At 45.7% G+C, this 72,089-nt stretch overlaps 1 protein-coding gene across 1 annotated transcript; it reads right to left on the bottom strand.

Moving 5' to 3' along the window:
- Nucleotides 1-27,692: 27,692 nt before the first annotated feature.
- SOSTDC1 (sclerostin domain containing 1) lies at nt 27,693-54,024 on the bottom strand. Its single transcript, XM_089659636.1, has 2 exons — nt 53,655-54,024; nt 27,693-31,519 (listed from the first exon to the last, which is right to left on the bottom strand). Exons 1-2 carry the CDS (start codon nt 53,854-53,856, stop codon nt 31,092-31,094), a joined length of 630 nt encoding a protein of 209 aa, XP_089515762.1. The 5' UTR covers nt 53,857-54,024; the 3' UTR covers nt 27,693-31,091.
- Between the last annotated feature and the right edge of the window lie 18,065 nt (nt 54,025-72,089).

The following is a 72,089-nucleotide window of genomic DNA, read 5'->3' as shown; positions in this document are numbered from 1 at the left end:
TTTAATCTGAGCCTGTAAACTATACACGGCGCTGCGAGATCCAGTCTCCCCCCAAATTCCCCCCCAAGAAAAAAATAATTATTCTCTGAATGATTAATAGTTTCATGTCTGTAGCTTCAGGTTACATAGACGGTGTATTGGGGCTGCAGATCCAGGCAGGGCTGGCTGTCAGGGTAATTGTCTGTATCTGATCCCTGGACTATGTTAGCGACACGTTTTGCTGGAATTTACGCAGAAGGTATTAATGTCATATTCAGATATCCGGGTATCGCAGCTGCACGCCTGCAGGATATCTGCCTTGTCTCGGCTCTGTCACCGCTCCCCAGATCCCCAGTGTATTCAGCTCGTTTGTTGGAGCTCTGTCATTTATAGAAGCAGGTTTGGTGGGTAAGGCCAAGAGCAACGTGCAAAGGTCCATTTTTCCATTGAACTGGCCAGAAATTGGCCTTCACTAACTTGACTGCAGTAAACTAGAGCGGATTGGTTGCTGTCAATTACTGCATCTTTTTTTTAACAGGTATTTAATGCTGTCAATTTATGCAGTGCTTTACATACTGTACATTCACAGCTCTCACCGCCCCCGAGGAGCTAACAAGCAGGGGCGGACTGACAACTCATGGGGCCCCTGGGCAATAGGAAATTATGGGGCCCCTGTGTCCTTGCCCACACTCAAACCACACCCAAAAAAGCCTATGAAAGGTATCAGGGGCATCTCATGGGGCCCCCTACTGACCCCGGGCCCTCGGGCAGTGCCCTAGTGTTCAAATGGTCAGTCCGCCCCTGCTAACAAGCTAAGGTCCCTATCACATATGTACACATAATAGAGCCAATTTAGACAGGAGACTGTTAACCTGCCAGCTCGTCTTTTGGAGCATGGGAGGAAACCTACACCAGCACAGGGAGAATCTGCCATGTGAATAGCGTCCTGGCCAGGGACCCCAGTATAGAACCAAGGTCCCCAGAGCTGCAAGGCAGAAGTGCTAACTATTGAGCCACGTGTGCGCTGCAACAGACATCCATTGGCAAGGTGGTTGGAATGGCATTCAAAATGCTGTGTTGCACCCACGGGCGAACTGACAACTCATGGGGCCCCCGGCAATAGGGGATCATGGGGCTCCTGTGTCCTTGCCCAAACTCAAAAAAGCCTATTAAGGTACCAAAGGCATCTCATGGGGCCCCCTACTGACCCCGAGCCCTCGGGCAGTGCCCGAGTTTCCAAATGGTCAGTCCGCCCCTGGTTGCACCAACATGTCTAGCAATAGTTACCAGTGCAATGTGTGGACTGGACCTTAGAGCAGAAGCAGGCAGTACCAGGAACGTTCATTATTGATGGCACGCTAATTACAAAGTGTATATGGTAAGCAGAGGCAGGCCCGGACTGGGACAAAAAGATAGGCCAGGGCATTTTAGACTGAGCAACCCCAAGTACGGTGACCCTTCCCTTGAAGGCTAGTGGTAGAATGCCTGGGCCCAGTCACAAGTGCAACCTTTGCAACCCTGGTAGTTCCACCACTGGTGTCAGTAGTTTTTATTATTATTTTTTATCATATTATGTTATTCCTTTATCTTACAATGCTATTTATTATTTTTTTTGGAGCCCCGTGGGGGGGGGCTTCGGTGAGATATAAACAGACCCCTGACATCTTACCTTCTAGACCGAGAAAGGAGATTGAGGACACAGCCCTCAACCTCCAAATCTGCAGCCTTAGCAGCACAGAATGAATGGACAGGAATAGTTCTGTACAGAGCTTCCCGTTCATTCACAAACTGGAGCAAAGTAAATACAGTTTACTATGCCTCAGTTATGAATGGACAAAGTGTGTACAGCAGCCTGTCCGGCCTAGCGTCCAGCTTCTGTCAAACGGGCATGCTGGAAAACCAGCAGCCGATCGGCATCCGATGAGCGCTTGCTACCGATGGTGCCAATCAGTGCATCCTGGCAGCAGGGCGAACCCCCTGTCAGAACACAATAGCGCAGTGGGGGAGATCGCTGCATTAACATCGCTTGTTCTAGTACAGCGATCTCTCAGTTTTTCTTTTCGTTCAGCACAAAAGAAACTTGTAGTATGTACCCCGCATTACTCATGTGCCTCTCGCCTTGTGATTTGCTACAAAGTTACAGTGTTGCAGCCTGATCGCTGGGGAGTGGAGACCGAGGAAATGCTTCCTTCTGCCTGCAGAAGACTGATCAACTAAGCCTAGCCCTAGGCAAACTCACTATACTGGAGAGCAAGGATGGCTTTTTAATGATAAGAGGTAGAACTTTAATGAAAAGTTACACTGTTGCGAATGCAGATATTTTTTCATGCTGACTTGTAACATTAAAGTGGTTCTAAAGCAGTGGGTCTCAACCTTCCTAATGCCGCGACCCTTTAATACAGTTCCTCATGTTGTGGTGACCCCCAACCATAAAATTATTTTCGTTGCTACTTCATAACTGTAATTTTGCAGTGGGAGGAGTAGTGCCCCATCATTGGTGTCAGTGGGAGGAATAGTGCCACATCATTGGTATCAGTGGGAGGAATAGTGCCCCATCATTGGTGTCATTGGGAGGAATAGTGCCCCATCATTGGTATCAGTGGGAGGAATAGTGCCCCATCATTGGTGTCAGTGGGAGGAATAGTGCCCCATCATTGGAGTCATTGGGAGGAATAGTGCCCCATCATTGGTATCAGTGGGAGGAATAGTGCCCCATCATTGGTGTCAGTGGGAGGAATAGTGCCCCATCATTGGTGTCAGTGGGAGGAATAGCGCCCCATCATTGGTATCAGTGAGAGGAATAGTGCCCCATCATTGGTGTCAGTGGGAGGAATAGTGCCCCATCATTGGTATCAGTGGGAGGAATAGTGCCCCATCATTGGTATCAGTGAGAGGAATAGTGCCCCATCATTGGTATCAGTGAGAGGAATAGTGCCCCATCATTGGTATCAGTGGGAGGAATAGTGCCCCATCATTGGTATCAGTGGGAGGAATAGTGCTCCATCATTGGTGTCAGTGAGAGGAATATTGTCCCATCATTGGTGTCAGTGGGAGGAATAGTTCCCCATCATTGGTATCAGTGGGAGGAATAGTGCTCCATCATTGGTGTCAGTGAGAGGAATATTGTCCCATCATTGGTGTCAGTGGGAGGAATAGTTCCCCATCATTAGTATCAGTGGGAGGAATAGTGCCCCATCATTGGTATCAGTGAGAGGAATAGTGCCCCATCATTGGTATCAGTTGGAGGAATAGTGCCCCATCATTGGTATCAGTGGGAGGAATAGTGCCCCATCATTGGTATCAGTGGGAGGAATAGTGTCCCATCATTGCTATCAGTAGGAGGAATAGTGCCCCATCATTGGTGTCAGTGGGGGGAGGAATAGTGCCCCATCATTGGTATCAGTGGGAGGAATAGTGCCCCATCATTGGTATCAGTGGGAGGAATAGTGCCCCATCATTGGTATCAGTGGGAGGAATAGTGCCCCATCATTGGTGTCAGTGGGGGGAATAGAGCCCCATCATTGGTGTCAATAGGATGAATAGTGCCCCATCATTGGTATCAGTGGGAGGAATAGTGCCCCATCATTGGTGTCAGTGTGGGAGGAATAGTGCCCCATCATTGGTGTCAGTGGGGGGGGGGGAATGGTGCCCCATCATTGATACTAGTGTGGGGGGGAATTGTGCCCCATCATTGGTGTCAGTGGGGGGGGATAGTGCCCCATCGTTGGTGTCAGTGGGGGGAGGAATAGTGCCCCATCGTTGGTGTCAGTGGGGGGAGGAATAGTTCCCCATGGTTTGTGTCAGGGGGGGGGGGGAATAGTTCCCCATGGTTTGTGTCAGTGGGGGGGGGGGGGAATAGTGCCCCATCATTGGTGTCAGTGGGAGGAATAGTGCCCCATCATTGGTATTAGTGACACCAATGATGGGGCACTATTCCTCCCACTGACACCAATGATACTTACCTTGCTGACCCCTGCTCCAGCCTGGGCTCGCTCCCTCCCTCTCCCATCTACAGCCAGCATACCTGGCTGCAGCAGCACCATCTGCACGCTACAGACACTTACCTGTCAGCTGTCTTCCTTCTCCGGCAGCTCCCTCGTTCGATCTTCTTTGATCTTCGCGCTGCTGCTCAGCTCCTCCTCCTCGCTGGTGATTGGCCGCCTGTGTGCCTCTCCTGAGCTACAGTTCCGGCGGCCAATCACTGGCGAGGAGGCGGAGCTGTTGAGTGATCCCGGGGATGTGGCCAGATGACAGGGGCGGCATGTCATCCCGTGCACACATCGCGGTCCAGGGAAATGTGGACGTATCTGCATGTGGGCGGACCCGCCTGGAGACTGATAGAGGAGCGGTGTCTCGGTTCCTAAGACCATCGGAAATATGTGTTTTCCGATGGTCTTAGGAGACCCCTGTGAAAGGGTTGTTCGACCCCCAAAGGGGTCACGACCCACAGGTTGAGAACCGCTGTTCTAAAGGCTGACGGTTTTTTACCTTCGTGCATTTTATGCACGAAGGTAAATAAACTTCTGTATTCATCTCCCCTTCAAACCCCCCCCACCCCTTATAGGTACCTAAGTCTGATCTCGATCCAGGGATCTGCATGAGAGCAACAGCTCTCTCCTCTTTCTCCCTCCCCACAGGGCAGATTGGTAGCAGAGGGAGCCATTGACTCCTGCTCCTGTCAATCAAATCCTATGACTGGGGGGGTGGGGCCAAGTTCCACTGCCTGTGTCTATAGATGCAGACAGCGGGGGCTCAGGAGTGAGTCCACATGAGTGCCCCCATAGGTACCTGCTCCCTATGGGCGCATTGGCTATAGAGGAGGACCAATGAGTGCCAACGGGAGGCCCAGAAGAGGAGAAGATGGCTGCTCTGTGCAAAACCATTGCACAGAGCAAGTAAGTATAACGTTTGTTTTTTTCTTTTTAATTACCTTTAGAATCACTTTAATAAAAAGTCCATTTTCATGAATGAGCCCTTTAGGCGCCACTCACTCCTGTGCAGGTGCAATGGTGAGCATGTTAGCAAGGTGCGTTGGGGTGCCATTAAAGACACTGCTTAGCGCCTGCAAAGGGGATGCCCATTGTTCCGACCTTGCTCAAATGTGAACCAAACCTTAGTGAGCCCACAAAACTCTCGGTTCACATCTGTGTGGGTGGTGCTGCTGCGGGACCCACACAAATACCTGCAGCCACACCACCCACACAGAGGAATGTGGGACCCCCACAAATACCTGCAGCCACACCACCCACACAGAGGAATGTGGGACCCCCACAAATACCTGCAGCCACACCACCCACACAGAGGAATGTGGGACCCCCACAAATACCTGCAGCCACACCACCCACACAGAGGAATGTGGGACCCCCACAAATACCTGCAGCCACACCACCCACACAGAGGAATGTGGGACCCCCACAAATACCTGCAGCCACACCACCCACACAGAGGAATGCGGGACCCGCACACATGCCTGCAGCCGCACCACCCACACAGAGGAATGCGGGACCCGCACACATGCCTGCAGCCACACCACCCACACAGAGGAATGCGGGACCCGCACACATGCCTGCAGCCGCACCACCCACACAGAGGAATGCGGGACCCACACAAATGCCTGCAGCCGCACCACCCACACAGAGGAATGCGGGACCCGCACACATGCCTGCAGCCGCACCACCCACACAGAGGAATGCGGAACTCACACAAATGCCTGCAGCCGCACCACCCACACAGAGGAATGCGGGACCCACACAAATGCCTGCAGCCGCACCACCCACACAGAGGAATGCGGGACCCGCACACATGCCTGCAGCCGCACCACCCACACAGAGGAATGCGGGACCCACACAAATGCCTGCAGCCACACCACCCACACAGAGGAATGCGGGACCCGCACACATGCCTGCAGCCGCACCACCCACACAGAGGAATGCGGAACTCACACAAATGCCTGCAGCCGCACTACCCACACAGAGGAATGCGGGACCCGCACACATGCCTGCAGCCGCACCACCCACACAGAGGAATGTGGGACCCTCACAAATACTTGCAGCCGCACCACCCACACAGAGGAATGCGGGACCCGCACACATGCCTGCAGCCGCACCACCCACACAGAGGTTTGTGGGACCCACACAAATGCCTGCAGCCGCACCACCCACACAGAGGATTGTGGGACCCACACAAATGCCTGCAGCGCACAACCCACACAGAGGAGTGTGGGACCCACATAAATGCCTGCAGCCACGCCACCCACACAAATGCCTTCAGCGCACCACCCACACAGAGGAGTGTGGGACCCGCACAAATGCCTGCAGCCGCACCACCCACACAGAGGAATGCGGGACCCGCACACATGCATGCAGCCGCACCACCCACACAGAGGAATGCGGGACCCACACAAATGCCTGCAGCCACACCACCCACACAGAGGAATGCGGGACCCGCACACATGCCTGCAGCCGCACCACCCACACAGAGGAATGCGGGACCCACACAAATGCCTGCAGCCGCACCACCCACACAGAGGAGTGTGGGACCCACACAAATGCCTGCAGCCGTACCACCCACACAGAGGAGTGCGAGACTCGCAGGCGGGTGCCATTAATTCTAATGGCATGCTGCTCGCACTGGAAATTGCAACCGTACTGGGAACCTCGGTTCCTGTGTGGGCTGCGATTTCCAAAGTAGTGCAGGGACTTCTTCCCTGTGTGCCCCGGGGGAACGGGAGTCCATTCAAATGTATGGACTCTTGTGCCCGCGCAAATCGCAGCCGCACGACCGCACAGATTTAAACCAGGAAAAAATGCCTAGCACCACAGCACAGACATATATGAAGACATCAAATATCATCACGCAGAAATATGCACATTTTCAAAGTGCGTTGGTGCAAATGGCCCCCAGAAAGGTCATCCCCATCAAGGGGCATAAAATGAAAACATTTGGTTCTGGCTCTTCCGCAATGGAGACGCGGAGAGGCGACAGGTCAGATTGCAGTTTCAGCACTATCTGGTGGATGTGTGTGCAGCTCAGAGGAAATGGGTGTTTTTCATTACCATTTACAATCAATTGGTCACAGACTTTACACTAACACTTACCTTATGTTATCGGAGCGCTCTTTGTATTTCCCCTTCCAGCTCGCTGACTGATGAGCGCTGCATACAGGAGACATTTTATCATTTCTCTGTCAAATATTTAGTTAAATGAGAACGGACCGTAGGAATCCCAGAGAAATAGGTGAAGGACCGGTAAACCAAAAATACTCATTTTTCCTTTATGTTAGAGCAAACGAATCCGTACAAATGCCAAATCGTATATTTTACAAATATTTGCATGCTGAAAAAATCCCCATTGGAGTACCCCCCCTTACATCACTATCCCCGGTCAATAGGTATGAATTGTCATGCGATTTGATCATTTCAAAATGCATGATGTCACACCCCCTTGTCTGCAACAGAAGCGGACAAATCAGTGCGACTCCATCGGATTTTGAAAGTAAGTAGTTCATGCACTACTTTTTGCAAGTTCAGGTGCGACTTCAAGTGTTGCCGCTCCCACATGGAAGAAAAATATATTTGAAATATATTTTAAAAATATTCTTCCCAAATATATTGACGTATATTTGAAATGCTACAATTTTGGCCTTATTCAATATATTTCAAAATAGCCTTAAATATATATATATATATACTGCATGTTGAAATGCGTTTTTATTAAAAAAATATATGAAAAATATAAAAAAATATATATTTAACCATTTGCCGCCCGACCTATGGCCGAATGGTGGTCAGCAAATGTCATCAGCGTTCCGGGTGGACGCCATATGGCGTCCTCCCGCACATGCGCAGATTGCGCTCCTACCGTACGGGGCAGCGGCGCGATCTGTCCATGGCCGTGTACCTCAGACACGGCCGATGACAGATCTGAGTATCGGCCCTGTTGTTGGTACCATGTGACCTTCTGTGACCAATCACAGCAGGTCACATGACAGTTGTATACAATGGATGGCTTCATTCATGCCATCCATTGTATACTAGTGCCTAACTGTGAATGGTCACAGCTAATCACATGCACAAAAAAAAAAAGCCCTGAATGAATCGATGTCATTCAGGTAAATGCTTGCTTATAGCAAAGTAATTCTTTGCTATAAGCAATTTGTGTAAAAAAAAAAAAAATACTGATCACTTCCCCAAAGTAGCACAATGTTACTATGGTAAAAAAAATCTTAAAAAAAAGAAAAAAAAATGTAACAAAAAATAATAAAAAAATTTAAAAAATATATAATTTTTTTTTTTCATACTGTCACCAGTCAGTGTCCCTGATCACCGCCATGCCAGTTATATGATGACGCTGTACTGCACTGGTGACAATATGTAAAAAAAAAATAGTGAAACTAATTTTTTTAATTTTCCAAAAAATTATGACAAAAAAATACAACTTCAAAAAACTCGCCATGCCTCTTATGAAGTACGTCGGACTGTCTGCTTTGCAAAAAGGGGTCATTTGGGGATATCTGTACTGTTCTGACATTCTTGGACCTCAAGAAATTAGATTGGCCGTCAGTACTTCAGGATTGATCAATATTCAGATCTATACCATAGTTTGTGAACTCTATAACTTTCCTACAAACTAAAAAATACATCCTAATTTGGGTTATTTTTACCAAAGACATGTAGCAGAATACATCTCGGCCTAAATTTATGAAGAACAATTATTTATTTGCAAACTTTTATAACAGAAACAAAGAAAAACTTTTTTTTTTTTCAAAATTTTTGGTATTTTTTGTAAATTTAGCAAAAAATAAAAACCCCAGTGGTGATTAAATACCACCAAAAGAAAGCTCTAGTTGTGTGAAGAAAATGATAAAATTTTAGTTTGGGTACAATGTTGTATGACCGCGCAATTGTTATTCAAAGTGTGAGAGCGCTGAAACCTGAAAACTGGCCTGGGCAGGAAGGGGTAAAATTGCCCGGTATTGAATTGGTTAAAATATACCTCTATGTCTTTAAAAATACAAATCTACATTTTTGGAGTTCATTTACAAATATATGTAAAAATATATGTTAAAATGACTTTTTTATATGTTAAAAAAAAGTCTAAAGAATATATTTAAAAAATATATATTTTTAAAAATATATTTTTTTAAATATATTCTTCAGATTTTTTTTAACATATAAAAAAGTCATTTTAAAATATATTTTTACATATATTTGTAAATGAACTCCAAAAATGTAGATTTGTATTTTTAAAGACATACAGTATATTTGAAATATATTTTTTTTATATTTTTTGTATATTTTGTAATAAAAACGCATTTCAACATGCAATATATATATATATAATTTTTTCTTTTTTTTTTTTAAATATATTTTGAAATATACTGAATATGGCCAAAATTGTAGCATGTCATATGTCAAATATATGTCATTATATTTGGGAAGAATATTTTTAAAATATGTTTCAAATATATTTTTCTTCCATGTGGGCTGATATCACCGAAGAGCCACACATAACATTAAGTAAATGTAATGTTATGTAAACCTTTCAGAGACTGCAGACACACACTAGAGGCGATGGTCAAAGATTATGAGTGTGCTACAAGAGACGGTCAGATAGTTGCATGTTCTCCCTGTGCCTGCGTGGGTTTCCTCTGGGTACTCCGGTTTCCTCCCACATTACAAAGACATGCTGGTAGGTTAATTGGATCCTGTCTAAATTGTCCCTAGTATGTGTATGTATGAATGTAAGTTAGGGACCTTAGATTGTACACCCCTTGAGGGTTAGGGACTGATTTGAATGTACAATATATATGTAAAGTGCTGCACTATATAAGTACCTGAAATAAATAAATAACTGTTCAGAGACTAAAAACATGCTATAGGAGTTAATGGTGACTGGGAACAAGCTTCAGGAGACAGTCATAGACTGGGACACATTACATGAGACTGCAATTACTTGCCATTTGGAGAAAAACAAACTACTGTCTGCAGGGGTCCCGAGGGACGCACAAAAAGTGCCAATGGATCACAGGCAGCCCCTGTGCTGTAGGTTGGACACCAGGGCTCCAGACGTTGTTAGGAGTTCCTTGGGCAATTCATGCCTCTTTGATATGTAACCAGTAACCAATAATATTTTTAACTATCTGTAAGGAGGACATTCTTCCATTTACCACCAATGTAAGAAGCATTCTCCACAATGACCTCCACACTAAGGTACTGTAAGCTGTAGATATAGTAATTATTGATAGAGGTTCCCTAAGACCTGAAAATTAAATCAAGGGTTCCTCTGTGTTAGAAAGTCCGATCTAATGCCTCTACCACAGACACACTAGGCTGCACAAAAAGTGTCACATGTGGCCCCTGGACTGCAGGTTGGGCACCAAGGCTTCAGAGGTTGCTAGGGGTTCCTTGCTTTATGAGCAATTTCTACCAGTGACGCCAATTATCTTTAAAACTATCTGTAAGAGGACATTCTTCACATTGACCACCAATGTAAGGATCATTCTTCCCATTGTCCACCAATGTAAGGATCATTCTCCCCACTGGCCACCAGTATAAGGAACATTCTCCCCAATGACCACCAGTATAAGGATCATTCTCCCCAATGACCACCAGTATAAGGAACATTCTCCCCAATGACCACCAGTATAAGGATCATTCTCCCCAATGGCCACCAGTATAAGGATCATTCTCCCCAATGACCACCAGAATAAGGATCATTCTCCCCAATGACCACCAGTATAAGGAACATTCTCCCCAATGACCACCAGTATAAGGATCATTCTCCCCAATGGCCACCAGTATAAGGATCATTCTCCCCAATGACCACCAGAATAAGGATCATTCTCCCCACTGGCCACCAGTATAAGGATCATTCTCCCCACTGGCCACCAGTATAAGGATCATTCTCCCCAATGACCACCAGTATAAGGATCATTCTCCCCACTGGCCACCAGTATAAGGAACATTCTCCCCAATGACCACCAGGCTAAGGTACTGTACGCTGTAGATACAGCGGATAAAATAAGTATTGAACATGTCACCATTTTTCTCACTAAATAGCACTAAAGGTGCTATTGACATGAAATTTTCACCACATGTCAGTAACAACCCAAGCAACCCAAACATACAAGAAAATAAAGCAAATAAGTTCAGAAATTAAGTTATGTGTAATAAAATGGAATGGCACAGGGAAAAAGTATTGAACACATGAAGGAAAGGGAGGTGCAAAAAGGCATGTAAAGCCAAGACACCAGCTGAAATCTATCAGTAATTAGAAAGCAATCCTGCCCCTTGTCAGTGCAAATTAATATCAGCTGGTTCAGTCTCAGCTGATGGCCTATAAAAAGGTGTCTCATTACCAAGGTGTCATACAAGAAACATCTCATGATGGGTAAAAGCAAAGAGCTCTCTCAAAACCTTTGCAACCTTATTGTTGCAAAACATACTAATGGCATTGGGTACAGAAGGATTTATACACTTCTGAATGTTCCAGTGAGCACTGTCAAACTTCATATCATTGAAGGAAGAATGAATGGCAAAACGTACCAAGACATTTTTGATAAAAATCTGCTGCCATCTACCAGGATGATGAAGATGAAACGAGGGCTGACTTGACTCCAATAGAAACTTTATGGAAAGAACTAAAGATCAAAGTTCATAGAAGAGGCCCACAGAACCTTCAAGATTTGAGGACTGTGTGGAAGAATTATTATTATTATACAGGATTTATATGGCGCCAACAGTTTGCTCAGCACTTTACAATATAAGGGAGACAGTACAATTACAATACATTTCAGTACAGAAGGAATAGGAGGGCCCGGCTCGTGGAGCTTACAATCTAAAGGAAGGGGGAGGTGATACAAAAGGTGATAAAGGTGAAGGACTCAAGTACAGTTCTTAGGTGGAGGTGGGGTAGGCTTCCCTGAATAATTGAGTTTTCAAAGATTGCCTAAAGGCAGAGAGGGTGGGGGCTGACCGGACATAGTGTGGTAGGGAGTTCCAGAGGATGGGAGAGGCTCTGGAGAAGTCCTGGATGCGAGTGTGGGAGAAAGTGACATGGGAGTTAGAGAGGAAGATGTCTTGGGAGGAGCAGAGCAGAGGATTTGGGCGGTATCTGTGGATGAGGTTGGTGATGTAGCTAGTTGCAGTGTTGTGGATGGCTTTGTAAGCTGTGGCTCTTATTTTGAATTGTATACGTTGGGTTAGTGGAAGCCAGTGGAGGGATTGGCAGAGAGGGGTGGAGGACACTGAGCAGAGGTCAGTGGAGGGATTGGCAGAGAGGGGTAGAGGACACTGAGTGGAGGTCAGTGGAGGGATTGGCAGAGAGGGGCAGCAGTCGCTGATCGGTTGGTAAGGTGTATGAGTCTAGCAGCATCATTCATAATAGACTGAAGGGGGGATAACCTGTGTAATGGTAGACCGGTGAGGAGGGAGTTGCAGTAATCAAGGCTGATAAAACAAAGGTGTGAATGAGTTGTTTTGTGGTGTCATTGGTCAGGAAGGGGCGGATTTTGGAAATGTTCCAGAGGTTGAGGCGGCAGGATTTAGCTAGTGAGTGGATGTGGGGCCCAAAGGAGAGGGCAGAGTCTAGGATTACGCCTAGCACCCTGGCATGAGGGGAAGGACCAATGGTTGTGCTGTTGATCCTAATGGTAAAGTCATGAGTGGGGGATAGGGGGGAGGAAATATTACAGCTCAGTTTTTGAAAGATTGAGTTTAAGGTAGTGGTGTGACATCCATGCTGATATGTCGCTTAGTAGATTTGTGATACGTGAGGAGATTGAGGGGGTGAGCTGGGGAGTGGAGAGATAGATCTGGGTGTCATCAGCATAGAGGTGGTATGAGAAGCTGTGGGAGGTTATGAATTGGCCCAGGGAGGAGGTATAGAGAGAGAAAAGGAGGGGCTCAAGGACAGAGCCTTGGGGTACCAAAAACAGAAAGAGGAAGCGGAGCGGAGGAGGAGTTGTATGTGACACTGAAAGTGCGCTGAGAAAGGTAAGAGGAGAACTAGGGGAGAACTAGGAGAGTGCAGAGTCATGGAGGCCAGTGGAGTGGGGATTACTGAGGAGGAGCGGGTGGTCACACCTGAGCAATGCCTGCAACTAGTTTCACCATACAGGAGGTGTCCTGGAGCTGTAATTACCAAAAAGGATTTTGTACAAAGTATTAAATACATTTAATTTTTCCTGTGTCATTCCATTTTATTACACATAACTTAATTTATGAACATATTTGTTTTGGTTTCTTTGTATGCATGGATTGCATGAGTTGTTACCCACGAGGGGAAAAGTTCATGTCAATAGCTCCTTTAGAAATATATTTTCTGGGGAAAATGGCGACACGTTCACTACTTATTTTACCTGCTGTATAGTAATTATTGGCAGGGGTTCCCTGAGACCTAATAATGAATTCCATGCCGGTAATGTCCCTGTTGGGAAATGAAATCAGAACTACAGCCACCATCACCAACACCTTTTTTCCTACCTGAAGTCCCCTTGGATTTTGTTTATAAGTATAACTACCTTTTTCCAGCAGTCTTCATGCCAATCCAGTGACGGGCCTTTTTCTTCCTTGATGATGGTAGAGGGCTTTCCTTCATCGTGGACTGAGTGGCCCCCAGTCCAATAGTACTGTGAGCCCAAGGCTCTGTCTGAGGTCCTGGTCTGGGGAAGGATCTTTTATTATGATGCATGCTCCTAGGGGTAGGTCTTTGACAGCCTGGACACACAGGAACCAGGATGGATAGTGCTGGCCATCATTCAACATGGAAGAAGGCAGGCACCAGACGTTTATGAAACACATACTGTACAGTATACAGGTGTATTGGCTTCTTTTAGTTAGGATGTTTGATTCCTCCAACCAGTTTCCTGAATATAGGGCAGGGAGATTCAAATGACCAGTTTGAATATTTATCATGCCCTAGCCAATCCCTGGAGGAAGGCCGCCAGAAGGTGTCTGAAGAGGTGAAAAATGTTTGGGAGGCCTTGTAAAAGTGTTCTTTCCTGTGCAGGGAGGGTTCCAGTTCTCTTGGACCTAGTTCTGCTGGGAGATAGCTAGTGATACAAGAAATTGCAGTCTGGGCTTCTGCAGGATCTGGGCTGAGGGCCTGGGGATTATCGGTAAAGGATTTGTGTGGGAAGGCACTGTCTGAGGTCCTGGTCTGGGGAAGGATCTTTTATCCTCCTCACTGAGGATCTCTGGGTGTAAGCTGGGTGGAGGTCAGCTCCTAGGCTAGTACACTAAAGCCTAGAACACACAAACAAAAATCCCACTTTCAAAGTGATCGTACGATAATCTGATCATTAGTACACAGTTTACATCCAAAATTATTTGAAAGGACAAGCATGAAAATTTTTCTTGTACAATACCAGATTATAGGATTCTCGTTTAATCAGCAGAGTTTTCACCCGAAAATACAATACAGATACATGACATCACTTCCAAATTTTTATTCTGCCATATGAGAATTTTCGCAACTTAAGTATCCTCTATGAACTGCAGCTCCCCAGTGCCGGCAGCACTCATGCAGCCCCAGACCATGACACTCCCACCACCATGCTTGGCTGTAGGCAAGACACACTTGCCTTTGTACTCCTCACCTGGTTGCCCCCACACACGCTAGACACCATCTGAACCAAATCAGTTGATCTTGGTGTCATCAGACCACAGAACATGGTTCCAGTAATCCATGTCCTTAGCCTGCTTGTCTTCAGCAAACTGTTTGCGGGCTTTCTTGGTCATCATCTTTAGAAGAGGCTTCCTTCTGGGACGACAGCCATGCAGACCAATTTGATGCAGTGTGCGGTGTATGGTCTGAGAACTGACAAGCTGACCCCCCACCCCTTCAACCTCTGCAGCAATGCTGGCAGCACTCATACGCCTATTTCCCAAAGACAGCCTCTGGATATGACGCTGAGCACGTGCACTCAACTTCTTTGGTGGACCATGGCGAGGCCTGTTCTGAGCGGAACCTGTCCTGTTAAACCGCTGTATAGTCTTGGCCACCGTGCTGCAGCTCAGTTTCAGGGTCTTGGCAATCTTCTTATAGCTTTGGCCATCTTTATGTAGAGCAACAATTCTTTTTTTTCAGATCCACAGAGAGTTCTTTGCCATGAGGTGCCATGTTGAACTTCCAGTGACCAGTATGAGAGAGTGAGAGCGATAACACCAAATGTTACCCACCTGCTCCCCATTCACACCTGAGACCTTGTAACGCTAACGGGTCACATGACACCGGGGAGGGAAAATGCCTAATTGGGCCCAATTTGGACCTTGTCACTTAAGGGTGGACTCACTTTTGTTGCCAGCGGTTTAGACATTAATGGCGGTGTGTTATTTTGAGGGGACAGCAAATTTACATGTTATACAAGCTGTACACTGCCTACGTCACATTGTAGCAAAGTGTCATTTCTTCAGTGTTGTCACATGAAAAGATAGAATAGAATATTTGCAAAAATGTGAGGGGTGTGGACTCACTTCTGTGAGATACTGTCCATTCACTAGCCACTTTATTAGGCTCTCGTGCCAAGAAAATCCCCCCACACCATGACACCACCACCAGCCTGAACCGTTGATACAAGGCAGGATAGATCCATGCTTTCATATTGTTTATGTCAAATTCTGACCCTACCATCTGTATCTCGCAGCAACCAGTCTGCCCATTCTCCTCTGACCTCTGACATCAACAAGCCATTTTCATCCACACAACTGCTGCTCACTGGATATTTTCTCTTCTTCGGACCATTCTCTGTAAACCCTAGAGATGGATGTGTGTGAAAATCCCTGTAGATCAGCAGTTTCTTCAAATACTCAGACCAGCCGACTGGTACCATGTTCAAAGTTACCTAAATCCCTTTGATTCCCCATTCAAAAGTTTGAACTTCAGCAATTCGTCTTCGCCACATCTAGATGCCTAAATGCAGTGAGTTGCTGCCATGTGATTGGCTGATTAGCAATTTGTGTTACCAAGCAATTGAACAGGTGTACCTAATAAAGTGGCCGGTGAGTGTATATTAATAATCAAATCTTTATTTTGTAACATGGTGTGGGCAGATTTCTGACAGTCGCAGGCCATGCCAAGCCCCTCCAGCCTGTGAATAATAGGGAGGTGAAGCATCCATCAATCAAGATGTAATATCAAACACTCATTGTATTTATCTGGTTAGTGGGCATGGGGGGAGGGAGTAGGCTGTCATTTAGAGTGCACAACTTAATATATTGGGGTGACTTCTGCATTTTTCCTGCTGTATCACCAACTCAACATGTGAACAACCCCCATGGCTATATTGTGGCCTTTAGGTTGGCAGTCAGGGGTCTAACCGTCTGTTTTTACTGCCCCCAGACCATTCATGTGAAAGAGGTCTAAGGCCTTATTCATATATTATGGGTTTTCACTCGCCTATGTATCGCTCATTTAGCCCATTTAGTTTGAATGTCGCACCAAATTTTTGCGCCTGAGCCAGGCACGTTGACAATCGTGGCAAAATTGCGTTTCATCTGGAATAGCACCCAAACACGCATCATGCGTTTTGCTGCCATTTGCAATCGAGGGCAGAATTGTACTGATTCTGCCCAAGAATCCTAATTGCCCAAGCATGAATGGAGCCTAAGAGGGGATTTTCCTTCAGTTTAGAGAGATTTCCTGTATCTTAGAATAATAGGGAGGTGAAGCATCCATCAATCAAGATGTATTATCCCGCACTCATTGTATTTAGCTGATTAGTGGGCATGGGGGAGGGAGTAGGCTGTCATTTAGAGTGTATAACTTAATATATTGGGGTGACTTCTGCATTGTTTTCTGCATTTTGTACTGATTCTGCCCAAGAATCCTACAGTAATTGCCCAAGCATGAATGGAGCCTAAGGCAGGCCATAGATTGTTTATCGGCCAAATTTTCGTCCAAAAGAATAATCGGCAAATATTCACACCGTTAGTGGGGCAATGTCATTGGCCGATTTTCGTGGTTCCTCCTCAATTCTTTTATCGGTCATGCTGGAAAATTTACGAAGAACGGTCAATTTTTGTAATCATTGGTGCCAACAGAATGACCGATTTTTCGTTTTTAATGAACCGTCTATGGCCTGCATAAGAGGGGATTTTCCTTCAGTTTGGAGGGATTTCCTGTTGTGTCTGCAGGACAGTAAGTAGACAGAAATCTCCACAATGGGACATAGATGGCAAAAAAAAAAAAGCCAGAGGGAGGTTTCATGCCTTCCCTACTCTATCCAAAATGTTTGTCTGTGGATACACTTTAACCATTTGCCGCCCGCCCTATGGCCGAATGGTGGGCGGCAAATGTCATCAGCATTCCGAGTGGACGCCTTATGACGCCTACCATTGTATACTAGTGTCTAGCTGTGAATGGTCACAGCTAATCACATGCACATGTCATGTGATTAGCTGTGGCCAAATCACAGCTAAGCACAAAAAAAAAAAAAAAACCCTGAATGAATCGATGTCATTCAGGCAAATGCTTGCTTATAGCAAACTAATTCTTTGCTATAAGCAAATTGTGTAAAAAAAAAAAAAAAAAAAATACTGATCACTTCCCCAAAGTAGTACAATGTTACTATGGTAACATTGTACTACTTTGGTCATAGTGAAATATGAAAAAAAAAATCTTAAAAAAAAGATTTAATAAAAAATAATAAAAAATATATATATATTTTTTGTTTTCATACTGTCACCAGTCAGTGTCCCTGATCACCGCCATGCCAGTTATATGATGATGCTGTACTGCACTGGTGACAATATGTAAAAAAAAATAGTGAAACTATTTTTTTAAATTTTTTCATTTTCCGAAAAATTATGACAAAAAAATCACAACTTCAAAAAACTCGCAATTCCTCTTATGAAGTACGTCGGACTGTCTACTCTGCAAAAAGGGGTCATTTGGGGGATATCTGTACTGTTCTGACATTTGGGGGATATCTGTACTGTCCTGACATTTGGGGGATATCTGTACTGTTCTGACATTTGGGGGATATCTGTACTGTCCTGACATTTGGGGGATATCTGTACTGTCCTGACATTTGGGGGGATATCTGTACTGTCCTGACATTTGGGGGGGTATCTGTACTGTCCTGACATTTGGGGGATATCTGTACTGTCCTGACATTTGGGGGATATCTGTACTGTTCTCACATTTGGGGGATATCTGTACTGTCCTGACATTTGGGGGATATCTGTACTGTCCTGACATTTGGGGGATATCTGTACTGTCCTGACATTTGGGGGATATCTGTACTGTTCTGACATTTGGGGATATCTGTACTGTTCTGACATTCTTGGACCTCAAGAAATTAGATTGGCTGTCAGTACTTCAGGAATGATCAATATTCAGATCTATACCATAGTTTGTGAACTCTATAACTTTCCTACAAACTAAATAATACATCCTAATTTGGGTTACTTTCACCAAAGACATGTAGCAGAATACATCTCGGCCTAAATTTATGACGAACAATTATTTATTTGCAAACTTTTATAACAGAAACAAAGAAAAACTTTTTTTTTTTTTCAAACATTTTGGTCTTTTTTTGTTAATTGAGCAAAAAATAAAAACCCCAGCGGTGATTAAATACCACCAAAAGAAAGCTCTAGTTGTGTGAAGAAAATGATAAAATTTTAGTTTGGGTACAATGTTGTATGACCGCGCAATTGTCATTCAAAATGTGAGAGCGCTGAAACCTGAAAACTGGCCTGGGCAGGAAGGGGTAAAATTGCCCGGTATTGAATTGGTTAATGAATGGGAAGTTTTTATTTCCGCTGTTGATTGCTATACAATGGCAGTGCGAGGGTGCAATGATTACAAGTTGTTTCAGTGTGTTCTATTGTAATCTTGATCCACACATGGGGGGTGAATGGGGGACATAATGTGTTAGTTTTGGATACATTTATAGGAAGGATCCGTCTACATTACTAATCTACTTACAATGTTATCTCAGTGAGGGATATTAGGACGGACTTTCCGAGATTAAATCCCACTAACTCCATTATTCTTCACTTTCCAGAAAGCCGCCACTGGGGAACAAAACCGCATACCAACGTCAAGATAAAACCAGCCACACTTCATTAGAGGGGGAGATAATAGCCTTCCAATCTTCTCGGTTTTATAGGAAATTCGGGTCATGTGACCCGCAGTCATTTTTTTTTTCACTCCGGAGCCATACGAAATCCGAGGGGGCTGAGTTTATATTTTTGGAATGTGGTGTCCAGGACCTCGTAAAAACTCCAGATGAAATACAAAGAACAGACTGATGGCAGGAATTCTTTGAAAACACTTTTAGCTTTTTTGAGCTAAAACTTAAACCAGTATTAAACCCAAAAGCAAACATTCTATAGTATTTCAGCTTACCAATTCTTAGATGTTTTCTTTTTTTTTTTTTAGGCTTTATTTCCTTTATTTTCACCTGGTGATCTGGCCGGTTAAGTCTGTTGTTTTTCAACAGAACATGCTGTCCTGCAGGTGTAGCAGTTGGAGGGTTGAGACAAACCATTTACCACTGACAGGGGGGCTTCTTAATGATTTAATGAAACCTTTATCGCAAAAGGAAAAATCCCAAAAGGTTTTCTGTAACTGCTTATATGTGTATGTTAACTGGAGTTTGGCTTCAATGTGTTAGTATATTTAAGTCTGACCTGGAGAATATATACCAATGCAAAAATATATATATATCTGATCTGAGGTTTACAACCACTTTAAAGTGTTAGTAAACCCTGGACCCTGCATTCACTATGTCCGCTCTCCCAGGAACCTGCATTCACTATATCTGGTCTCCCTGGACCCTGCATTCACTACATCTGGTCTCCCTGGACCCTGCATTCACTACATCTGGTCTCCCTGGACCCTGCATTCCCTATATCTGCTCTCCCCAGACCCTGCATTCACTATATCTGCTCTCCCACTGGACCCTGCATTCACTATATCTGGTCTCCCCGGACTCTGCATTCACTATATCCGCTCTCCCCGTACCCTGCATTCACTATATCCTCTCTCCCCGGACCCTGCATTCACTATATCCGGTCTCCCCGGACCCTGCATTCACTATATCCGCTCTCCCCGGACCCTGCATTCACTATATCCGATCTCCCCAGACCCTGCATTCAATATATCTGGTCTCCCCGGACCTTGCATTCACTATATCTGGTCTCCCCGGACCCTGAATTCACTATATCCGGTCTCCCCGGACCCTGCATTCACTATATCCGGTCTCCCCGCACCCTGCATTCACTATATCCGCTCTCCCCGCACCCTGCATTCACTATATCCGCTCTCCCCAGACCCCGCATTCCCTATATCTGGTCTCCCCGGACTCTGCATTCACTATATCTGCTCTCCCTGGACCCTGAATCTACCATATCTGGTCTCCCCAGACCCTGCATTCACTATATCTGGTCTCCCGGACCCTACATTCACTATATCTGGTCTCCCCGGACCCTGCATTCACTATATCTGGTCTCCCCAGACCCTGCATTCACTATATCCGGTCTCCCCGGACCCTGCATTCACTATATCTGGTCTCCCACAGTACACAGAGCATGGAAATGCAATTATTTTAGTAAATATAAACTGCTAAATACCTTTTCTCATCAGCAGTATATAGCAGTCTTGTGGCTTCTATCAGTGTCCAGCTGAGCACTGGTTAAAGCTTGAAGGAGGAGTTTTTATTCACCCCTGATTGTCCTATGTGGCTGCATAACCCCTGACCTCTGTCTGAACAGTGCTGATTGGTTCTGTGCTGATCACATGCACCCTCCCAAGAAAAAAAAACCCTCTAGCAATACACACCAAGCTTAGCATGTGCAACTTACCCCCAAGGCTCTGTTCTATCAGCCGATGGATTGGGGACTGTGGAAGAAGGGGAGTACCAGAGAAGACAGGATCAAACAGCCTTTTTACACAATGCGAAGGATTAACCCCTTAGGTTCCACAGTGAGTATAACAAGCATGCTTTACTGCATCTACAGACTGATTGTACTGTTGTGGGTTTAGTAACACTTTAAAGCCGATCCACCGCACCTATGCATCCACGGGGAACGGATTTTCTGAAAGCACGTGCACTGCACACTCTTAGCGCAGTAGCTAGGCTGTCAGGGGCAGCTCCTGATGCATACCTGCGATCGAGCGCTTCTGATCATGTGACTGCTGTGACAACCAATCACCGTGGTCAGAAAATCGGAAAGCCCAACAGCGAGGGGGGAGGGGTTAAGTCATTTTCTAGCAATGGATGCAGCTTTTAACAAAACTTGTAATAAATTGCCCTGGTGGTGAATTGGTTAATGTTGTCCTGAAGGGGTTAATGATTGTATTATTGGATATGACGTACCCAATCAATGACTGGCAGCACCAATCAATGACTGGCAGCACCATATATTGATCATAATAATCCCCCGAACACAAAACACAACATTTTCCTAATCTGATGACCTCCCGTCACGATCTCACAGCGTTTGGTCTGCTGTAGGTTTTCTTTAACAATTGAATATACACATCTGTCAGAGAGTGTGGGAAATGTCAGGGAGTGATGTATCTAAAGCTGTAATCTAAACCACCAATCATCTGCGTAATGTAAATAGAAACATACTGATTTACTGGATGATTTTATTCTTTTTTATGAATACACGTGATAAAAGTGAAAAGATAAAAATATAGTATAGAAATGTTAAGGGGGAACTCCGACCTTCCCTTCGGTCTTGCACATTTGTAGCGGCTCCACTCCTGGACTGGAATGGCTTACTCTGATTTCACTGCACACTGTGAGCTTCTCACAATGTGCATTAGAGGCTGCAGCACTGCACGTGTGGCTTGTTGTCTTTTATTTATACACAGAGAGGAAGGGTGCAGATTATAGACTTCACCTCCGCAACATCTCCAAGATACGCCCGTTCCTAACCTCGGAAACCACTAAGCAACTTATATCTCGCCTTGACTACTGTAACTCCCTCCTCATTGGCCTACCTCACCGCAGGCTATCCCCTCTTCAGTCTATCATGAATGCTGCTGCCAGACTCATCCACCTTACTAACCGTTCTGTATCTGCCACCCCTCTCTGCCAATCCCTCCACTGGTCTCCACCCCTCTCTGCCAATCCCTCCACTGGTCTCCACTCAGTGTCCTCCACCCCTCTCTGCCAATCCCTCCACTGGCCTCCACTCAGTGTCCTCCACCCCTCTCTGCCAATCCCTCCACTGGCCTCCACTCAGTGTCCTCCACCCCTCTCTGCCAATCCCTCCACTCAGTGTCCTCTACCCCTCTCTGCCAATCCCTCTACTAACCTCCACTCAGTGTCCTCCACCCCTCTCTGCCAATCCCTCCACTGGTCTCCACTCAGTGTCCTAAACCCCTCTCTGCCAATCCCTCCACTCAGTGTCCTCTACCCCTCTCTGCCAATCCCTCTACTAACCTCCACTCAGTGTCCTCCACCCCTCTCTGCCAATCCCTCCACTGACCTTCACTCAGTGTCCTCCACCCCTCTCTGCCAATCCCTGCACTGGCCTCCACTCAGTGTCCTCCACCCCTCTCTGCCAATCCCTCTACTAACCTCCACTCAGTGTCCTCCACCCCTCTCTGCCAATCCCTCCACTGACCTCCACTCAGTGTCCTCCACCCCTCTCTGCCAATCCCTCCACTGGCCTCCACACAGTGTCCTCCACCCCTCTCTGCCGAACCCTCCAATGGCTTCCATTCATTGTCCTCCACCCCTCTCTGCCAATCCCTCCACTGGCTTCCATTCAGTGTCCTCCACCCCTCTCTGCCAATCCCTCTACTAACCTCCACTCAGTGTCCTCCATCCCTCTCTGCCAATCCCTCCACTGGCCTCCACTCAGTGTCCTCCACCTCCTCTCTGCCAATCCCTCCACTGACTTCCATTCAGTGTCCTCCATCCCTCTCTGCCAATCCCTCCACTGGCCTCCATTCAGTGTCCTCCACCCCTCTCTGCCAATCCCTCCACTGGCTTCCCATTGCCCAATGGATAAAATTCAAAACACTAACAATAATGCATAAAGCCATTTATAACTCTGCCCCTAATTACATCACCAATCTTGTCTCCAAATATAACCCAAACCGTACTCTCCACTCCTCGCAAGACCTCCTACTCTCTAGCTCCCTTGCCTCCTCCTCCCATGCTCATCTCCAGGACTTCTCCAGAGTTTCCCCATCCTCTGGAACTCTACCCCAATTTATCAGACTATCGCCTACTCTGCTCACTTTTAGGCGATCTCTGAAAACTTACCTCTTCAGGGAGCCTATCCTGCCCTCAGCTATTAATGGAATCTTCTATTCCTCCTACCAGTCCATCCCCCACAGTTACTACCTTTTGTACCACCAGCCCCTCCCTCCTAGATTGTAAGCTCCCAGGATCAGGGCCCTCAAATCCCTCTTGTATTGAACTGTATTGTTGCCGTATTGTCTCCCGTTATATTGTAAAGCGCTGAGCAAACTGTTGGCGCCATAAATCCTGTATAATAATAATAATAGGGAGCGTGCGCTGATGTCTGGGGATGAAATCTGTGGCCTTTGGGCCTAACCTGGGTGGTTTCTCTTTGGGAGAGCCCCACACCAAGCACTTGGAGGACTGGCTTTGGCAGATCCCTTAGGCTCATGTACACTTCAGCTGATGAACTAACGTTTAGGAGCTGTTCAGTGTTTTTTTCAGCAGCGCCTGAACTCTCCCTAATGTTCTCCTATGTCTCCATGTACACATCGTCGTTTACAGGCAGTTGAGTTTACAGTCATTTTTTCGAACGCACCAAACTTGCGTTCAGGAGTAGATTTTATCAGCATTTCAAATGCCAAACACTTGTAAACGCGGCTAACGCTATAAGTGTTTGCATTTGAAACATTTTTTTAACTCTTCCATTTCCAGATGCTGTCCAGAGCCTTTTTTCATCATGAAAAATGCATGCAAAGCGTTTTCCCGGTACTCAAATGGACCCGGTACACCATACTTTGAGGTTTTGCATGAAAGAAAGTATGTTAGGCACTGCTGCAATAATTTCTGCACAGAAATGAGCCGGAACACATCCAAACACCACAAAAAAAAAAAAAAATGACAGCTAATCTCAACAAATACTGCTCTCTCTGCTTCTACTCTCTATTTCTCTCAAACAGTCTGAAATAGTTAATAATTGACCACTTTTCAGTGCATTCTGGGTATTTGGGAGGTTCTCCTGTGCTTATCTTTAAAAAACGCTTCTGACCGCAAACGCTCATAAATGCGCATAAACTCAGTATGCGAACGCGGCAAAACTGATGTTTTTTAAACTGCGTTTTCCTGCTGTCAATTTTCAGCATTCAGAAGAGTTCTCCAAACGCACCGTGTATATGGAGCCTAAGGCTCCATTTGCACTTTGCATAGCAAGAACACACATTCCTGTGTTTTTATTTTGTTTCCATTTGTTGTGCATGGGGCAACTCATTCACTTGCATGGGCTGCCCTATGCGCAAAAAATGTGCCAAGTTCCAAAACCCTTCTGGGCGTGGCACGTCACGTTTTTCCAGTTTGGGCACATTTATGGTGTGTTTGCTGTGTGACAAAATTCATGTCTGCTTTGCAATGCGTCTTTTTTTGCACACTTTCAAAACACATAGCAAAAATGTGTGTTTCCTGCGCACTTTGTCGCAAGTTCAGAAAATGCTGAGTGTGAATGGAGCCTATGGAAGTCCACCTTGCTTTGCCTTGGGTAGATCATCCATTGCCTTGCACTCCAGGTGGGTCAAGGTTTGAGGCCTTTCTTCCTCGGAGGTTGCACCAATACTGTACCCTCATGCATGTGAAGCACAACCCCCTTTGGAGTCGCCAGGGGCTGACTGACAACTCATGGGGCCCCCGGGCAATAGGGGATCATGGGGCTCTTGTGTCCTTGCCCACACTCAAAGCACACCCAAAAAAGCCTATAAAAGGTACCAGGGGCATTTCATGGGGCCCCCTACTGACCCCGAGCCCTTGGGCAGTGCCTGAGTGCTCGAATGGTCAGTCCGCCCCTGGGAGTCGCTAGAAGATTTGGGTTCCCCTAAAGTCCTACACAGCCAGGCATCACGCATCTTCACAAAAGCTTGCATCCGGAGTCAGAAATCAGTCCTTGAGCTTTGGTTTTGTTTTTTATTTAGGGGATTTGAAGTGGGATAGGGTTAGGGGTGTACAGGATGCCCAATGGAACTGATGAACAGAGGATAACGTCCTGGAACTATTTACAAGCCTTCTCTACAGCACAGTCTTTGTTGGAGAGGTAGCCAGCATCTCCTTAATGTACCACCCCAGACCCCAGATGAACGTCTCCTCTTCACCCATCAGTCTGGAGGTGTCTCTGAACAGGGGATCAGTACCTGTCACTTTAAGAGATGAGCAGTCAATGGCAGGTGGCTAATCTGGTTTCCCACCAGAGTTCTCCTTCCCCTATCCGCCCAGGGGGTGCAGGGGCACTCACTCAGATCCTCTCCTGTACCGCTGATGGGTTGCCCCATACTTGCCAACTGTCCAGGTGTACTTTCTCTTGTCTTTTGAAGTCTTTGTCCGGCTCTGTGTCCCGATATCTCAGTGTAAAGTGCTATCACTTATGCTGTCCAGACTTCTGTCTGCCAGGTGGAAGCAGTCAGGTGGCTGCATCTGATTGCTTCCAGAGCCCCCATTAATGGTACCCCCCCCCCCCCATGCACGCTCCTTCCATGTATTCCTGGCTCTTCTTGCCGATTTGCGGGCCCGGGACCAACATGGTGGGTGCAGGCAGGTGGAGGGGAGGGAGGAGAGCAGACACACGTCCACTCCTCCCCTCCTTACTGTGACCCGGACAGCGGCGTGTATGATGTCACTTCTGGGTCAGCGCTGTCACCTGTGCGATCTGCATTGCAATACATCCAGTGGATCCCAGAGGAGATATTGGGGGTCTTTTAGACCCTGCATGTCTCACTAAAGAGAACCTGTCACCTAAAAATCATCAAATAGGGGACTTTGTGTCCTCTATGTAATGGAAAAAAAGTTAAGCAAAAAACATTTTTTTTTGCAAAAAAATAAAGTTACACCTAAGCACATAATATTGTTTCCAGAAATAATTTTGAGGCCCTATATATATATATATATATCTATATCACAGTGGCTTAGTGGTTAGCACGTCTGCCTTGCAGTAAATGGGTCATAGGTTTGATTCCTGACTATGGCGCCTCCTGCATGGAGTTTGCATGCTCTCCCTGTGCTTGCGTGGGTTTGCTCTGGTTTCCTCCCACACTCCAAAGACATGCTGGTAGGTGAATTGGCTCCTGTCTAAATTGTCCCTAGTATGTGTATGTATGAATGTAAGTTAGGGACCTTAGATTGTACACCCCTTGAGGGTTAGGGACTGATTGGAATGTACAATATATATGTAAAGCGCTGTGTACATTGACAGCGATATATAAGTACCTGAAATAAATAAATAACTATATGACATACAAGTGTAAATGCACGCTTCAGGGTTGACTGCTTGTGAAACTGTCAAATGCAATACGCAAGTTACATATTGCCTCGCCCGCCGGAGTGAGATCAGTAATTCTAGCACTAGACCTCCTCCGTAACACTAAACTGAGGACCTATAGGGGGCTTTTGAAGTGTCGCCTATAGAAAATATAGGGTACTGAGGTTTGTTTCCATTTCGCAGGCGCACACAGATTTCAGGTTTGACATGTTGGGTATCTGTTTACTCGGCACAACCTTAATTTGGGTAAATTATTGTGTTTGTTTGCCCTAAATTTCACTTTCATGTGTTTTTATACTGAACTTTTGCCTTTCCCAGACCTTGGCAGTAATATCACATGACATAAAAAATTGTAAGGACCACTATTTTATTCTCTAGGCCTAGGTCACGGGTGTCAAACTGGCGGCCCTCCAGCTGTTGCCAAACTACAAGTCCCATGAGGCATTGTAAGGGCTCGTTCACACTTGGCTGTTTTACCATCGCTTGCCAAACGCCCCTATAGCGTTTGGCAAGCGTTGGTCTGGCGTTTGCAGAGCGTTTTTTTTAACGCTCGGCAAATGCTCCACGAATGCCAAATGCACGGTTTAGCGGCGGTTGCTAGGCGTTTGACGAGTGTTAAAAACGCCCCACAAACGCCTATAATGCAGTTTGAATGGTGTTACCACTCCGCAAACGCCCCGCAACCGCGTCGCAGCCGGCCGGGCGTTTGCGGAGCGGCACCATAGACTAGAATAGGAGGCTTCAACGCCTCCTGACTCAACCAGAGGCGTCCGTTTTGCCGCAACGCGACGCAAACCCTCCCGTTAGAACAGCACCATGTGCTGTAATATGCAGAATTGGCAGAAGCATTTGGGAAGCGGTAAAAACGCTTCCCAAACGCCTCTCTGCCGCCTGCACACAACGCTAGTGTGAACGTAGCCTTAGGCTGACAGTTACGAGCATGACTCCTAAAGGCAGAGGCATGATGGGAGTTGTAGTTTTGCAACAGCTGGAGGGCCGCCAGTTTGACACCCCTAGCCTAGGGTGTCTGCTTTCAGAAATGTATAATGTTTGGGGGTTTTGTGTAACCTTCAGGCCTTAAATGATTTGTTAAAAATGTGCAAAAAATGCAAAAAACAACTCCGGTAACGAAAGGGCTCAGGCTTGTCTTGACCTTCATCATGAAGGGGTTTTGCTGTACATTAGATATTTCTGGTTTCCCTTTAAATCTCTTGTTAGCCCAGAAGATAAGGGCACACACATATAAATTAGGAAATGAATTCGTTGTTCTGATTGCACAATATAAATTTTTAATAAACACTGAACACATGTTCTGTACTAATAATAATATCACAATAAAAATATACCACAAATACTACATAATTATTTTACATTATCTACAAGAGGCGGAACGCAATCTAATTACAAGCGGTAAGAAAATACTTTGATACATATAAAAAAAAATTGCTGTAAGTTATATATAATGTTCTGTACATTTTTGAAAATACACATTCGAGCGCTCTCAGACCACTCCAGGGTCGGGAGCCACAGGCCGCCTTGATTTTCCAGGCTGCCGCAAGAGACGGTGCCTAATTATTCTGAAAAATAAATATTTTTAATTATATTTTCTTTTATAACTGCTCATCATTTTATATTGGGGGAAAAAAAATGAACTGAAACGTCTTTTAAAGGGAATGTAAGGGGACAACGCAACTCTTCTATAAAAGTGCTTCATTACATTAAGGCCCCTTTCAGACGGGGCGGATCCGTCAGCGTGATCTCTCTGCTGATCCCCGCTGAGCATGCGGATGACAGGTCTCTGTCCGCTCTGCTACTACAGAGCGGTCACAGATACTGCCTCTGATTTCAATGGAACGGTCAGATGCGAACGGACCGTCTGTTTGTTTCCATCTGATTGTCATCCAATCTGATCCGCTGGACGGATGGGGAACGTCTGGACGAATAGGGAACGTCTGGACGGATGGATCCCCATCTGTCTGTTTTTGGTGTACAGGATTGGATCGGAAGCCAGTGGGTGTCAGTGAACCAGGGGCGGACTGACCATTTGGAAACTCGGGCACTGCCAGAGGGCCCGGGGTCAGTAGGGATCCCCATGAGATGCCCCTGGTACCTTTTTTCATAGGCTTTTTTGGGTTTGGGCAAGGACACAGGGGCCCCATGATCCCCTATTGCCCGGGGGGCTCCATGAGTTGTCAGTCCGCCCCTGGGTGCAACACAGCATTTTGAATGCCATTCCAACCACCTTGCCAATGGATGTGTGTTGTCAGTCCGCCACTGCAGCGAACTATTGTCCGTTGACACCCGCCAGTCCATAGAAGTCTATGGATCGACCAATCGAGTCCGCCTGAAAAAGGAACAGGCGGACCCCATCAGTCCCCTCGTGAAAGGGGCCTTAGAGCCATTTATTCAGTCTTGCCCCATCCTTAAAAGGGGTAGGCTTCTTTAAAATAAAAAACGGTTGCTGTTTTTATTGCATGCAGAGTCCCTTCCTCCTGTAGTTCATAAGACAGGATACCTGGGTGAGAAACATTGAATGGATGCTGCCATTTCCAGACTTCAGGCTGTACAACACTCGCTGTAACGTTTAATCCTCATTATTCAGCAGTGTTTGTTCATTTTGCTTACTAAATTCTGTCAAGCTTTTTTTCACTCTAAATAGCCAATCATGTGCAAGGGAAATTAAAAAAAAAAAAAAATTTTAAAACAGGGCTGTTGCTCGTTACCCGATTGGTTAATGGATGTGAATACGGCTTTTCTCAGTGAACACAAAGTCCATTGAATAGTGAAGCAGAAAAGATAAGAATGACAAAAATGACACCTTTAAAATGTCGGATATGACGGTCGACATACTTTTAGCCTAACAGGCCCCCCTCACCAAAGATCAATTCAGGAAAATTGAATTTCATATATATATATGTGTATGTCTGTGTACTGTTGCCTTTAGACACCAACAGCTGCTCTCGGGCTTCTTTGGATTACTGCACATCATTGCACTTTGCACCGTAACAAATTAAATTAAATGAATCCCCAAATATATCTATGAACAATGCCCCTATTAAAAGGAAATGAGAAATAAGTGCCAATTTGCTCAAGGGAATGCTAGTTTCCTAAATGTCGTGCCGATCCTCCTTCTTTACAGAGTTTTTTTTTTTTTCCAACGGAGGGAACACAGTTCCGGCACCTCCAGCACTGAAAGTACCTAATGGGAAGGGGTGCTGAGCTGTGCTGGATGATCTATTGATGCTAGGAGCTGGGGGATCTATTGTCGCTGGGGATATTTTGTGTTGCGAGGGGGTCTGTTGTTGCTGGGGAGAACTGTTGTTGCTTGTGGGGTCTATTGTTGTAGGGGGGTGCTTTTGTTGCTTGGGAGGACAATCTTGGTGGGAGGGATCTACAGTTGGTGGAAGGGTCTATGATTGCTGGCTACTGGAGGTTTTATTCATGCTGGCTACTGGGAGAACTATTGTTGCTGGTGGGGGGTCTATAGTTTCTGGAGTTGCTGGGGGGGTATATTTTCACAGGGCATCTTTTGTTGCTGGTCAGAACTATTATTTATGAGATGATCTATTGTTGCTGGGGGGTCTATTGTTGCTGGCTGCAGGGGATCTATTTTATTGCTTTTCTTGTTATCATTAACCTATTCCATACAAATTTCTTAGCACCAAAAAATGATGCTTAGTCCTATATTCTATAAAAAGGGCAGTACTGAGAGGTGGGTAGGGGGTGGAACCAAGGGACAGTGCTCGGAGGTGTCGGGGGGCAGAGACAAGGGGTGACTCAGAAGTTGGGAGTACCTGTTCCTATTATCTGAGAAGGAAAGCCCCCGCTGCTTCATGACCTAGGTCACTTTCAGAAAGGGGATGTGCAATGGGATTGCATGTATTTCCCTTGTGAGCCGTGACAGGTTCCCTTTAATAAGGCAAAGTACAATTTAGAAAATGCAGGTACCACAGTAACCAATCAGCAGTCATCTTCAGTTGTTCTGACTTCTTCTGAACCAATGAAAGTTTTTGTTATTCAGGGCAAGATAACAGGTTTACATAACATGACAGGCCCACCACCCATGACACTCCATTCATCTGTAATACCTTCAGAGATACCCAGTACTTCTAGGTATGGGGAGAGCATGTGACCTTCCCCCGTTCTTCCCTGTGCTTTGGTAGTCGCCAGGCCTGAGCATGTAGGGAGTGGGAGAGGGTCCATTAGACTTAGGGCTCCAACAGGCAAACAGAGTGGTGGGGAGAATGGAAGAGATAAGTATTAGGGTGACCTTTCAAGTGAACCTGCCACTTTGCCCATTCACATTCTCCTAAAATCTGATTGGTTACTATGTTTCACTGCCCATAGAACATCACTCTTATCTTGCATTGATAAATAAGCCTATTTAACTTCTTAAAATGTGGTTGAAGCACGTTTGACACAGTTGTCAGCTTTAGCCATAGAGCTTTGGCAGTTCTTTTCCCAATTTCCCGGATATTCTCAAAAATAAAATCTTAGTCCTTCAAAAAAAGATTAGGGTATATAAAAATCTGTATATCAGTAACGTAGCTTTAACGGTCAGAGAGTGACCCGAGAGTTCCATTGGAGAAAAATATCCAATTCAGTCTAGTGGGACAGAGTCCCCTGGGTTTACAATGAAGTCCAGTCTATGGTGGCCCAAGCCTAGCTTGAGATGAGCCTGCTGATTTTGCTCGGTCTTTTCTTGTCCCGGTTGTGGTGGCCGTGATGGTGGGGGTGGATAGGTTTGACGTTGCCTTCGTAGTTGTGGCTGGACTCATTGTGCTGCCTGGTGTATCTTTTGCACTTGCAGGAAGTAACCACTGTCACTTTGTAGGTTCTGCTGGTACCGTCAGCACACTGCAGCTGTATGCGCTGGGTCCGCGTTTTGTCGTTGACACAACGCCATTCCTGGGTGCTCCTGCGGCTCCAGTATTTGAGACCGTAGCCACCTCCGATCCAGTTCGGTAAAATTGGAAGAGGAAGGCACTCTCCAGCACAAACCAGTTCCTTTAATGGCCTCAAACTAGTGCACTGACCATCCGAAATATACTTGGTGGACCTCAGTTCTCGGCACCCAACTTGATGATGGTCTACAAAAAAAAGATAAAATGAATATTATTAAATACTTATATGTATATTTTGCTATCAATAATAACTGTAATAACAACTGCATTTGTCTCCATTGGACAATATTCACTCTCAATTTTCATATTTCAGTTTTTGGTAGATGCCAGAGAGTTAAACTCCTTGACAGTTTCTTCTGTCTCTAGAGGACTCTATTTCTGGATTTGCATATCTGCTGTGCCTATTATGAGGAGTTCCCACTACCTCTGTTGGATTTTATTTTATGGAGAATGTAGCAAGAGGAGTTGGAACACACAAAGATGAGTGGGAACACCCAAAATCCCAGGTGGACAGGAGCAGAGTCAAGAACTATGGCAGGACGATCTTGCTGTATCCAAGTATCTGAGACATAAAAGAAGTCAGGGGCTCAGCCAACTCATCATGCTCCATTGATAATTAAGATATCACTTCTGGATGGGCTAACTCTTGAAGTGATCATTTCACATAAACCCTCGTCAATGTACTATCTCACTAATCTCGGGGACTGAAAAATATCTAATTTGAACTAAATTCTTCAAACAGTTGTTATTATGCCTATAAGACAAAGTCAAGTGTGCCTGCTCAGTGTCTAGGCTTGTACCCTTAGCCAAATTTTCCAATGTACGAAAGGTACTAAGAAGGAATTTTTAGCAGCCGGAATTCATATTTCCATTCCACGTTTATAGTTAGCTTAGGCTCCAGTGCTAGTCACAGGCTGTGCATTGCATGCTGTACTACTTACAGCCAATACAACCATAAACAATTCAAGTTGGATCTGGCCTTCAAAAGCCCACCATCTAATTGACCATTGGCCTTCTTTTTGGAAGAGGAGCTTGATTACTGAGGCTTTCTGGAGCAGCCAGTCTCAACCAGAGTTCCATGAAACCCTAATTTTCCTCCAGAGGTTTGCTGGCGTTCCTTAAACTGTGGCTCATTTACCTCCCATCTGATGGGGCCAGCAAAGCTCACACCTGATGGTGACATAAATGTATGGAAAGTTCTAAGAAGGAATTTTAGGCATCGTATTTTCCTATTTTTATTTCATGTCTATAGTTAGCTTAGGCTCCAGTGCCAAGAGTCTCAGGCTGTACATTGAATGCTGAACTACTTACTGCTAATACAACCATAAATCATTTGGCCCACCACCTAAATTGATCATTGGCCTTCTTTTCGGAGAGGAGCTTGACTACTGAGAATTTCTAAAACAACTATTTTCAACTGGAGTTCTGTGGAACCCTAATGTTCCTCCAGAGGTTGGTTGGGGTTCCCTGAGCTGTGGCTCCCATCTGATGGTGCCAGCATAGTTGACCTCTTGTGTGATGGTGCCTGCAGAGCCAGTAGCATGATACCAATGATCATTTTAGCTGTCTTTAAGGTGGCATTCTGACCACCACTCTAAGGGGACATTCTTCCATTAACCAAGTAAGGAGCATTTTCCCAATCACCGCTGATGAATTTATTTTAGCAGGTGTTCCCTGAGACCCGGACAATTTTTTAGTGGTTTCCCTGGTGTGAAAAGTTTGAGAAAGCCTGCCTGTGTAATGCCAGCTCAAGAAAGGGTAGGTGTAGGACCAGGGGTGGACTGACCATTTAGAAACTCGGGCACTGCCCGAGGGCCCGGGGTCAATAGGGGGCCTCATGAAATGCACCTGGTACCTTTTTCATAGGCTTTTTTGAGTTTGGGCAGGGACACAGGGGCCCCATGATCCCCTATTGCCCGGGGGCCCCATGAGTTGTCAGTCCGCCCCTGTGTAGGACCTAAGTCTGCTGACCTTGTTACACCTTTTGCTTCAGGTGAAATTATCATTAAAATGTATCTAAATCCCAAAATTATTTTTTTGTATAAAGCGTGGAAGAGTCAAAACCAGATTTGTATTGCTGGGAAGATTCGCCCTCTCTATTTGTCCTTGTGACCATCCTTACCAGGACTAAAAGTCACCCAAACAGGAAAATCTTGCAATAGGAACATAGGAATGTTTCAATGACAATTGTCTACCTGTGACTATAAAAAAGGAGCCAGGCCATTTTATGTGCTCACCCAGCGGCACGGTCAAGTCGGGACAGCTTCAATTAACTCCGTGTTTAGTCAGATCTTGGAAGTGATGACTTTAATTATGTTTACAGGCAACCTGAGAACCCTCACTAGATCACAAAACAAAAGAGGGGCAGGCAGAGACGGAATTCCACAAGACTTTTATATAGTAATGAAAGTGATGACTGCTTCCTCCTCCAGCGGAAAGAGACGGCCGGACGATGACAATGGGTCACGCCAAAACATCTCATCGCCACGTCCTGGAATCTTCGCTCTGATCTTGTGAGAGTGTGCTTTTTGTCTGGTTTCCACCTCACCTTCATACATTTGTCATCCTCCTCAGGCTAGAAAATGCTGGGAATCTTTTCTCTTGCTTCTTAATATTTTTTACTTTTTATCCCGGGCCACAATTTTTTGTGATAAGGCCCCATTAAGGGGCTCCATGTTTCTCTCGTGGCCATCCTCAAATAATAAAGAATACTAATTGTTTTCAGAACACATCAGGTTCTATAAACATTCATTTTTTTCCCAAATGTGTTTTTCAAGTGCTGCCTAAATGAGTAATGGGCCCCCTTCACTTCTGGGCCCCGTAGCAGCTACCTGGTCTGCTGTAGTCATAGAAATTCCCCTAGGCCCTAGTTTGTACCTTATAGAATCAATATGCATAGTAACAGAGAAGAGCGATGGTAGAGAAAGATCAAGTATGATTTTTGTCAGGTTTTTTTGTTAGTTTTTTTTACATTTTTAGGGTATTTTATTCATTGAAGTTTTTGCCATTTTTGAGTATTGATCTATGTTGGGTCCAAGCATGTTTAAATTCACTCAATACTGCTGCTAGAAGTCTGTTCCAAACATCAACTGTTAAATTCAGTTAAATGATACTTTTTGAGGTTGTTTCTTCTTACTTGCCTGAGGTCATGTCCTGGGCAGCAAAGGGGCTAAATGGTTAGCACTTCTGCCCGGCAGTACTCGGGTCGTTGGTTTGAATCCCAACCATGGCACCACCTGCCTGGAGTTTTCATGTTCTCCCTGTACCTGCGTGGGTGTATTCAACCCCCCCTCAAATTCACCCCCCTCCGTGAAAAGGGCATGTGACCTGGTATGGTTGGGGGTGCTTGCTCATTCCCCCCAAAGCACCCCCCATGTTGAGGGCATATGGACTGGTATGGTGCAGAAGAGGGAGGGTGGCTAACTCATTACACACCCCCCTTCCTGACCTGCCAGGTTGCATGCTTGTATGAGGGTCTGGTGTCTATTTTGGGAGGGGGTATCCTTTCCTTACATACTTTATGTTAAAGGTGTCCCTCTTTGCCATCTCAGAAAACTGAGGGGTATGCAATAAGATGAGGTCAATGCATCAAGAATTATCTTTCATAAACCAGTTGTATATAAATCCACTTTGTGTGCCCAAATGCCTTTGCAAACCCAGATATTACTATTTAAAAATAATCAATGCACTGTACATAGCCTGTACAGAGGGCAGATGTGGGAGGGGCCCAGTAGGCTCCACCCAATACTGGCTGCCTGCAGAAAACTACAGGAGGGTGGCGGAGACAAGACCAGCCATCCCGCACAAGGAAAGAGAGCAGAGCTATGGGAGGGGCTCAGCAGGCTCCACCCACTACAGGCTGCCAGTAGAAAACTACAGGAGGGGGCAGAGACAAGACCAGTCACCCTGCACAAGGAGAGCAGAGCTGTGGGAGGGGCTCAGCAGGCTCCACCCAAAACAGGCTGCCTGCAGAAAACTACAGGAGGGGCGGAGACAAGACCAGTCACCCTGCACAAGGAGAGCAGAGCTGTGGGAGGGGCTCAGCAGACTCCACCCAGTACAGGCTGCCTGCAGAAAACTACAGGAGGGGGGCGGAGACAAGACCAGCCACCCTGCACAAGGAGAGCAGAGCTGTGGGAGGGGCTCAGCAGGCTCCACCCACTACAGGCTGCCTGCAGAAAACTACAGGAGGGGGGCGGAGACAAGACCAGCCATCCTGCACAAGGAGAGCAGAGCTGTGGGAGGGGCTCAGCAGGCTCCCCCTTCTACAGGCTGCCTGCAGAAAACTACAGGAGAAGGGCAGAGACAAGACCATTCACCCTGCACAAGGAGAGCAGAGCTGTGGGAGGGGCTCAGCAGGCTCCACCCACTACAGGCTGCCTGCAGAAAACTACAGGAGGGGGCGGAGAAAAGACCAGTCACCCTGCACAAGGAGAGAGAGCAGAGCTGTGGGAGGGGCTCAGCAGGCTCCACCCACTACGGGCTGCCTGCAGAAAACTACAAGAGGGGGCGGAGACAAGACTAGTCACCCTACACAAGGAGAGGGAGCAGAGCTGTGGGAGGGGCTCAGAAGGGCTCCACCCAATACAGGCTGCCTGTAGAAAACTACAGGAGGGGGCGGAGACAAGACCGGTCACCCTGCACAGAGAGAGAGAGAGAAGCAGTGAGTGGTCTTTATGACAGGAAGTCTCACACTGGATTACTGCACAGATCTGGAAGGAATACACAGATCTCACAGAGATTCAAGAAGAATACACAGGATGAATGGATTTAGACCATATTTGCTAATCCCAGAGTTCAGCTTTAAATATCGCAGCATGTTGGCTGCACCTTGAAATTTCACAACCATCAGAGAGCAGCGCACTGAACTGCCCCAGGCTGCAGCCAGCCTGCCAAGCGTGACCCGGAATTCTCCCCTCCCGTCAGACACATCACCCTGGAGATCCGCTGATGGGAGGGAGGCAATGCTTTCATTAAAAATGGGGATGTGTTTGCTTGCGCCGGGGGCCCCTGGAGACGCGTTCCACCAGGAAGTGAGAACAAACGCTGGAACAGAAACAAAGTATTTGATGTCTGGATGATACTTTGCGTTTCTTAAGAGCCAAAGACAGGTGAGAGCGGAGGGAGATCCGGCCATTGCTCAGCCTGCTCTGCCACTATGGATGAATGGGGGCAGGGGGGGGGCAGGGAAGGTGTCATGGCAGATTCCCCGACGCAGAGACTAATACGTCACATGACACCGACATTCTATGCAGCATTAATAAAACGTTTTCCTATATCGATATCTTTTATTTTCCCATTGTGGATGTAAAATGCTCCTTGTCACCCAGCATTCTGTCTGCATTTGTTATTAAAGCGGTATTAAACCAGAAAGCAAACACTGATGATATTGTGGCTTACCAATTCTTCGATGTGATGGCTGCATGCGTTTAGGCTTTTTTTAATTTTCATATTCTGATCTGGCCAGCAAGTCTGTTGTTTTTCAAAAGGACAAGCTTTCTTCCAGATGTATCAGTTTACAGGGAAGAGACAAACTATTGACCACGTACAGAGGTGCTTACAATGATCAGCTTCTATTTATTCATGAAATACATTTATCTCAAAAGGAAAAAAAAATGTTTGCTGTAGCTGATTATAAAGTATTAGCTGGAGTTTGGATTCAATTTGTTAGTGTATTTAAATCTGCTAGTCCAGGGGGTCTCCAAACTTGGCTTGTGGTCAATGGGAGTAGAAAATGGCCTGACATAAGTGGGAGCAGACATTGCACTATCATTGGTGTCAGTGGGAGGAATTGTGCTCCATCATTGGTGTCAGTGGAAGGAATAGTGCCCTATCATTGGTGTCAGTGGGAGGAATTGTGCCTCATTGTTGGTATCAATGGGAGGAATAGTGCCCCATCATTGGTATCAGTGGGAGGAATAGTGCCCCATCATTGGTGTCAGTGGGAGGAATAGTGCCCCATCATTGGTGTCAGTGGGAGGAATAGTGCCTCATCATTGGTATCAGTGGGAGGAATAGTGCCCTGTCGTTGGTGTCAGTGGGAGGAATAGTGCCCCATCATTGGTATTAGTGGGAGGAATAGTGCCCCATCATTGGTATCAGTGGGAGGAATAGTGCCCCATCATTGGTATCAGTGGGAGGAATAGTGCCCCATCATTGGTATCAGTGGGAGGAATAGTGCCCTGTCGTTGGTGTCAGTGGGAGGAATAGTGCCCCATCATTGGTGTCAGTGAGAGGAATAGTGCCCCATCATTGGTATCAGTGGGAGGAATAGTGCCCCATCATCGGTATCAGTGGGAGGAATAGTGCCCCATCATTGGTGTCAGTGGGAGGAATAGTGTCCCATCATTGGTATTAGTGGGAGGAATAGTGCCCTGTCTTTGGTGTCAGTGGGAGGAATTGCGCCCCATTGTTGGCGTCAGTGGAAGGAATTGTGCTCCATCATTGGTGTCAGTGGGAGGAATAGCGCCCTGTCGTTGGTGCCATTTGGAGGAATTGTGTCCCATCATTGGTGTCACTGAGAGGAATTGTTCCTCATTGTTGGTGTCAGTGGGAATAATTGTGCCCCTTTGCTAGGGTCAGTGGGAGGAATTATGCCCCTTTGTTGGTGTCAGTGGGAGGAAATGTGCCTCATTATTGGTGTCAGTGGGAGGAATTGTGCTCCATCATTGGTGTCATTGGAGGAATTGTGTCCTATCCTTGGTGTCATTGGGAGGAACCTTGTCCTATTGTTGGTGTCATTGGGAGGAATTGTGCCTCATCGCTGGAATCATTGGGAATAAATGTACCCTTTGCTGGGGTCAGTGGGAGGAATGATGTCCCTTTGTTGGTGTCAGTGAATGGAATAATGCCCCTTTGTTGGTGTCAGTGGATGGAATAATGCCCCTTTGTTGGTGTCAGTGGATGGAATAATGCCCCTTTGTTGGTGTCAGTGGATGGAATAATGCCCCCTTGTTGGTGTCAGTGGATGGAATAATGCCCCTTTGTTGGTGTCAGTAGATGGAATATTGCCCTAAGGGCCAGATAAAAGAAAGCAAGGGGCCGCAGTTTGGAGACCACTGTGCTAGTCCATCTAACACTACCCCCCCCCCCTCCAGAATGAACATGCTGCTTTCTGCTGTGCCTGCTGTGCTCCTTCATCCAGAGTGGGAGGGCTCTACTACAGGAGGTGTGTTACTGGCCAGATCACCAAGTAAAAACAGAGGGGAAAAAAGGCCTAAAAAAGAAAACCAATGCAGCCACCAGATCTAATGATTGGTAATCTGCAATATATGACATGTTTGGCTTTGGGTGTAATACCGCTGTAAGGTGCCATTTTTGAGGCCTATGTACCATGTGACCATTCTATTTCTTTCTCATGGATAGAACTGTCAATGGCGGCGTGCACACATTGCGCACACAGTTGCGGGAGAAATGCCTTGTTGGGAATGAATGCCCAAATCCTACAGGCTGCATTCCCATCTGAGCTTTTCCTGAACCTGTGCGAAATTGCATGTTCATGATCTGTGTGGAAAACGAGTTTGCAGCGCCTTTCATTGTTAATGAACCCCCCCCCCCCCCACCCCAAACACAGCAAGCAGACACAATTCTTTGGGCACGTTAAAACACCCAATCAAAAAGTGCGAAACGTAATGCCCAAAAAGGTACATGAGCTACGTTGACGCTTTTGCGGCACATAAGGCAGACCGTTGAAATGAATGGGCTGTCCTATGCGGGTAAAGCGAAAACAAATGTGTAAAAAAGGGCGCAAATCAAACAGCATGCAAAAAATACGCGTTCACGAAACGCCAGGGGTGAGCCCAGCCTGAAGAGGTTTTGTAAAATATAGAAGAGGGAATATGAAAAATTGGATTTAAAGGGGGTTATTTACTTATGCAGCCGATTTGGATGATCGGCCGATTTTCCCAGCAATGATGGGCAAATCGGTCGATCGTTTTACCGATAAAAAATCTGCGAATGAGCCATGACCTGCAAGAAGAAAAAGAAGAAGAAAAAGAAGAAGAAGAAGAAAAAGGAGAAGAGGAAGAAGAAGAATAAAAAGAGGAAGAAGAAGAAAAAGGAGAAGAGGAAGAAGAAGAATAAAAAGAGGAAGAAGAAGAAGAAAAAGAAGAAGAGGAAGAAGAAGAAAAAGAAGAGGAAAAAGAAGAAGAAGAAGAAAAAGGAAGCGGAAGAAGAAGAAGAAAAAGAGGAAGAAGAAGAAAAAGAAGAAGAGGAGGAAGAAGAAGCAAAATAAGAAGAAAAAAGGTGAAAAAGAACAAGAAAAAGAAGAAGAGGAAGAAGAAGAAGAAGAAAAAGAAGACGAGGAAGAAAAAGAAGAGGAAGAAGAAAAAAAGAAGAGGAAGAAGAAGAAAAAGAAGAAGAAGAAAAGAAGAAGAAAAAGAAGAATTCTAGTCCGCTATTATATTTTTATTTTTTGGAAAGGGTCAGGGACTTTTTTGAACGCAAAAAGTTGCGTTTTTTGGTTCTATAGACTTCAATGGAAATTCTGCAGAAAATAATGTATTGTGTTTTTACGCTTTTGTGATGCGTTTTTCCACTTTATTGATGCGTTTTTCCACTTTATTGATGCGTTTTGCATTTTAAATCTGCCTAGCAACAGGGAAAATAAAAAAAGGAAAAGTAAATATAGAAAAAAAATGTGGCAAAAACGCAAGGGCAAAAAAGCAAAACGCAATGCAGAAATGGCTCAAACGCAACCTGCATAGGTGTGAACCTAGCCTGATGGCTTACTGCACTTAAAGCGGAGCTCCACCCAAAAGGGGAAGTTTGGCTTTAAGGACTGCTCCTCCGCTCCCCATTAAGGATTGGCACCTTTGGGGCGCGGGGGGGAGTGGGTACCCGAATTTGACAGGTACTCGCTCCCACTTCCAGGTCTGATCACCTAGGCGATCGGAAACGGAAGGTGTCCTCCCTCCCTGTAGTCTTTTGGGACACGTGACAGGTCCCAGAAGACTACAGGACCATTCATGAAGCGCAGCACGTTTTGCGCATGCGCAGTGGGCACCCGGCTGTGAAGCCGCAAGCTGTCACAGCCGGGTGCCCACACTGAAGATGGCGGCCTCCTAGAATCCAGGACAGCCGATGAAACGGGCTGCAGGGGACACACCGCGGGACCGAGGGACAGGTAAATGGCTGTTTTTTAAAAGTCAGCAGCCACAGTTTTTGTAGCTGCTGACTTTTATTTTTTGGTAGGTGGAGTGGAACTCTGCTTTTAGTCCATGAAAAGTGATATTCCTCAGCAGGGTAGTGAGATGTTCAATCTGCCTACAAAGGTCATTGCCTAGCCTGTGGCATTGTGCTCATGCAGGCTCTTGCAGTATCCATAGTTCAGACAAACACAACGTTGTCACAGAGATTGTTCATTGAGAGATTTTCAATGACCTTTTAGGCCTTCCTGAATGTGACAATATAGAGAAACATAAAAAAAAGAAAGAAGCTCTGCCCCTTATCATTAAGGCACGGTTCGCACTGATGCGTCTTACCATGCAACTTGATGCGACTTGTGACACAAAAAGTCGCCTGACGAGTCAAAACCTAAAAACATATTCATCTTAATGGGTGCCGTCCTCATCAATGCCACTCACATTGCAGCCAATGAAAAAGAAGTTCCTTCACTACTTTTCTTGTGTCCTTGGTGTGACCTCAGTGCCATTGACTGCAATGTCAGCCTCACAAAAGTCGCAAGGATGGTATTAATCTACATGACTGTGATGCAGCAGTATCCAACTTTACAGGTTATTGTCTTACCAAAGTCACATGAAAGGCGCAAGCAAGTCGCAATGCAGAGTCACATGACTTTCAAGTCGCAGTAGCTTGAACCGAGCCTTAAATTGTTACTAAACCCCAGACCATGCATTCACTATATCCACTCTCCCCGGACCCTGCATTCACTATATCCACTCTCCCCGGACCCTGCATTCACTATGTCCGGTCTCCCCGGACCCTGCATTCACTATATCCGCTCTCCCCGGACCCTGCATTCACTATGTCCGGTCTCCCCGGACCCTGCATTCACTATATCCACTCTCCCCGGACCCTGCATTCGCTATATCCACTCTCCCCGGACCCTGCATTCACTATGTCCGGTCTCCCCGAACCCTGCATTCACTATATCCGGTCTCCCCGGACCCTGCATTCACTATATCCGCTCTCCCCGGACCCTGCATTCACTATATCTGGTCTCCCTGGACCCTGCATTCACTATATCCGGTCTCCCCGGACCCTGCATTCACTATATCTGGTCTCCCCGGACCCTGCATTCACTATATCTGGTCTCCCCGGACCCTGCATTCACTATATCCGCTCTCCCCGGACCCTGCATTCACTATATCTGGTCTCCCCGGGCCCTGCATTCACTATATCTGGTCTCCCCGGACCCTGCATTCACTATATCTGGTCTCCCCGGACCCTGCATTCACTATATCTGCTCTCCCCAGACCCTGCATTCACTATATCCGCTCTCCCCGGACCCTGCATTCACTATATCTGGTCTCCCCGGGCCCTGCATTCACTATATCTGGTCTCCCCAGAACCTGCATTCACTATATCTGGTCTCCCTGGACCCTGCATTCACTATATCTGCTCTCCCCAGACCCTGCATTCACTATATATGCTCTCCCCGGACCCTGCATTCACTATATCTGGTCTCCCCAGACCCTGCATTCACTATATCTGGTCTCCCCAGAACCTGCATTCACTATATCTGGTCTCCCCAGAACCTGCATTCACTATATCTGGTCTCCCTGGACCCTGCATTCACTATATCTGCTCTCCCCAGACCCTGCATTCACTATATATGCTCTCCCCGGACCCTGCATTCACTATATCTGCTCTCCCTGGACCCTGCATTCACTATATCTGGTCTCCCCGGACCCTGCATTCACTATATATGCTCTCTCCTGACCCTGCATTCACTATATCTGCTCTCCCCGGACCCCGCATTCACTATATCCGCTCTCCCCGGACCCTGCATTCACTTTATCTGGTCTCCCCAGACCCTGCATTCACTATATCCGCTCTCCCTGGACCCCGCATTCACTATATCCGCTCTCCCTGGACCCCGCATTCACTATATCCGGTCTCCCTGGACCCTGCATTCACTATATCTGGTCTCCCTGGACCCCGCATTCACTATATCCGCTCTCCCTGGACCCCGCATTCACTATATCCGGTCTCCCTGGACCCCGCATTCACTATATCCGGTCTCCCACATCACACACACCATGGAAATTAATTTATTTTAGTAAATATAAACTGCTAAATCCCTTTTCTCATCAGCAGTATATAGCAGTCTTGTGACTTCTATCAGTGTCCACCAGAGCACTAGTTAATCTTGTAGAAGGAGTTTTCATTTTCCACTGACTGTCCTATGGGGCTGCATAACCCCTAACCCTCTCTCTGGACAGTGCTGATTGTTCCTGTGCTGATAACATCACATTCTCGCAAATAAATAAAAGTTCTCTAGCAATACACACCAAACTGAGTATGTACAGAGTGACTCCTAGAGCCCTGTACTATCAGCAGATGGATTTGGGACAGTGGAAGAAGGGGAGGATCAGAGAAGACAGGATCAAACAGCCTTTGTACACAATGCAGTGGACTAACCCCTTAGGTTCCACAGTGAGTATAACAAGCATGCTTTACTGCATATACAGACTGATTGTACTGTTGTGGGTTTAGTAACACTTCTGCTCTAGGAGGATGCAGAACCCATGACCTCTCTCTGGACAGTGCTGATTGGCCCTGTTGCACTCTCCCAAGAAAAAAAGAAAAACGTCTCTAGCAATACACACTAAACTGAGCATGTGCAGAATGGCTAGGGTTCAGCCTGTCTTATCAAGAAATAAGATGTGAACATTTGAACAAGAGGAGGAGCAGAGAAGACAGGATCAAACAGCCTTTTTACACAATGCGGAGGATTAACCCCTTAGGTTCCACAGTGAGTATAACAAGCATGCTTTACTGCATCTACAGACTGATTGTACTGTTGGGGATTCAGTAACTTTAAAGCCATCTTTGGGCTCCTGTCCAGTGACTTTGCATAGGCTGAGATGACGCCACCTGTCTGCTGCAGGCAGGAGGAAACATTTGCTCAGTCCTCTTTCCCTCTGTGACCAGACTGTACATTGTAATATTTGTAGCAAGGTGAGAGGCTGCAGCAGGGGCTGATCTGTGTCAGACATTTGTGAACTCAGCTAAGCTCTGCAGGAGCACCAGGATTTACATTAGGATCCCAGTCCAGGAGGAAGATGATGGTCCTGAATGATGCCTGAACAAAGATGGCTCTGTCCTTCTGGAGAGAAAGGCAGAGGAAGGCATTGTCAGGGGTGTAGTGTGATCTGTGTGAGAGGTAATAAATACCTGGAAGTGTTACACTGACACATTACTTGCACTTTTATTACAATCGCCATCAGGCGTTTTCACGCGGGGTGGGTGTGGTCTCCCTGGGTGTTCAGCTAACCTATTGTGCCTTGTTGTATAGGGCAGGACGTGGCGGTGTCACCGGGAGATCAGGAAACACGTTCTTCTTGTAGTGAAGCCATTCAGCTCTGCGGGGGGGGGGGGGGGGGGTAACATTAGAAGGATTGGGGGAGTGGAAGGGGGGCAGTGTACGGTTACCTGTCACACACTGAGGATATCTCTGACACCAGGACAAGGCGGGTGTCAGTGTGACGCTGGCTGGAGGTCCCGCGGCGTTCCATGGCGGGAGAATATTAGGAAACAATCTGACCGATACAAAGTATCTTATTTTTGACAAATGATATTTACTTGGGGTTCTTTCCAGGGGCGGACTGACAACTCATGGGGCCCCAGGGCAATAGGGGATCATGGGCCCCTGCAGGGGCGGACTGACAACTCATGGGGCCCCCGGGCAATAGGGGATCATGGGGCCCCTGCAGGGGCGGACTGACAACTCATGGGGCCCCCAGGCAATAGGGGATCATGGGGCCCCTGTGTCCTTGCCCAAACTTAAAAAAGCCTATGAAAAAGGTACCAGGGGCATCTCATGGGGCCCCCTACTGACCCCGGGCCCTCGGGCAGTGCCCGAGTTTCCAAATGGTCAGCCCGCCCCTGGTTCTTTCACACCTTCACCGTTGGCCCCGATCGCCCCTGAACGATCGCGCAATTTTTTCGCACAAGATGCGCAAAAAAATTACGCCGCACTCGCGGTGCCATTCCTTGTTAATAGCAGACACAGCCAGCTGACGCACATTTCTCTGCATGGAAAAACACTTTACAAATGTGAGGCTAAAACGTGCGCAAACCTTGGGGGTCGGTTCACACGACATGAATTTCAGTTGCTTTTTTTTCTGCATCCAAAACGCACAGAAAGTCGGTGATATGGTTGTCAATGTCACAGGGGTGAACTGACCATTTGGAAACTCAAGCACTGCCCGAGGGCCCGGGGTCAGTAGGGGGCCCCATTAGATGCCCCTGGTACCTTTTTCATAGGCTTTTTTGAGTTTGGGCAAGGACACAGGGGCCCCATGATCACCTATTGCCCGGGGGCCCCATGAGTTGTCAGTCCGCCCCTGCAATGTCATAGTTCACATCAGTGCTTGCAGTTGCAGTGCGTTCCGGTTGCAGAAAAAAAAGTAGAATAGGCTGCATTTTTTCACAGAACTGGAACACACTGGAATGTATCAAGACGCAGTAAAACGCATCAAAAATGCACTGGAACACACTGGAATGTATCAAAACGCATCAAAAAACGCACTGGAATGCACATGCACCTATTTAAATTGACAAAAAATAGAGAGGAAAAATAAACTGGAATGCATAAAAACTGCACTGGAATGCGCATGCAAAAACGCACTGGAATGTATCAAAACACATCAAAAAAAGCACTGGAATGCACTGGAATGTATCAAAACGCATCAAAAAAACACACTGGAATGCACATGTCCTTATTTAAATTGAAGAAAAAGAAAGGGGAAAAATAAACTGGAATGCATAAAAACTGCACTGGAATGCGCATGCAAAAACGCGCATGCAAAAACGCACTGGAATGTATCAAAACACATCAAAAAAAGCACTGGAATGCACTGGAATGTATCAAAATGCATAAAAAAATGCACTGGAATGCACATGTCCCTATTTAAATTGAGTGGCCGTATGAAGGTGGCCCTAAAATGCACGGAAAAAAAGACAAAAGTGTGTATTCATGAAACGCTCAGGTGTGCGATTTGGGTTGTGGGCAGGATTGCCACGATTCTGCTGCGATCCCAAATCGCGGCACACGGCGCTTTTGGGTGCCATTATTCTTTCATGGCACCACAAGTAAGATGCGATTCTACTGCAATCGTAACACGAAGCGATCATGTGGCGATTGCGGCAAAACGCAGGTTTTATAAATGCGCTACGCTCCTCGCCCCAAAAAAAAAAGGAGCAGGAGCGTCTTTTCGGGTGACAGTTGTGTATAGGGAAGCCCATGAAGTGAATAGGTTGGGGTTGCCCCATATGCAACACACGAACTCATGTGAAAATCGCACAACAAAATCTATTGCGGTAACGCAAAAGTGTGAATGGACCCCGGGTTCACACCTAAGCGTTTTGCAGAAACGCACTACAGTCCATTTACCATGATTTCCTATGGGACACATTCACATCTCTGCGTTTTCACCCGGTGCGTTTTTTGGCAAGGGTCAGGGACTTTTTTTAAACGCAAAAAAGTTGCATTTTTTGTTCTATAGGCTTCAATGGAAATGCTGCAGAAAAGCATATATTGCGTTTTTTATGCATTTTTGATGCATTTTGCCGCTTTTGTGATGCATTTTGTGTTTTAAATCTGCCTAGCAACAAGAAAAATACAAAAAGGAAAAACAAATATAAAAAAAGGAAAACCCGGCAAAAACGCAATGCAAATGGAAACGCTGCAGAAAAGCATGTATTGCGTTTTTGCTGCGTTTTGTGTTTTAAATCTGTCTAGCAACAAAAAAAAAAGTGGAATTAAAACGCAAAACGCATCAAAAATGTGGCAAAAATGTACCAGAAAACGCAGTGCAGAAACGGATCAAACGCAAACTGCTTAGGTGTGAACCTAGCCTTAGAGAAGGCACATTTTTTCCATGACAAGTACAACGCGATTTTTACGCCTTTTTGAATGTAATGCATTTTACGTGCGTTTTCTTCCTGCAGGCACGTGGAAAAATGAAAATATGTGACTTAAAAAACGCACAAATAAACGTGCATTGCGTTTTTAGAGCATTTTCCATGCGTTGCCAATGACTATAATGTAGCCTGCATTTTGAAAAAGGATGGAATTTCAAAAACACAACGCACCGCCCGCAGCGCAGTCTTCATAGATTCTAATGCTAAGTCGCTTACATGTGCGTTTAGTTCACTGTGATCCCGTGCTTTGGCGCTCACAAAACGCGATGGTGTGAACGGGTTTTAAGGCTTGTCGCATTTGGGGTGTTGTTAACAATGAACGCATTGCCAGCGAGACGCACTTTGTAAATGCGTGCAAAAACATGTGAATGGGGTCTACTTTGTATACTGTCAGCCAGGGGCAGACTGACAACTCATGGGGCCCCCGGGCAAAAGGAAATCATGGGGCCCCTGTGTCCTCGCCCACACTTAAACCACACCCAAAAAAGCCTATGAAAGGTACCAGGGGCATCTCATGGGGCCCCCTACTGACCCCGAGTGGCTAAATGGTCAGTCCGCCCCTGCTGTCAGCAGACCTTACCGTCTCCTATTAGATTAGTGTACAAATATCACCATCATGGGCAGTTTAGGTAAAAGTCAACCAATGCAACGGTATCCATTTTTGTGGTCAGAGCCAACTGGCCCATCAGTATAGAGAATGCATACTCCATGCAGATAGTGCCCCTGGTGGGAAGTGGACCCAAGACCCAGTGCTGCAAGGCCGATTTTGCAAATGTGCCTCGAACGGCGTATTAACTGGAACCAGTACCCAGTACTGCAAGGCCGACATTTGGAAATGTGCATTGATTGTCATGGAAAGTGGACCTAGGACCCCAATTCCCTGGTAGGAACTGGAAGCAGGATCCGGTGCTGCAAGGCCGACATTTGGAAATGTGCATTGATTGTCATGGAAAGTGGACCTAGGACCCCAATTCCCCGGTAGGAACTGGAAGCAGGATCCGGTGCTGCAAGGCTGACATTTGGAAATGTGCATTGATTGTCATGGAAAGTGGACCTAGAACCCCAATTCCCTGGTAGGAACTGTAAGCAGGATCCGGTGCTGCAAGGCCGACATTTGGAAATGTGCATTGATTGTCATGGAAAGTGGACCTAGGACCTCAATTCCCTGGTAGGAACTGGAAGCAGGATCCGGTGCTGCAAGGCAAACATTTGCAAATGTGATTGGACTGGGGTGGTTAGTGGACTCAGGCCCCTGTGCTGCAATTCAGACGCATGTATGGACTGGGCACCACGGGTCTCTGCATCAAGCTGGTGAACAATGGATTCCAATACCATCACTAGTCCTTTCTCAGAATGGACACGTCTGTACTTTTCCCATAGGGATCCACATGTCCTAATCTGTTGTGTGCTCCAATAAGGGACAATAGACATCTATCCGTTCTTTTCCACCCCACACACGGCGCTAAGGAGGCCTGTCCTGGGAGAAACATGGAAGCTGTCATCTTCATTCCTGAAAATGCCAGTTGCATGGCTGTTCAGGACCTTGAGCCACTGGCAAAGGTTGAGAATGACAGTCAGGCCACTAATATGTACCGAAGGAAATTCCCAGCATGACAGGTTCGCTTTAAGGTGGAGCTCTCAGTAACTCTACAAGTCTCCATGAAGAAATCCTGGACATGCCCCAATTTACAGCAACAGTGTTCTCCAGAAACAGCTCCACATTTTACCATCTCCCTGAGCTCTAGTCAGTGACTTTGCCCAGACTGAGATGATGGCATCAGCCTGCTGCAGGCAGGAGGAAGCATTTCCTCAGTCTGCACCCCCCACTGATCAGATTGTAACTTTGTAGCAAGTGACAAGGTGAACAAAGTCTAATGAGCAACGGCCATCAGACGGAGATACCCCGGCAGGTAACCCAATATAAATACGTCGCTTGTGATAAATACAGATTCCTCCTGGGACAGAGCACTTCTAACTCAAATAAATGCCGGATCCTATGACAGGAGAGCTGACGGCTGTACATGGCACACCTCAAAATATGCCAGTGATTTCCAACTTACAAGGTGAAGGGGATCTCAGCAGTGGCCCCTGAGAACACTTGAGGACCACACATAATATTCAACATAGGACAGGAGGTCATCAGAGACTTCAGACAGTGGTGGTCGGAGACTGACTGAGTGCTAGAGCTCTCTGTCATTATAGCCTCTTCTAGTACTGACAGCTGAGGTCTACCAAGTGCCACATAGCAAGTACCATGTGGCCCCTAGTGGTAAGTTGGGAACCAAAGCCGTACACTCTAAGGCCGCCATTCTCAGCCAGGGTTCTGTGAAACCTTAGGGTTCCTCAAGGGATAGCTAGGGGTTCCTTGAGCTTTGGCTAACTGACCTCCCATCTGATGGTGCCTGCATAGTTCCAGGTCCAAAACCACTTGGCAGAGCCACTGACATGACTGCAAGGGTGTCTTTCTGGTCACCCCTGTAAGGAGGGTATTCATCCAATCCTACTTACCCCCATCAAGGGGCATTTTCCCAATGACCTCCAGTAGACTCATCTTACCAAGGGTTCCTTGAGACCTGAAAAATATTTAAATGCTTCCTCTGTGGATCAAAAGATTGAGACAGACGGCTCTAGGAAATCACATGACTTACCTTCATGTGACAGCAACGGACAACACAAACTGTCCACCAACCCAGGTATTATCTCTAGGTACAATGTTACCTGCTCAGTGGTTGGTAGCAACAACTTGCTGTGCAAGAGTTCTATGTAGTGCATGCCTAGAGCTATCTGTTTGACTTCCTATAACAGGCTAACTGTCAGGTCATTGCCCATTTTATGTATAATTATGGTAGGGTGCAGAAATTAGATTGCAAGCTCTTCTGCAGCAGAAACCAAAGTCAATGGTTTCCAAATACAGCTGATCATACACACACAATGCACAGAAATTCCCCAATTTTTTTTAATTCTGATCGATTCTACTCCATTGACAGGTGTCATCCATCTCCCATACTAGCTCTGTAGACTTTTGACACAAGCACTCACATCTTACTTCTAGGTAGTGAGTCCATTCATTAAAGACACGCACACCTACCAATTGTCCCAGTTCTTCATGTTCTGAGGATCTGTCCCTGGAAATGCCCCTGATTTACTAAACTGACCGTTTTTGCTATCAATCTCTCTTTTCCTGAAATTGTACCATCTATTAACACTCTTTTAAGTTTGTCGATGAGCCCCTTTTCAAAAGCCAAAGGTTATCAGGATTAGCTTAGTAAAAAAATGTTATATTTTCGAAACATACTGTCCTTAAGGTCTGCTAAGGCGCAATCTTGATGAATACACAGTCTTGGTGGGCAAAACATTCCTTGGAATTTTGATAAAGTGTCATATTTTTTGAAAGATAGTTACCTGAAGGTCTACCAAGACGCTATGTTCATAAATACACAGGCTTGGCGAAAAACTATCCCTGGGATTTGAACTAAAGTATAATATTTTCCAAAGTGTCCTAAAGGTCTCCTAAGTGTGAGAGAGGGTCCAGAGATTGGCATCAGAAATGGTGAAAGGTTTGAGGGATAAAACCCCAGAATAGTGAAAGGTCTGAAGGATATAAACCGTGGAATGGTGAAAGGTCTGAAGGATATAAACCCTGGAATGGTCAAAGGTCTGAAGGATATAAAACCCTGGGATGGTGAAAGCTCTGAAGGATAAAAACCCTGGAATAGTGAAAGATCTGAGGGATAAAACCCTGGAATGGTTAAAGGTCTGAAGGATATAAAACCCTGGGATGGTGAAAGCTCTGAAGGATAAAAACCCTGGAATAGTGAAAGGTCTGAAGGATATAAACCCTGGAATGGTGAAAGATCTGAGGGATATAAACCCTGGAATTGTGAAAGGTCTGAGGGATAAAACCCTTGGATGAAAGGTCTGAGGGATAAAACCCTGGAATGGTCAAAGGTCTGAAGGATATAAAACTCTGGGATGGTGAAAGCTCTGAAGGATAAAAACCCTGGAATAGTGAAAGATCTGAGGGATATAAACTCTGGAATGGTGAAAGGTCTGCGGGATATAAACCCTGGAATGGTGAAAGGTCTGCGGGATATAAACCCTGGAATGGTGAAAGGTCTGAAGGATATAAACCCTGGAATGGTGAATGGTGTGAGGGATATAAACCTTGTAATGGTGAAAGATCTGAGGGATAAACCCTTGGATGAAAGGTCTGAGGGATAAAACCCTGGCATGGCAAAAGGTCTAAAGAATATAAACTCTGGAATGGTGAAAGGTCTGAAGGATAAAAAACCCTGGAATGGTGAAATATCTGAGGGATATAAACCCTGGAATGGTGAAAGGTCTGAAGGATATAAACCCTGGAAAGGTGAAAGGTCTGAGGGATATAAACCCTGGAATGGTTAAAGGTCTGAGGGATATAAACCCTGGCATGGTGAAAGATCTAAGGGATATAAACTCTGGAATGGTGAAAGGTCTAAGGGATATAAACCCTGGAATGGTGAAAGGTCTAAGGGATATAAACCCTGGAATGGTGAAAGGTCTAAGGGATATAAACTCTGGAATAGTGAAAGGTCTAAGGGATATAAACTCTGGAATGGTGAAAGGTCTAAGGGATATAAACTCTGGAATGGTGAAAGGTCTAAGGGATATAAACTCTGGAATGGTGAAAGGTCTGAAGGATAATATTATGAAATGCTGAATAGTCTGAGGGATTAAACCCAAGAATGGTAAAAGGTCTGAATGATAAACACTATGTCCAGCCTCGAGGAACGATAGAAAATTACATGATACATCGAGGGTGTGAATAAGGTATGAAGGAGTGTGAATAAGGTATGAAACTAAGACCAAGAGCAGAGTAACATGACTCAAACTAGGAGGAGGAAAGTTCAAGAGTAAAGTTTAAACATTTTTGTTTTACAGAAAGAGTGGTTGATGGTTGGAACAGACTTCCAGCAGAGGTAGTGAGACAGTGAATTTAAATAAAAAAATAAAATTCTTTTGGATAAGCATAGACCTATACTGAAATATAGTGACTTGAAGGTCCACCAAGGCATTATGTTGATAAATGCCAGGTTTGGAGGCAAATCATCCCTGGGAATAATGCCACTAAAATGCCACATTGTTTAAATAAAGTGTCCTGAAGGTGTACCAAGAGTCCAGATATCGGCACCAAAATACAAAGTCTGAGGGATTATCTATAAGGAGAGACTGGAGGAACTTAATATGTCCAGTCTCAAAGACAGGAGGGAAAAGGGGGACGTGACTTTTAATACATTGAGGGTATGCATAAGGTTCAGGAGGGCAGTATTTTTAATATGAAACTAAAATTAAGAACACGAGCCATGACTTCAAACTAGCAGTAGGAAAGTTCAGAACTAATCTTAGAAGGTATTATTTTACTGAAAGAGTAGCTGATGCTTGGAACGGACATCCAGCAGAGGTGGTGAGTCAAACAACAATGAATTTAAACATTCTCAGAAAAAAAAATATCTTGTTCTAAATGTTTACCAAGACACTTTGCTGTGGAACACACTGCCCCCTGGAACTTTGGCTAAAGTATCATATTTTAGGAATGGTGTTCTGAAGGTCTACCAAGAGTCTAGAGACCTTTCATCAAAAAACGGTGAAAGGTCTGAGTGATAAACAATATCAGGATAAACCGGAAGAGCTTAGTATGTTCAACTTCAAGGAAATAAGAGAAAGACTGAAATGTTTTAATACACTGAGGGTGTGGAAAAGGTTCAGGAGGACATCATTTTCATTATGAAGCTAAGGTCTACCAAGAGTGCAGAGATTGGCACCCAAAATTGGTGAAAGGTCTGAGAGATAAAACATATTAGGAGAAACTGGTGGAACTTAGTATGATCAGCTTTGAGGAAAGAAGAAAGACACTGACACCTTTTAATACATTGAGGGTATGGATAAGGTTTGGGAGGGCATCATTTTCAGTATGAAGCAAAGGTATACCAAGAGCGCAGAGATCGGCACCAAAAAATGGTGAAAGGTCTGAGAGATAAAACATATTAGGAGAAACTGGTAGAATGAAGTATGTTCAACTTTGAGCAAAGAAGAGAAAGACTGAAACCTTTTAATACATTGAGGGTATGGATAAGGTTTGGGAGGGCATCATTTTCAGTATGAAGCTAAGGTCTACCAAGAGCGCAGAGATCGGCACCAAAAAATGGTGAAAGGTCTGAGAGATAAAACATATTAGGAGAAACTGGTAAAACTTAATATGATCAGCTTCGAGGAAAGAAGCTTAGTATGTTCAACTTCAAGGAAAGAACAGAAAGACTGAAATTTGTTAATACACTGAGGGTGTGGAAAAGGTTCAGGAGGACAGTTTTCATTTTGAAGCTAAGGTCTACCAAGAGCACAGAGAATGGCACCAAAAAATGGTGAAAGATCTGAGAGATAGAACATATTAGGAGAAACTGGTAGAACTTAGTATGATCAGCTTCGAGGAAAGAAGAGAAAGACTGAAACCTTTAAATACATTGAGGGTATGGATAAGGTTTCGGAGGGCATAATTTTCAGTATGAAGCGAAGGTCTACCAAGAGCACAGAGATCGGCACCAAAAATTGGTGAAAGGTCTGAGAGATAAAACATATTAGGAGAAACTGGTAGAACGTAGTATGATCAGCTTCGAGGAAAGAAGAGAAAGACTGAAACCTTTAAATACATTGAGGGTATGGATAAGGTTCAGGAGGACAGAATTTTCAATATGAAGTGAAGATCAAGAACAATGGGGACATGATGAAGAACAGCGGGGACATGACCAGGAGAAAAGTACACAAGGAAATTTTGAAAATATTATTGTACTGAAAGAGTAGTCAATGCTTGGAACAGACTTCCAGCAGAGGTAGTGGGTCAATCAACTAAAAGAGAATTTAAACATGCTTACAATAAAGATCGATCTATATCCAAATAGGTTTAAAAAAAGGCAAAAAATGAATCAATAACCGAAGATGCAAACAATAAATATATAAAAAGGGGCAGGCTTGATGGACCACTTGATCTTTTTCTGACATCACTCTTCTATGTTTTTATATGTCTACTGTACTCATCAATAGAACTACACCAGGTCAGTAGCAACATGTTCCTGTAATTCGACTTAAAATATCGCCACGTACGAACTAGTACGAATCGCCCTCGAAAACTGAAGAACCCAAAAACAACGATAAGGAACATAATTAAAGGGATACTCACTCGTTCTGTCCACGGGCGAGTTGAGTGGGTGTCTGCCCCCGTTGCGGGCTTGGTTGATGGAGCTGCTGTTGGTGGCGTGCAGCAGATGTTTATCCACATGGGAGTAGAGGATCTCCGTGCCATCGTTCTTGAAGGACAAGCAGCTTTTAAAGAGGATGCAGGAGAGGTAGAAGAGGCAGCGCTGGAGGGGAGAGATGAGCATGGTGCCTGGATCTAAATGGTTCGCCTTCCTGCCTTGGGATTGTGAACTTGCCTGGAAATGCCTGGGCTTTATATAGTCAGGGGGGGCTTGGCATTCATTCAGGTGTCAACTTCAGCGAGGGGAAGTGATGGTGGGAGGGCCATCAGCAGGCTTGCTGAGATTTGCTCGCAGCCAAAGTGCACAGCGATGCTGTTTCTTAACAATACAGGGGTGCAAGTTACACAGAGCAAAAAATAGCCAGCGTGACACAGGGAGGTCTGACAGCACAATGGCAGGAAGAAAGAGATCGCTTCAGCCTCCGCTTCAATGGCTTGCTTTGTTTTGGCTGCACTGGCCAGCTCCTGCCGGTGCAATTATCAGGGACGTCCTTGAGCAATCTGGAGAGGCTGCCATGAAACGTCGCCCAATTAGTAAAAAGCTACAGGGCCTAATAGTTATATAAGTACATGAGGACTGTATTCATAATGGCAGACGCTTAAAGGGCCAGTCCACTCAAAAGTGATATTTTAGTTACTGGTGGAGCCTCGTGGTCTAAATCAGCCCCCCTGGCTTCTTAGAGGGTTTGGATACTCCAACAGCGAGATCTCCCGATGATCATTCTCTTTTTTGAGGCCGCACTAGAATCGGATCGCATGGATATTCACACCTATGCGATCCAATTCTGCACATCGCACTGCATTTTGCGGACCGATTTTGGGGTGTTGTTAACTTAACCTCCCTAGCGGTCTGATTATGTCCATATTTCTGTGCTCAAAGCGGTACATTTTTTTGCATGGAAATATGTATTTTTTTTTATTGTAGGCCTTTCATTTTTAGGAATAACTCACTGAAATCTGTCCGAACAAGAGTCTAGTAAACATCCCGGGCAGGGGCGGACTGACCATTTGGAAACTTGGGCACTGCCCGAGGGCCCGGGGTCAGTAGGGGGCCCCATGAGATGCCCCTGGTACCTCTTTCATAGGCTTTTTTGAGTTTGGGACACGGGCCCCATGATCCCCTAATGCCCGGGGGCCCCATGAGTTGTCAGTCCGCCCCTGATCCCGGGTAGGATAAAATTTGAAACACGAAATCATAAATTATAATTTAATAAATAATCATAAAAAATAATAATATAATAATAATACATTTAATTCAATAATATAACCAAACCAAAAACACTGACATTTGAAATAGAGCGCCAAGTTCGCACATCGCTGAGCAAAGTCGCAGAATCGTTTTCAGTGTCTGATGAGGAATTCCCCCCACGAATCATTATCACTCAATTCTGCAAGTGGTTCTGATTTACTATCGCTGTTCTCTAGCCGGTCTAAAACCGCTTTTGACCTAAAGGGACGCTTTTTGGATGCCATGGAGGTTTCTCAGTTTCCAGGCAGAAAGAACAGTAAAAATGCAGGCAGGGCGCCGGACAAAGCACTCGGGACACAATGTATGTGAAATGGTTTGATACAGGAATGTTATACTATGTGATTTTAGTGTATTTAGTGAATGTCACTTTTACAATTTTCTAATTTCCCGCCAGTTCCATCCCCCGTATGTCCTGACGTTGCAGGGAACGGAACCCGGAAGACAGATGCCGGCATCGGCCGGAAGACATTACAGGGGACACTGCAGGGGGGACATCGTGGGAGCGCAGGACAAGGTAAGTGCAGAAGAGATCCCGGAGCAGCGCTGCAGTGTATTCCCGAGTGTAGGTCGGGGTTACCGCTTGTGGTGCTGAAACTTTACCCCGAGCTACACTCGGGAATACCTCCAGGGAGGGTTAACTGGTTGACATTCATACCTGTGTGATCTGTTGCGCTTCGGTTGTTGTGCGGCAATGCACGACAGTTGGAATCCCACTATTGTCTATGGAGCGCTCATCCATGCAACTTGCAAAAACGTACAGGCACTTTTTCTGGTGCCTATGTATCCATGCACACATGGGGGGGAGGGATATTTACTAAAACTGGAGGGTGCAAAATCTGGTGCAGCTCTGCAGAGAAACCAATCATCTTCCAGGTTTCAGCCCGAGTTCACATATATGCGGTGCGGTATATTGCATGTGATTTGCACAGGAATCGCACCGCTCCGCATTGCTGTGCAAATTGCAATTTGTGTGCAGTGCGATTGGAGCCGTACATTTTGATTGGCTCTAATTGCACCGCACCTTCACCAAAAAAGGTGCAAGACCCTTTTTTTGGTCTGCACTAGAATCGGATCGCATGGGTATTCACACCTATGCGATCCGATTCTGCACATCGCGCTGCGTTTTGCGGACCGCTTTTTGCAACTTGCAAAAACGTACAGGCACTTTTTCTGGTGCCTATGTATCCATGCACACATGGGGGGGATATTTACTAAAAATGGAGGGTGCAAAATCTAGTGCAGCTCTGCAGAGAAACCAATCAGCTTCCAGGTTTCAGCCCGAGTTCACATATATGTGGTGCGGTATATTGCATGTGATTCACACAGGAACCGCACCGCATTCCTGTACAAATCACATGCGATTTGTGTGCCGTGCGATCAGAGTCATACATTTTGTATGGCTCCAATCGCACCGCACCCGCATCAAAGGGTGCAGGACCCTTTTTTGGTTACGCACTAGAATCGGATCGCAAGGCTATTCACACCTAAGGGATCCGATTCTGCTCATCACACCGCATTTTGAGGACCGCTTTTGGGGTGTTGTTAACATTTACACCCGCAGAGGTTCGCATGAACGGGGTGCGATTGTGATGCGGTGCGGAATTCACACAGAAAACTCTGCACCGCATCAGTGAATTCCGCACCGCATCAGTGTGAACCCGGGCTTATTATCAAGGATTAATTGAACAAGCTGAAGGTAGAAGCTGATTGGCCGCTATGTACAGCTGCACCAAATTCTGAGCGCTCCGGTTTTAGTAAATCCCCCCCATACTGAACCTGGAACAGAGTGAGCTGCCTTCTTGTTATAAGAGCAGAGGGAGAACTGCCATTGTCTGGTATGTATGTTGGTAGGCAGTCATGCTGCAGGGTATTCCAGCCACCTTACCTGTCAGTCGTGTGTGGGAGGAGCCCGATTGGGCTGGTTCACATATGCTTTCCCACCGCCTGTTTTAGCCCTCCGTACCACCACGCCACAACTACGTGCATTACACACCAGTGCAGGGTGGTTGGGGGCAGGGGCGGACTGACAACTCATGGGGCCCCTGGGCAATAGGGGATCATGAGGGGCCCCTGTGTCCTTGCCCAAACTCAAAAAAGCCTATGAAAAAGGTACCAGGGGCATCTCATGGGGCCCCCTACTGACCCCGGGCCCTCGGGCAGTGCCCTAGTTTCCAAATGGTCAGTCCGCCCCTGGTTGAGGTGCAGCCTCATCCATTTGAATGGGTTGGGCTTGGAGATGGTACCCCCGGCCAAGAGTGGCATGCCATTGCTGCGAAGCAAGGCATAAGGGCTGCAACATGAGTACAGCCCTGAGCAGCTGCATGCCCTTGTTCAGATGAACGGTTGGGGGTGGTAAAATTGTGGCTCAACCACCTGTACTTTTCTGTCTCTGCCCCCTCCAGTGAATGAGCCCTAATCAATTTAAAAGTCGACCTGCAGTGATGAGCTCTAATGCTTAGCTTTGGTCTGCCTGTCTTTCTAACACAGGCAATGGTGGTCGTGTCCTTAGCAGTGGCATTGCTATGGGGGTGTGGGGGATGCAGACCACACCCCAGTGATACCCACCAGAGGGGTGACACCAGAGTTGCCAACTATCCAAAAAAAATATGGCCATGGGATGACTTTGGAACTGCGTATGAACTGGGCTCAGACATGCTCGGCTATTTTCAGCCGGGCAGGCGCATGTGTAGTGATTCAGTGACGTCATGGTGCTGCCTGGCACCATTGTTCCCAGAGGCCAGACCCTCGCACCATCCATCCATGGCTACGGGAGACTCCCACCACACCACTGTGAGAATGGCAACACGGAGTCCCAGAGACCGGACCCCCTCACTGTCTATCCATGGCCACTGGAGACTCCCACCACACCACTGTGAGCACGGCAACACAGAGTCCCAGTCACCAGACCCCCGCACCATCCATTTATGCCACTGGAGACTCCCACCACACTACTGTGAGCACGGCAACACACAGTCCCAGAGACCGGACCCCCGCATGTATAGAAAGATTACTGTGTAACTGATCCAACAATAACTTCCATAAGGTAAAACTAACCAATATAATGGCTGCTTTTCCAAAATCAGATCCTGCTGCAGCCTCTTACTATGTGATTTGCTGCAAAGTTACAATGTACAGTCTGATCACTGGGGGAGAGGAGACCGAGGAAATGCTTCCTCCTGCCTGCAGCAGAGTGATGCCAATATCTCAGCCTGAAGAATTAATGATTGATGATAAAGGTGGAACTTTCTGGAGAAATGATATTGATGCTACACATAGTGGCATAGTCACTGCACTGGAGCTCAGGTTCTGCTTTTATTAATAAAGGTTGAATAGTGTGACATACAGAGCACAGCAACAGTGCTGAACACATACATCTTGCAGTGCTGGGGTCCTTGATTCCAATACCATCAAAGATGATGTCTGCATGGAGTTTGCATGTTCTCCCTGTGCCTGCGTGGGTTTCCTCTGGGTACTCCAGCTTCCTCCCACACACCGAAGACATGCTGGTAGATGAATTAGTTCCTGTCCATATTGTTCCTAGATTGTCAGCTCCTTGAGGGCAGGGAAAGGTGTAAATGTAGAGCTGGGCTCTCCAAATTTCCAAACCAAGGGCCAGTTTACTGTCCTTCAGACTGTAGGGAGGCCGGACTGTTGGGGGGGCCAGACTGTAGGGGGCCGGACTGTAGGGGGGCCAGACTGTAGGGAGGCCAGACTGTAGGGAGGCCGGACTGTAGGGAGGCCAGACTGTGGCTGGAAAGAGTAGAAAATACCCTGCCATCAATGGGAGTAAGCAATACCCCTTCATTAGCTGTAAGGGGAGGAATAGTGCCTCATTGTTGGTGTCAGTAGGAGGAATAATGCCTCATCATTGGTGTCAGTAGGAGGAATAGTGCCCCATCATTGGTGTCAGTGGAAGGAATAGTGCCCCATCATTGGTATCAGTGGGGGGAATAGTGCCCCATCATTGGTGTCAGTGGAAGGAATAGTGCCCCATCATTGGTGTCAGTGGGGGTGGAATAGTGCCCCATCATTGGTGTCAGTGGAAGGAATAGTGCCCCATCATTGGTGTCAGTGGGGGTGGAATAGTGCCCCATCATTGGTGTCAGTGGGAGGAATAGTGCCCCATCATTGGTGTCAGTAGGAGGAATAATGCCTCATCATTGGTGTCAGTGGGAGGAATAGTGCCTCATCATTGGTGTCAGTAGGAGGAATAATGCCTCATCATTGGTGTCAGTAGGAGGAATAGTGCCCCATCATTGGTGTCAGTGGAAGGAATAGTGCCCCATCATTGGTGTCAGTGGAAGGAATAGTGCCCCATCATTGGTATCAGAGGGAGGAATAGTGCCCCATCATTGGTATCAGTGGAAGGAATAGTGTCCCATCATTGGTGTCAGTGGGAGGAATAGTGCCCCATCATTGGTGTCAGTAGGAGGAATAGTGCCCCATCATTGGTGTCAGTGGGAGGAATAGTGCCTCATCATTGGTGTCAGTGGGAGGAATAGTGCTCCATCATTGGTGTCAGTGGGAGGAATAGTGCCCCATCATTGGTGTCAGTGGGAGGAATAGTGCCCCATTGTTGGTGTCAGTGGGAGGAATAGTGCCCCATCATTGGTGTCAGTGGGAGGAATAGTGCCCCATCATTGGTATCAGTGGGAGGAATAGTGCCCCATGATTAGTGTCAGTGGGAGGAATAGTGCCCCATCATTGGTATCAGTGGGAGGAATAGTGCCCCATCATTGGTATCAGTGGGAGGAATAGTGCCCCATTGTTGGTGTCAGTGGGAGGAATAGTGCCCCATCGTTGGTGTCAGTGGGAGGAATAGTGCCCCATCATTGGTGTCAGTGGGAGGAATAGTGCCCCATCATTGGTATCAGTGGGAGGAATATTTCCATATTGTTGGTGTCATTAGGAGGAATAGTGCCTCAAGGGTCAGATAAAGGCAAACAAAGGGCCACATTTGGCCCCAGGCCACAGTTTGGAGACCACCAATCTACAGTATGTAAAAGTACTGCATATATTGTGGGTGCTATATAAAGGCTTGTTCACAGCACAGTTTTGATGTTCTAGTGTGTTTTTACCTTTTATATTTTGACACTTAAAAATGTTTTATTTTCATTAGAACAATGTGCATTCCAGTGCGTTTATATGCATTTTGATGCATTCCAGATGAAAAAAAATGCAACAGGTTGTACTTTTCTTGAAAGCACTGGAACTGACCACACTAGTGTGAACTGCGGCCATTGGAATACATGGCAAATGTTGTGCATGCATTTAAAAATGCACTGTAAAGCATCTGGAGCAAAATCATTCTTGACGCCCCATTTACACCTGAGCAGCTTGAAGCTCCAAAACGCTTAAGGAGCAAAAATCAATTATTCTCAATGGAGACGGTTCACATCTCCACTCCATGTCACCTGAAGCCAAACGCCTGAAACTCAAACAAGTTCTGGAGCTTTTTTTTTTGCGCACTTTATTCCCATAGAAATGAATGGAAATGCACGATTTGCAAGTTTTTGCCCATTTTTCATGAGTTTTTATGTGATTTTCTGCTCAAATGGAGAAATGGAGAAAAAAATTGTAATAATATATGAATAAATAAATGTAAACTAAATACACAAATAAATAAATATTGTCATAAATAAAAAATAAATTAATAAAATGAATTAATAATATGTAGTAATTGCAAATAAATTCTTCTTCCTATTATTATTATTATTATTATCAACATTCTTCTTCTTCTTCTTATTATTATTATTATTATTATTATTATTATTATTATCAACATTCTTCTTCTTCTTCTTCTTCTTATTATTATTATTATTATTATCAACATTCTTCTTCTTCTTCTTCTTATTATTATTATTATTATTATTATCAACATTCTTCTTCTTCTTCTTCTTCTTCTTATTATTATTATTATTATCAACATTCTTCTTCTTCTACTTCTTCTTCTTATTATTATTATTATCAACATTCTTCTTCTTCTTCTGCTTATTATTATTATTATCAACATTCTTCTTCTTCTTCTACTTCTTCTTCTTCTTCTTCTTATTATTATTATTAATAATAATAAAATAATAATAATAATAATAACAACTAAAAAATGATAACAACAACCCAAGCCTGAACAAAAAAATGTATTATTATTATTATAATACTTTATTTTGTGTTAGGTTATTTTTTATTATTATTATTATTATTATTATTATTATTAATAATAATAATAATTATTATTATTATTGTTATTATTAGTATTATTATTATTATTATTATAATAATAATATTAATCATATTTGTATGCATTTATTTATTTTAAGGGTTGGGGTTAAGTATTATTTATTTATTATTACATAATATTCATTTATTGTACTTATTTATGATAATTTTGTATTTATTTAACATTACTTATTCATTTATTATTATTATTATTATTATTATTATTATTAGTAGTAGTAGTAGTAGTAGTAGTAGTAGTAGTAGTATTAACACCCTAACCCTAAAAATAAATAAATAAAGGATAAATAAGTAATAAGGCAACAATAAGTAAAATATTAACCTGTACTCCACACCCTGACCCCCCTAATTCAAAACATTAACCTAACCTTAACTCTAACGCTGAAAAAAAGAATAATAAAAATTTTAAAAAATACATAAATAAAAGCTGATGGAAAAGCTAAAATAGCTGAAAAACCTAGCAACAAATGAAGCGACAGATGATATTTTTTCTTTATTGACTATTAAAAAAAAACACCGAAGTTCAAAAACGTGCAAAATTGCATGCAAAAAGTGTGAATGCCTAAGGCTAGGATCACATCTATGCGTTTTTAGTGTGTTTGTCGATCTGCAGAAATGCCCTACAGTCCATCTAACACGCTCTCCTATGGGTCCTGTTCACACCTCAGTTTCCTGCAATGTGTTTTTTTTAAAAGCTGCAGGAACTTTTTTTGCACACAGATCAGTGTGTTTTTGGCGGCATAGACTTCAATGGAACTGCATGACAAACTCATCAAAAACATGCACGTGCATTTTTGATGGGTTTTGTGTTCAACAACCAGTTTCCTCCTCTTGTTGTCAAAAAAATGCAGGAAGCATCAAAGTGCCTCAAAAGCATGAAAAACATGAAAAATGTGTTGCAAAAACACATCGACTCCACCTACAAGGCAAGGTTCCCACCTACAGGATGTGTGTTGTGATTGATGCGTTTTTCTAGCACTTTGCTTTTTTTGAACAAAATTTTTGACACGATTTTATTGCGTTTTGCATTTTTTGGGAAGCGTGTTGTTAGGGTAGGTGTTTGCTGTCATGCAGGTGAAAAAAAACCAAAACCAATACCAAAACTGCTGTGGGAAAAAAACTCCCTGACCAGGGGCGGACTGACAACTCATGGGGCCCCCGGGCAATAGGGGATCATGGGGCCCCTGTGTCCTCGTCCACACCCAAAAAAGCCTATGAAACAGTCAATGTAAGGTACCAGGAGCATCTCATGGGGCCCCCTACTGACCCCGGGCCCTTGGGCAGTGCCCTAGTGCTCAAATGGTCAGTTCGCCCCTGTCCCTGACCCTTTCCGAAAAATGCACCGGCTAAAAATGCACAGATGTGATTGTGAACCACAGGAAATCGTGTGAATGGAGTGTAGTGCGCAAACTGGGAAACGCACTGGAAATCGCACAAGTGTGACCCTCGGGTTACTGCCTGTAATGAATGTAAGGTGTTACGCACACAGGCTAGCATAGTATGTTTATGTATACTGGATTTCTACAAGGAAATGGCAGAAAATACTCATTTTGGTGCGTTTATGAGCATTTACAGTGCCTTGAGAAAGTTTTCCTCCCCCTTGAAATGCCCCCCATGTTGTCATGTTACAATGTATTTACTGGGATTGGATGTGATGGACCGACACAAAGTGGCACATAATTGTGAAGTGGAAGGAAAATGAGAAATGGTTTCCAACATTTGTGACAAATAAATCTGTGAAAAGTGTGGCAGCATTTGTATTCGGCCCCCCGGAGTCAATACTTTGTAGGACCCCCTTTGGCTGCAGTTCCAGCTGCAAGTCTTTTTGGGGATGTCTCTTTGCACATCTAGAGAGGGACATTTCTGCCCATTCTTCTTTGCAGAATCCCTCAAGATCTGTCAGATTGGATGGAGAGCATCTGGGAACAGCAATTTTCAAGTCTTGCCACAGATTCTCCATTGGATTTCGGTCTGGACTGTGACTGGGCCATTCTAACACATGAAGATGCTTTGATCTGAACCATTCCATTGTAGCTCTGGCTGGATGTTTTGTGTCGTTGTCCTGCTGGAAGGTGAACCTCCGCCCCGCAGACTCTAACAGGTTTTCTTCTAAGATTGCCCTGTATTTGGCTCCATCCATCTTCCCATCAACTCTGATCATCTTCCATGTCCCTGCTGAAGAAAAGCATCCCCACGTCATGATGCTGCCACCACCATGTTTCACGGTGGGGATGGTGTGATCAGGGTGATGTGCAGTGTAAGTTTTACGTCACACAGAGCTTTTTGCTTTTAGGCCAAAAAGCTAAATTTTGGTCTCCTCTGACCAGAGCCCCTTCTTCCACATGTTTGCTGTGTCCCCACATGGCTTCTCACAAACTGCAAACGGGACTTCTTATGGCTTTCTGTCAACAATGGCTTTCTTCTTGCCACTCTTCCATAAAGGTCAGATTTGTGGAGTGCACGACTAATAGTTGTCCTGTGGACAGATTCTCCCACCTGAGCTGTGGATCTCTGCAGCTCCTCCAGAGTTCCTATGATGGGCCTCTTGGCTGCTTCTCTGATAAATGCTCTCCTTGCCCAGCCTGTCAGTTGAGATGGACGGCCATGTCTTGGTAGGTTGGCAGTTGTGCCATACTCTCTCCATTTTCGGATGATGGATTGAACAGTGCTCCGTGAGATGGTCAAAGCTTGGGATATTTTTTTATAACCTAACCCTGCTTTAAACGTCTCCACAACTTTATCCCTGACCTGTCTGGTGTGTTCCTTGGCCTTCATGATGCTGTTTGTTCACTAATGTTCTCTAACAAACCTCTGAGGGCTTCACTGAACAGCTGGATTTATACTGAGATCACATGACACACAGGGGGACTCTATTTACTAATTAGGTGGCTCCTGAAGGCAATTGGTTCCACTAGATTTTAGTTAGGGGTATCAGAGTAAAGGGGGCTGAATACAAATGCACATCACACTTTTCAGATATTTATTTGTAACAGATGTTGAAAACCATTTATCATTTTCCTTCCACTTCACAATTATGTGCCACTTTGTGTTGGTCTATCACATCAAATCCCAATAAAATACATTGACGTTTTTGGTTGTAACATGACAACATGGGGGACATTTAAAGGGGTATGAATACTTTTTCAAGGCACTAGATATGCGTTTACAGGTGCATGGAGTTTAGAAGCATAAGGGCATAAACTCATTCTACTGTCCAGAATATTCACAGATTCCGGCCGCTGCGTTGCTCATAAGCTGCTCTCTGAACACACCTTCCTATTGGGAGTCACCCTGGATCTCCGCCTGGCTCCATTGGAGGATTTTACGCACATTTTAACCTTCCTTGTTTTAGCGTCCAATTTTCCAGGATTTGCTTCTCAAGAATTGGCGGCACAAGGGTTGGATTTTCATTTTTTTCACTGAGAATTTGGAGTTTTCTCTATTATAGATTTGTTTATACACAGTGCACATTGCTTTGATGTGAAGATTTGATTGGATACAATGTAAATGATTGTAATGGTTTGTATACTGACAACAATATAGTGCTTCCCGTTACATCATTTCTGAGCTTTATAACTATGTAACCCCCAGTTCACATCTATGCGGCCGTGCGGGCCACGTTTTGTGCGGACACGAGAGCCCATTCATTTGAACGGTCTCCCGTGCCTGTAACACGCAGAGAAGTCCCTGCACTTCTTCTAAAAATGCAGCCCGCACGTGATCCTCGGTTCCCAGTACGGTTGCGTTTCCCAGTGCGGGCGGCGTGCTATTAGAATGAATGGCACCCGCCTGCGGGTCCGCATTCCTGTGTGTGGGTGGTGCGGCTGCACGGATTTTCATGCGGATCCACAGCGGCACCACCCGCACAGATGTGAACCTAGCTTATTGTTCTTTTCTTTTGTGGCTGATTTTCACACCAGTACGACTTCAGGTGCGACATACGATTTACAAATCGAGCCTGAAGTCGCATCTAATGTATTTCTATGGCACGGTCTTAATCAGTGCGATCTGAAGCAGCGCGATTTCAAAAATAGTTCATGCACTATTTTTTTTAGTTTTATTTTTCGATTTCATTGCGACTGGCATTAAGTTCTGTTAAGTGAAGTCGCACGCCGCAGTGAAATCAGAGGTTCAAATCGCACTGATCTGCAGATTTTAAATCGTGCTACTTCAAGTGCAATTTCAAAGTCGCATTCAATGTGAACTTGGGCTTCGGGCTCACACGGGCCACCACAAGGAGGTGAAACAGATGGTTGACTGTGGCTCTACTCCCCTCCTACTTCCACTCAGAGCTGTGTCCCCTATGTCTTGCTTCGCAGCTACGGCCAAAAAAATATGGCGTGCCGCTTTTAGTTGGGGGGGGGGGGGGTACTGCCACCAAGCACAACCTATTCCAGTGTTGCGCTTCAACCACCCTACAACAGTGTGTAACGCATGTAGTTGCACACACAGTGGCGAAGAATTTTGAGGGCTAAAACAGGTGTCCATACTTTGCTTTGCAGCCAGCATCAATAGATCTCTCCCTCAACAGTAGATCCTTCCCAGCAACAATTGACCTCATGCAACATAAGACCCCCAGCAAGAATAGATCCCCTATTAGCAACAATAGGCCCTCACACGCAAATAGATTCCTACCAGTGACAATAGATCCCCCAGCAGCCAGCATCAATAGACCCTCCAGCATGCCCCAGCACCCCTTGCCATTACACACATCCAGTACTGGAGGTGCCAGAACTGTGTTCCCCTGTCAGCAACAACAATCCTCTCCAGCAACAATAGGCCCTCACACACACAAATAGATTCCTACCAATAACAATAGATCCCCCATCAGCCAGCATCAATAGACCTCCCACAACAGTAGATCCTTCCCAGCAAGGAATTGACCCCCTGCAACACAAGACCCCCCAGCAACAATAGATCCCCTATCAGCAACAATTGTCCTTCCCAGCAACAATAGGCCCTCACACGTAAATAGATTCCTACCAGTGACAATAGATCCCCCAGCAGCCAGCATCAATAGACCCTCCAGCACACCACAGCACCCCTTTCCATTGCACACATCCAGTACTGGAGGTGCCAGAACTGTGTTCCCCTGTCAGCAACAACAGTCCTCCCCAGCAACAATAGGAACTCACACACAAATAGATTCCTACCAGTGACAATAGATCCCCCAGCAACAAGCATCAATAGACCTCTCCCTCAACAGTAGATCCTTCCCAGCAACAATTGACCTCCTGCAACACAAGACCCCCAGCAACAATAGATCTCCTGTCAGCAACAATTGTCCTTCCCAGCAACAGTAGGCCCTCACACAAAAATAGATTCTTACCAGCGACAATAGATCCCCCAGCAGCCAGCATCAATAGACCCTCCAGCACGCCCCAGCACCCCTTGCTATTACACACATGCAGTACTGGAGGTGCCAGAACTGTGTTCCCCTATCAGCAACAACAGTCCTCCCCAGCAACAATAGGCCCTCACACACAGAAATAGATTCCTACCAATAACAATAGATCTCCCATCAGCCAGCATCAATAGACCTCCCTCAACAGTAGATCCTTCCCAGCAACAATTGACCTCCTGCAACACAAGACCCCCCAGCAACAATAGATCCCCTATTAGCAACAATTGTCTTTCCCAGCAACAATAGGCCCTCACACGCAAATAGATTCCTACCAGTGACAATAGATCCCCCAGCAGCCAGCATCAATAGACCCTCCAGCACGCCCCAGCACCCCTTGCTATTACACACATGCAGTACTGGAGGTGCCAGAACTGTGTTCCCCTATCAGCAACAACAGTCCTCCCCAGCAACAATAGGCCCTCACACTCAAATAGATTCCTACCAGTGACAATAGATCCCCCAGCAACCAGCATCAATAGACATCTCCTTCAACAGTAGATCCTTCCCAGCAACAATTGACCTCCTGCAACACAAGAACCCCCCAGCAACAATAGATCCCCCATTAGCAACAATTGTCATTCGCAGCAACAATAGGCCCTCACACACAAATAGATTCCTACCAGTGACAATAGATCCCCCAGCAGCCAGCATCAATAGACCCTCGAGCACGCCCCAGCACCCCTTGCTATTACACACATGCAGTACTGGAGGTGCCAGAACTGTGTTCCCCTATCAGCAACAACAGTCCTCCCCAGCAACAATAGGCCCTCACACTCAAATAGATTCCTACCAGTGACAATAGATCCCCCAGCAACCAGCATCAATAGACATCTCCTTCAACAGTAAATCCTTCCCAGCAACAATTGACCTCCTGCAACACAAGACCCCCCAGCAACAATAGATCCCCCATTAGCAACAATTGTCCTTCGCAGCAACAATAGGCCCTCACACACAAATAGATTCCTACCAGTGACAATAGATCCCCCAGCAGCCAGCATCAATAGACCCTCGAGCACGCCCCAGCACCCCTTGCTATTACGCACATACAGTACTGTGTTCCCACTGAAAAAAAAGTCCCAACTCCATCCACTCTGAATTCTAAATTTAAAAATGCATTGAAAAGGCACTTCAACACGCATCAAAACGCATGTCACGTCACAACGCGAATGCACATGACAACGCACCTACTAATGGTACAATAAAAAGTACAAATCTCAATGGGACCCTTTAAGGTGCAGCGTATATTATATGTTATATAGTGACATGGGCAGCACAATGGCTAAATGGTTAGCACTTCCGCCTGGCAGTACTGGGGTCGTTGGTTCAAATCCCAACCACGTCACCACCTGCCTGGAGTTTGCATGCTCTCCCTGTGCCTGTGTGGGTTTCCTCTGGGTACTCCAGTTTCCTCCCACACTCCAAAGACATGCTGGTAGGTTAATTGGCTCCTGTATAAATTGTCCCTAGTATGTGTATGTATGAATGTGAGTTAGGGACCTTAGATTGTATGCCCCTTGAGGGTTAGGGACTGATGTGAATGTACAATATATATGTAAAGTGCTGCGTAAATTGACAGCGATATATAAGTACCTGAAATAAATAAATGTCAGGAATTTATTTCTTCCATCATTTGGCTTCAAATTTGGTAAAAAAAGAATTCTGGCTCACGGACAATTTTCGGTGATCGTATTCGCTGACTGTTCCCCACAAGCGAGAACCCCACCCCCCCTCCCCGCCGTACCCTGCGCTCAGTTTACTGCTCACCCCACACACCCACAGCAGCCTGGCTTGGGCAGACGAATATTTCCTCTACAGAGGATCGGTCCTGGAAAAGGAAGAACATTCCTGAGGATATCGGAGGAAAGAGTCAGCAAATGATCTGCGGAAGATAGCACAGATAAAGCCTTATTTCCCGAAGCTCCAGCTTCCTGTCTGCCATGGGAACTGGAAGTCGGGTCCTTCTCACCCGTGTCTGGCAGGTCAATGCTTCCCCCTAATGAGGGTTGCTGATTTTTAGATTGATTTACTGTATATTATAAGCAAAACTCCAGCCACAAATATCAAGATAACAAATAAAAGTGCATCAAAGGATGACATAAAGTCCATTTCAATCCAGAGATTTCCCCTGCAGTACTTTTTTCTGCCACTAGATGTCCTCAGTTTGATGGCCAGCATCATTCAACCCACTTCCTCTGAGCCCAGCCAGTCCTGGCTTGTGATTGGACAGTGAAAGGAGAAGTAGCACAGTGATGAGCCCATCTCTCTGTCACTCTGCTCTCTCCTCAGCATTGATTGGCTCCCTATGCTGCTTCTTCCTCCTATGCTCCAGCCCTGCTGTACAGGGCGATGTCCATTCTGGTCACAGTTTGCATTCAAAAATACATTTACAATACAATACAGCAGTGTCTGTGCAGCTGCTGCACCTCCATCCACGTCTATAGGATGCCTGCATGCAGCTGAGGGCAGATGCAGACACATGCACACAGGCAGTGCCAGGACAAGGTCATCTAGCACCCAGGGAAAAGATGTCAAACTGCGACCCCCCCTTCAGTTTATGATGTGTACCCTTAGGGGATCCCATGCCCACCAGTCACGCTGTCGCTACTCTTGTCAGCCCTGTAACAGAAGGGAGGCGCCCCCATCCCTACATTAAACCAAAGCGCCCCAGGCAGCCCTCCCTTTTGCCCACCCCTTGTCCCGGCCCTACACACAGGACAGAGGCTAGCGCCCGTCTGAATGAGCCCTTCATTTTCAGTTGTGGCGGAAGTCATTTAGTTGTGATCTCAGGAAAGCTTTTCTGCACCTCGATGGTTTACTGGCAGCCGAGTATAACAGGAAATTAACCGCTTCTGCACTGCCCTATAGAAGAAATACCGCTACAGGGCGGCACGGCTGTCCAAAATCATGTATATATACACGTGACATTGCATTTCCGGGTCGCGGCCTCGGCTTTCGATCCAGTGATTCCCCACCGGCACCCAGCGATCGCCGAGTATCACTGACAGGGGAGAGACCTGTATGTAAACAACACAGATCTCTCCCCTGTCAGCTCCTACACACTGCTTTGTATGGCTCTGCATAGCACAGCCATACAAAGCAGCGTGCTTACAGTGAAACACACACACAGCAAAACAGCACGTAGTTAACCCTTTGATCTCCCCTCATGTTAACCCCAGGGGCGGACTGACCATTTGGAAACTCGGGCACTGCCCGAGAGCCCGGGGTCAGTAGGGGGCCCCATGAGATGCCCCTGGTATCTTTTTCATAGACTTTTTTGAGTTTGGGCAAGGACACAGGTGCCCCATGATCCCTTATTGCCCGGGGGCCCCATGAGTTGTCAGTCCGCCCCTGGTTAACCCCTTCCTGCTCAGTGCCATTAGTACAGTCTCAGTGCTTCTAATTAGCACTGATCAATGTATTGGTGTCACTGGGGATGTCAGTGACACCAAGTCAGTTCCCCCCAGTGTCAGAATGTCCGCCGCAGTCCCGCTATAAGTCGCTGATCGCCACCATTACTAGTATTAAAAAAAAAATCCAGTATCTATACTGCCATTTGTAAACACTATAACTTTCACGTAAACCAATTAATTTACACGTATTGGGATTTTTTTAGCAAATACATTTTTTTTTTAAATTTATTTCAGGTACTTATATAACGCCGTCTATTTACGCAGCACTTTACATATATATTGTACATTCACATCAGTCCCTAACCCTCAAGGGGCGTACAATCTATGGTCCCTAACTTACATTCATACATACACATACTAGGGACAATTTAGACAGGATCCAATTCACCTACCAGCATGTCTTGGGAGTGTGGGAGGAAACCGGAGTAAACCCACACAGGCACAGGGAGAACATGCAAACTCAAGGCAGGTGGTATCATGGTTGGGATTTGAACCGATGATCCTAGTACTGCCAGGTGGAAGTGATAACCATTTAGCCACTGTGCTGCTTGAAGACATGGCATAGAATACATTTTAGCCTAAATTTATGATGAAATTAGATTTTTTAAATTTTTTATTGGCCATGTTTTATAGCAAAACGTCAAAAATGTTGTTTTTTCTTTCAAAATTGTTAGTCTTTTTTTGTTTATAGCACAAAAATAAAAAACGCACAGGTGATCAAATACCACTGAAAGAAAGCTCCATTTGTGGGGGGGGGGGAAGGACATAAATTTAATTTGGGGGCAGCGTTGCATGACCACGCAATTGTCAGATAAAGTAACACAGCGCAGTAAAGCAGAAAATGGCGCGGTCAGGAATGGGGGGAAATCCTCTGGAGGGCAAGGGGTTAAAGTGAAATTTCTAACTTTATCATCATTTCTGAATCCTCCTGTACTCATGTGTCTCTTAGATTGTAAGCTCTGTGGAGCAGAGCCCTCTGAATCCTCCTGTACTCATGTGTCCCTTAGATTGTAAGCTCTGTGGAGCGCGGCCCTCTGAATCCTCCTGTACTAATGTGTCTCTTAGATTGTAAGCTCTGTGGAGCAGGGCCCTCTGAATCCTCCTGTACTCATGTGTCTCTTAGATTGTAAGCTCTGTGGAGCAGGGCCCTCTGAATCCTCCTGTACTCATTTGTCTCTTAGATTGTAAGCTCTGTGGAGCTGGGCCCTCTGAATCCTCCTGTACTCATGTGTCTCTTAGATTGTAAGCTCTGTGGAGCAGGGCCCTCTGAATCCTCCTGTATTCATGTGTCTCTTAGATTGTAAGCTCTGTGGAGCAGGGCCCTCTGAATCCTCCTGTACTCATTTGTCTCTTAGATTGTAAGCTCTGTGGAGCAGGGCCCTCTGAATCCTCCTGTACTCATGTGTCCCTTAGATTGTAAGCTCTGTGGAGCAGGGCCCTCTGAATCCTCCTGTACTCATTTGTCTCTTAGATTGTAAGCTCTGTGGAGCTGGGCCCTCTGAATCCTCCTGTATTCATGTGTCTCTTAGATTGTAAGCTCTGTGGAGCAGGGCCCTCTGAATCCTCCTGTACTCATGTGTCTCTTAGATTGTCAGCTCTGTGGAGCAGGGCCCTCTGAATCCTCCTGTACTCATGTGTCCCTTAGATTGTAAGCTCTGTGGAGCAGGGCCCTCTGAATCCTCCTGTACTCATGTGTCCCTTAGATTGTAAGCTCTGTGGAGCAGGGCCCTCTGAATCCTCCTGTACTCATGTGTCCCTTAGATTGTAAGCTCTGTGGAGCAGGGCCCTCTGAATCCTCCTGTACTCATTTGTCTCTTAGATTGTAAGCTCTGTGGAGCAGGGCCCTCTGAATCCTCCTGTACTCATTTGTCTCTTAGATTGTAAGCTCTGTGGAGCAGGGCCCTCTGAATCCTCCTGTACTCATTTGTCTCTTAGATTGTAAGCTCTGTGGAGCAGGGCCCTCTGAATCCTCCTGTACTCATGTGTCTCTTAGATTGTAAGCTCTGTGGAACAGGGCCCTCTGAATCCTCCTGTACTCATTTGTATTGTAATTGTATTGT

The sequence above is a fragment of the Staurois parvus genome, unplaced genomic scaffold (genome assembly GCF_062004578.1).
Source record: "Staurois parvus isolate SC_StPar_1 unplaced genomic scaffold, SC_StPar_1.0 ptg001178l, whole genome shotgun sequence".
NCBI lineage: Eukaryota > Metazoa > Chordata > Amphibia > Anura > Ranidae > Staurois > Staurois parvus.
Note: the sequence above shows the minus strand (reverse complement) of the source record. Positions and strands in the feature narration are given on the sequence as shown.

What these genes read in the sequence shown, in the direction of transcription:
- SOSTDC1 (XM_089659636.1), bottom strand. Translation starts at nt 53,856, where the DNA reads ATGCTCATCTCTCCCCTCCAGCGCTGCCTCTTCTACCTCTCCTGCATC. An exon ending in CTCGCCCGTGGACAGAACGA is followed by an intron (nt 31,520 to 53,654) that starts GTGAGTATCCCT and finishes TTTTTTTTGTAG; the next exon opens with ACCATCATCAAGTTGGGTGC.